Genomic DNA, 69,945 nt, shown 5'->3' on the forward strand with positions numbered 1-69,945 from the left:
GGCCAGAGATGATCCTCTTGGGACCCAGGGCCCGCCCACTGCTAAAGGATCCCCCTCCCAGCCTAAGGGGGGGGATCCACAGGACCTGGAAGCCAAGTGATTTCGGGGGACAACTAATCATATAACAGGAAGAGGAGTGTGGTCAGAGGGTCAGTCTTATTGGGCTCCGGGAAGTGGGCGGGCGTCAAAGGGTCAGTAACCTGCCTTGTCGGGTCAGAGGCAAGGAGCTCGGTCTGGTTAACTCCCCCAGGGGCCGGGCCGAGCCGAGCCGAGGGAGCCCAGCCTGTCCGCGCCGACTGGGGAACAAATCGTGGGCGAGGGGCAGCGAAGGGGTACCCGGGCCTGGCGGCGGATGCTAGAGGCCCCCGGCAGGATGCGAGGGCTACGCTGTGGCCGGGGAGGGGGAGTAGCGGGGGGCCGTGGCGGGGGGCTCGCCGGGCCGGGGCTGGCTGATGCTCCCCGCCCTGCTCTAGGGCTGCGGGGCGGGGCGGGGCGGGGCGGGGCGCGGCGCTCGCTGGGCCCGGCTGGGGATGCCGATACTCGCCGAGCCGTGCCAGTCTCAGCGCTACTATGTGACGGCGATGGCAGCCGCCCTGACCCCAGGCCCGGCGCGGTAACGGTGAACCGGGAGCGGGGGAGCGAGCGGGGCTCGGGGACGGGCCGGGCCCGGAGCGCCGCGGCGGGTCACCGCGGGGCCGGGCTGCTCCGGAGCGGGACTCACGGGGCGAGCCCCGGACAGCGCCGGGAGCTGAGCTCGCAGCCGGGCTCCGGGAGGACGCTGGGGGGCTTTAACCCGCCGCCCCCCGCGAGCCTGGCGGGCCCGGCTCGCCCCCTGCCCGGCGCGCTGTGCAAACGCGGGCCGCTCGGCGGAGCGGCTCCCGGGCCCCGCTTAAGGTGGGCTGGGCTGGGCTGGGCTGGGCTGGGTGGGGGGCGGCCTGACCCCCGGGCGGGGCCCGGGCCCGCCGCCAGCGCTGGCAGCCGCAGGCGGGTTTGGGCCCCGGGCGCTGGAGGGGGGCAGCTGCCGGGGGGGGCTGCGGTAGCGGCCCCCGCGAGCCCCACGGGCCACCTTAAGGGGCTGTGTTGGTGCTGCCGCGTGGGAGGCTTCGGCGAGCACATGGGGCTGTTCAAGTAGCCGGCCCGGCCCTGGGGAGGGGAGCCCGGCTCCAGGCTCGGCCCTTCCAAGGATCCCTGCCCCGGGTAACGGGGGTGGGGCGAGGGGCTGCAGGGAGCAGCCTGGGCCGCTGCTGGGGTGGGGGGACTCCCCTCTGGCGGCCTCCAGCAGCGCCGGCCCGAGCAGGATGGGCCTTAACAAGCAGCTCATCTCCTGCGGGGGCGGGTGTGGCCTGCCCAAGCCCCTGCCCGGCCCGGCCCTCACCCCTGGGGTCGCCCCCGCCGGCAGCCACAGCCAGCACCCGTGCGTGGGCCGGGGTCCGGCTCCTGGCAGGCTGGGCCCACAGCAGAGAGGGAGCAACCGCCTCCTTTCCCGAGCCCGGGAGAGATCCCTGGGGGAAGGAGCAGAGGGAAGAGGCCTGCCAGCCGCTGCTCTGGAGAAGTAGGATGGATGGCCCGGTGGTCCGGGCACTCGGCTGGGATTGACCTTTCAGTTCAATTCCCTGCTCTACCCAAGGCCTTACATGGCTGGGAAAGTGGCCTAGGCCCAGACCCTTGAGGCAGGGAGATATTTTTTGAAACCAATGGAAGGCTCTGGGCCTCAGTTCCTATCTGTCAGTGTGGGGATGATGCCTAGCCTGACCTCACACGGGGGCGTGAGGATCAGTGCGTTGGAGTTGGGAGGTGCCCAGGTGTCACAGCGATGAGGGCCATGGATGGACCTTCAGTAGCATCTGTACAGGTCCAGGGTGGGACAAGCTCCAAGGCTGCTGTGAGCACCTCACGGCCACGACATAGCGAACATCTTCCTGACCCCGGGCGAATGCACCTGGCGGAACCTGCAGGTGACTCCATGGGCTCTCACTACCCAGAACTATCTCTGGGGCCCAGCTGCTAACAATTAGCCCTCAGGGCTCCCCCCTCGGTCTGTGTGGGAGTGAAAGTGAGCCCACGGGGGTGGGGAGGGGAGGCTCAGCTCAGCTCAGCTCATTCTCCTCTGGTAGCCTGAGGGTCCTGGGAACTTTCACAAGTTCTGTACTTAGTAACTGACTGCTTGAAGATCCTCGCATGTAGACAGGGTAGATGCCATAGGCAGGGCCTGCTGTTCCATTTCCTTTGGCCAGCTACAAATCTGTCTCCGACTCTCAGCTAAACTGTGGCAATTACCTGTGTGGGGGGAGAGGTATAAGTTCTGTGCTCTGCCTTAGCAGGGGGACCGGTTGTACAGCCAAAACTAAGGCTGCTGTGTGTGCGCGCGCGCAACTCCCAGGCTGACAATGGGGCCAAAATGGCTCTGCTGGCCTCCAGCTCTTCTATAAGGAGATTTAATGGCTGTGGGCTGCCTCTGAGACTCCCTTAGGGTGTCTGCTCCTTGATAAGGAGATTCTGGATTTGCACAGTGCCCTGTACAACTCAGTTCTCCAACCCAAGGCAGAAGTACCCACAGCCAAATTCACTTTTCCTGGCCTGCTTTAGGCTACAATAGCTGTGGTAAGGTGTTAGCAGGTCAGCACCAATGGAAACTGCTGAACAGATGCTAAACAGTGGGCCAGTGTAATCCCTGGTGTAACTCCATTAAGTTAAAGGAGTTACTCAAGGGCTGAATTAGCCCTGTGTTTTTCTTAATCTCTGGGTTACCTAGTCTCACTTGTGAATTTAAAGACTAGCTTCTGTGTGGGATGTTGCCAGGTGTTTTAATGAAGCAATTAACCATTTGCTTTCCAACTCACCCAGCCTGGCTGCCTTGTAGCAGGGAGGGGAGTTAAGATATTTGGACCAATCAAATCCCTCTTTGTGATTGTCCTTCCACATTCTGTCCACACACACCCTATCTAACTAATTGCAGTGTGAATGGTAAGGCATTGTGGAGGGACCGTGCTGCCTTGCAGAGCCTAGGATACTGCTCCTAAAGCCAGGAAGCAAAGGGAGAGCATGCTAGCTGCAGGGCTGCAACAGGTGATGCATGAGAGGCGAGGGACAGTTTTCAGACAGCTGCATGTCATCTTCACAACTCTGGGCCCAGTAAAGATGATACCTGCTACGTGGAGCACCTCCTGGCTTAGCTTCTGTAGGGACAAGCCCTTCCCAAGCCCACTGCAGTGATTGGGGGGTGTGCTGGAAGTTGCTCCCTTTCTATAACACTAGAGTTTGCCCTGAGGGGGGAGAGCTCAGCTGTGAGAGGAGAGGGCAAGACAAAGTTGCTTCCCAACCACACAACGCTCTCCTCCAAAGCAGCATTCCAAAATGCTGTGAAGCAATGTTTGCTTTTGGGAAGGCCTGCAAGCTTCTCTGATGCATTCTCCTGCCCCAGGCTATTTGATTTGACCTGTCAGTGTTTTGTTTCTGTTATTGACAGTGATTGTGAAATCCATGTATCCTTCCACTGCTCAGCTGTGAATATTCTAGACAAAGCAGGTGTGGATGTTATCTCTAAGCCTTGCTAATATCATGGCTGCTTCAACTGGAAATAGTACTGTGGCTTCCAAAACACCCATTCCTCTTGTATATCTACAGCTCCTGATCTTATTCCCTTTGCCTGAGTGCAGCCAGAACTGCTCTTTCTCTCCTACCAATAGGACCCAGTATCTCCTGCCTCTGTTCTCTTCCATGGAGTTGTTTAGCCAGCTCCATACATAGTGGTCAGCACTCTTCCTTCTTCCTCTCTGAATTCCAGTCACAGTTACTCTCCTAATTGTCAAAACTCTCACTGGGCATTTTCTTTTATGGAAGTAAAAAGCTGCTGCCAGAGGATCTCTGTATTGCCCTTACTTGAGAGCTCATTCCTGGACTGGTTTCAGAGTAGCAGCCGTGTTAGTCTGTATTCGCAAAAAGAAAAGGAGTACTTGTGGCACCTTAGAGACGAACAAATTTATTAGAGCATAAGCTTTCGTGAGCTACGGCTCACTTCATCGGATGCATTCCTGGACTGCATCACATCGGGACCTGCTCCTGTTGCACAGTGACTGCCCCTTCCTTATTCTCTACCTTCTTTCCTGTTTGTAAAGATAGCAGGGAACATAAGAATGGCTATACTGGGTCAGACCAAAGGTCCATCTAGCCCAGTGTCCTGTCTTCTAACAGTGGTCAATGCCAGATACTCCAGAGGGAATGAACAGAACAGGTAATCATCAAGTGATCCATCCCGTCGCCCATTGCCAGACTCTCTCTCTCTCCTGGTTATAGAAATGTCTATCCTATCAACTAGCAGGAAATTCTCCACCCCTAGTGCTGACAACTGTATATTTTAATTGTTTTATATGAAATCAGTGTTGGTGATATATGTAGGATGAAATAGCCCTTTAGCTAGGTTTTCTACCTCCCCAACCAACTCTTTCTTCCCTGGATACATAAAGTTTCTGTCTTTTGCTGAAATTCTGTAACAAGAAATAGATACTGTTGTCAGATCAGTGAGGGCACAGGGGTTGGAGGCCTATTATTTGTTTTGAATTCTTCTTTCATCCTCCTACGGGCTTGACTTAGTCTTAAAAGGACAGGATGTCGCTTGACTTTATGGGGAAAAAAAGTCAACTTTCAGCCTGCATTTCTCACATATCTGTCTTGTCTACCATGAAGGGTGTGGGGAGAAGGTGTTAAATCAGACATGTAGGGCTGGAAGGGGCCTCAGAAGGTCATCTACGCCATTCTGCTGCCCCCAGGGCTGGCATGCAGAACTAAACATTTAGTTACTACTGAGCATCCCATGGACATTGGGACCAACGTGTAAAGTAGAGGCTAGTCTCAAAGGTACCTAGGCAGTGATATCAATAGCAAGAAAGGTTTCAGAGTAGCAGCCGTGTTAGTCTGTATTCGCAAAAAGAAAAGGAGGACTTGTGGTACCTTAGAGACTAACAAACAAATTTATTAGAGCATAAGCTTTCGTGAGCTACAGCTCACTTCATTGGATGCATTTCAATAGCAAGAAACTAAACCACAGGCCGGCTCTCTTTTGTGTAAGGAATGACATTCTCTTCTGCACCTGGCTTTCAGCGGCCCAGCCGGACGTTTGGGTTCTCCCATTGCAAAGCACTACGTGAACGTTGGGTTAAAAGCGTTCCCGGGAAGCGGAGCCTGGGGCTGGTGTGGGACGGGCTGAGGCTGTTGGCCTTGGCTCGGGGCCCAGCCTTCCCCCTGACAGGGGCCGGCGCTTTCTCCAGAGCAGGGTGGTTGATGACCTGGCTGTGAGGGGGAGGGGCTGGGGCAGGGCGCTGTGCAGCGCCGTGCACCTGGCCGGGCCTGGCCCAAGGCTTGCAAGGGGCCCCCAGCCCCAGTGCGGTGAGTGGGGCGGGGCTCTGGAATCTGCCCCACGCTGGGCCGGGCTAAGGTGCCCCCGGGCGCGAGCAGCGGGCAGGGCGGAGCCTAGCGCTCCCAGCCCCGGCTGCCAAGAGCCCAGCCCGGGCGCACGGCCCCTTTAAGGCGCAGGGCGGCTCCGGGCGCGGAGCTCTCGCGGGGCTTGGGGGCCGCGCTCTCGCGAGGCCGGTGCTGAGCGCTGATTGGCTGCGGGGGGTTGAATGTAAGATGGCGCCCAGGGAGCTGTGAGGGGAAAAGAGTCGGGCCGAGGCGGTGGCGGAGCGAGGCGGCGGCGGCGGGGCCAGGGTGAGGCGGGGCCGGGCTGGGCCGAGCTGCGGCGGAGGGGGGGTTTGCCGGGCCGGGGGACGCGGGCTGTGGCGGCTGGGCCGGGCGCGGCCTCCCCTCACGCGGGGGGAGGCGGCTGCGGCGGCGGTTCCGGGGGCGGCGCGGCCCCGACGCGGAGGCGCGAGCCCGTTTGTTGTGTGGCGCTGCCGGGAGCGCGCAGCGACCCGAGACAGCCTGTGTCCGCGCGAGGCCCGTGGGCCTCCCGTGAGAGGAGGAGCGCGTCCCCGCGCGCGTCCCCGCCCCACCCCTCCCCCAGCCGCGGGGCGGCCCCTTCCCGCGCCGCTGTTGCTCCCGGCCACGCGCACGGGGCCGCTCGCTCCCGGCGGCGGGGGCGCGCTCGTCTCCCTGGGGCCTGGCTCCCCCCGGCCCGGGCATGCGGGGGGGCGGGCCCGTCCCGTCCCGTCCCGGGGGGGCGGGGTGTTGCTGCGCCGAGCACGGCGCCGGCGGGGCTGGGGGCGAGAGCGGCTGGGGCCTGCTGCCGCCGCGGCTTGTGGGGCCCCGCTGCGCCGGAACCCACCCGCCAGGCGCCCGCCCCGGGCCGCTCCGAGCGCAGTCCTGGAAAGAAGCCTGGCGAGCTGCAGCCGGGCCCGCCCTCGGGGTCTGGTGCCGGGGGTCAGCAGTGGGTCAGAGTGCCTGTCATTTCTCACAACGCATCCCCGTTGTCAGTCGGTCTCTGGCTGACATGGAGACTACTTTGGCCTGCAAGCTGTGTATCGACACCATGACCTGCTACAGTGCAACTGGGCCAACTCCTGCTTTTAAGAAACTTCAAGAGGAGATGTACAGTAGATCTTCAGACCAGGCCTGGTATATTCAGAGCCTTGTAAAGATCCAAGTGCTAAGGCTCCTGAGTGCAGAAATCTCTATTTTAGAGACAAAGCAAGGGTCACAGTTGCTTAAAAGTTGCTTATATGCAGTGAAAACTGTTCATGAGATCAACCTTACTAAGCAATCTTCTCTCCTAGGGGACCCCTGCAAATTAATTGAGTACAATCTTGCTCCTTATTTATTGGAAAACATCTCCAGTAAGCATCTGATGAGGCAGTCTCTTGAGTGGTCTCTTAAAAAAGTTTTGCTGTTTTGCACAGAACCTTAATATATTTTGTAAAGTGGATGAGTGGTTCAGTAAAGTACTAATTAAGTCTGTTTACAGTTGTGTTAGCTGCAGCAAGAGAAGTAGATATTTCATATAACTAAATTAAGAAGGTTTAAAAAAATCTTGAGGTGTAACCCACCATTTAACAGATGCGTATGGAGTTTAGCCTTCTCTTCATTTAACAAAGTGACTTCTTTTTTTTAAAAGTTTTTATCTTCTCAGAGAGCCTTTATTGGACTACTAGTCCCTAGCTCTGCCTAGTTACTCTGTTCTACCTTGAACGCTTGTGAGGAGAAAGGAGCAAGAAAAGGCCTCTGGACCTTATGGCAGTATTTTTTTCCCCACTGCCTTGTTCTAAGTTTCAGTAACTCCAGTGTCCATTAAAAGTTATGTAAGTTCCAGCACAGTTCTCTATCTTAGAGAAGAACATTCTGCACTATGCAAAAGATGTACATGGAGAGCTGTTTGTCTTAATACATGTTCTTAAGATCTGGAAGTAAAACAAACTGGTTAGGAATTGGGCATGTCTTGTAATAATTAGTTAGGAATTATCTATTAAGGGTGTAGCATTATTATGATATTCATTTTGTGTTTATTTCATTGTCTTTTTAAAATACAATTTAACTAAAAAAAAACAAAAACAAACAACTGGGGATAGAAAGGGCTTCTTTGTTCTGTCTTCTCCAGAATGTTACAAGTCTAAGAGCTCAGGACAAGTGCAGCAGAAATACCTGCAACATGGTGACTGGTGAGTCCAGATAGTCCACCTGCTGCAAATCTGTGTGTACATTTTCAGTATCTTTAGTCTCTAAGTTTTATGAACTAACCACTTATGCTCACGAACTTGGACTATTTTCCGAATCCTATTTAGTGGAAAATGCAATTAAGCTGAAAAGGGAGGAATTGTATCCATTATCCAAGCAGTAACCTTTGCTGAACAGTTTAAAAATGCATTCTGCCAAGTTTTAGTAGTGATGAGTATTCACTTCATTTTTAAATGGACTGTACATAATGGATAAACTGAGTGCATAAACTTATCCATCCTGATATTTTAATAGCTAATGGTAAAGATGTTGCCTTCCTGCCAGTATAAATTTGCGTACATTCTAGTATAAAACGTTTTTTGCTGTTGAATGCAATACTAACTTTCCATAAAGAGAATTATAATAAATGTGTGCTTGGAAACCTGTAGAAGTTTTTATTTTAAAAAATAAAAATCTATTTGTTAATGCTGAGTAGTAAACATGCCTGAGGGGAGGTGGTATGTTAGGTGGTCAAAGGGAGAGGCTTAGTTTTTTGTGATTTATTTTTTAAACTTCTGCTCATTACAATGGAAAAAGAAGGCTTCAAAACATGTTATCTTCCTGAATCTACAGCCAGCACTAATAACTCTGCTGTTGCTCATACTTTTGCCAAGGGGCAGAAGAGTGAAACTAACAAGATCCTGATCAGTTTTGCTGCAGTTCCATATTCCTGTAGGTAGCCTTCAAATTGACAAGAATTTGGTTAGGGCAGTTTAGCTCAGCTGCTGCTTAGAAAAACTGAGACTTGTTTTTAAATTCTCAATATAAATAAAAAGGGAGACTATAGGAATGGAGCACTAGAGATTCCAGTCTGTCTCTTTCCCAATCTCTCAGAATGTTGGGAGAGGTAGAATAGCAGAGACTCCCCAGCGCTTTGGTGCAAGGACCATCTTTGTTCTGTTTGTACATAAGGGGGTCCTGGTCCATGACTAATGCTCCTATGCACTCTGGATAATGTGTATATTAGATAATACTCTGAAGGTGCTTAGATACCACAGTGATAAATGCAATGTAAGAACTTGGTAGAACAGCTGTCAGGCTCTGGGATTGGGAGGGAGAGAAAAAGGAAAGCTTCCTTCCAGCAGACTGTAGGGGAAGTAAGAGTGGGCTTCTGATTTTAGGTGACTGCTAGTCTGAATCTAATTGAGAGATTGAACACCTGAATGAGGTCAAGAGACAGTAAGAAACCCAGCACTTGTTCTACTTCCCAGCTATTGGAAGTAGTGGATGGAACCTTGGTTCTCAAGCCCCTAGACCTCAGTGGTGGTGGGTGTCTCCTACTAGACACAGGCAGATAAAAACTGAGATCTAGATTTCTAGGTTGTGCATTATTTTTTTTTTAAGCTCTGCCACAGAGCAGTCAGCTGTATATGTGAAAACAGCTTCCAGCACAAGGATCAAGATTTTCACAAGTAATTAGAGATTTTTTTGTGAGGGTCAGTTTTTGGGTGCCAACATTGAGGCATTTTAGAGGAGTTTTTCTCAAAAATGCTGAGCACCTGCCTTCTGAAAGTCAGTCCCATTGAATGCATCTCAAATTGGGCACCCAAAGTCACTATTTATATCTGAAAGTCTTAGTCAAGGTACTCAGGCCAAATCTCTGCAAACTTCAGTAGGCTTAAATTCCAGCCAAACACACACACACACACACATGGAAAACTTAACAGTTCTCTACTTCAAAGTATCATACTGGGTTTCTGTTTTCTTTCAGTGAAGTTTAATGCTAATTTCAGAATTTGTTGATGAAGGCTTGGTGGTCTACTGCAGCACTGAAAACATTAGCAAGGCCAGGGTTTCTGTTGGTTTCAGCATAGGTATAGATAGTGTCAAACTTTTTCTTCCTGAGAGAAGGTAAACCGTTGATGTTTGGACTGTGTTCTTGGTGGCTTCTGGGGAAACTTGTCACTAAGTCAGCAGTGACATGAATAGCTTCATTAGTTGTGTGTCCCGTGAAGAGCTGCTTAGAAAGCTTGTCAAAGTGTAACTTCAGTGAAAGACTATTTTTTTCTGACTATCAGATAGTTGTATGGAAGCTTCTGCATGCTGTGTTATAAAATATTGTGGCTAAGGTATGGTGGCAAATGCAGCTATTTTGTATTAACACCCTTATCTTAAATAAGTGAACAATGTAAGTTTGTACTTTTTTTTTTTTTTTTTGTGTAAGCATAAGTATAGTTCACTATAAATGCTTAGATTTTTCCACAGGAACCCATTGCAGAAACTTGTCACTTATTTTTAAGGTCCCATAAGTTCTGTTCTGCAAGAATTGCCTCACACATTCTCTGCCTTTGGGATCCATACCTCTTTGATCCATGTGCTAGTAGTGACTTGTGTCCATGACCCTTCCTGCATGAAGTGTCATGGGTGTGGTGCTGCCTGACCAGGTCGGAGTGGGATTCAGACCAACAATGAAGTGATTTAGGGTCTGATTCAGCTCCCATTGCTAGATCTCTGTTGCACTTAATGTTGACAGCCTATTACTAAACCTCCTTTTGTTTGCACACTGCTTTAGAAATAACACTTTGGGCCACCTTGTTGAACGAATATAGTCAGTCTCTTGTGACCAAATCAGTGCTGAAATGTTGTACAGCTTTTTTTCTTATCTATTTTTTCTGTAGTCCCAATCACCATAGTGTGTGTGTGTGTGTGTATGTGTATGTATGTATATATAGTGTTATCTGTATGTGTCCCTTTCTCTTCTGTATACGTAATTAGGCCCAGTCACCCAAAGTTCCCTATCCTGGTAATTGTGGCTGCAACCCCAAATCTCCACACAGCATTTCATGACCACATCAGTAGCAGTAAGGTTACCATCTAAATGTGTTTACCCTTCACCACGAGTTATTACTGCTATAGAAACAAGAATACACTCACAGAAAAGGTGATAGTGAAATAGAAATAGATAGATCAGCAATTCAAACAGTACCTGTGAGATAATACCCCAGATGTTAATTTTGTTCTTGGGTGATTCCTCATTTGTTTTTTTTTTCTCTTTGCTCTTACTTTCTCCCTGGTCTTGTTGGTTTCTTTTGCTCTGTTTCCCTTTCTTCACCTTGCATGTATGTCCTTCCTACTATACCGTGCTTCATGTTGATTTTTTCCTCCTCATATTTGGTAATAGGAGTGTGAGGCCTGCTGTTGCCCACTTTTTCAAGATCTCGCTGCTTCTTTCCAGGTGCAGCAGTCCCATTTAATGGAATCTTTGGATTCCAGCGTTCGGTCCCCTGTCCTTTTAAAGAAGTCTGAAAATTCTGCTCAGCAAAGTGAGAGAGAATAATCCCAGTGTAAATGTAGAGATACTATCACTTCCTACTTCCTTATCTCCTCCTTCCCATTAGTTACCACAGAGTCTTGTTTTGTTGCCTAATGGGTTATGATACTTGGTTCTGTCACCTCTGTAGCTATAAACCAGTCCCATAGGCAATGGTGTCTCAAATGTTCTTGATACTATATATAGTATTCCATGTTGTAAATGAACACACAGAATTCAATAAGGGTTAATTTAACCTATTCAGGACTGCTCTGGCCTGAGACTGAGTGCATTACTATAAGTCATCAGCAGGAGACAACGCTCTGGAGAGAGCTCTTTATACAGGGCAAGTAAGCCTGAAGGGTAGCAGTGTGCAGTTGTGACTCTTAACAAGGGATTAATTAAAGAAATGCTTGCTGCATAAAATGGCATGTAAAACTACAGCATTTGTCTTAAGGCTTCCGGGTGTCTGTGTTTGTCATGCAGAAATCCAGTGTGTGTGAGATATTAGCCACTGGCTTCATGTGTACCCTTGTACAATATGACTATGAAAGTTGTGAAACAAGAGTCTTAACTTTCTCCTTTAAGGAATCCTAAGGACCTTGCAATATGAATAATTCTCTGGAGAACACCATTTCCTTTGAAGAATACATCCGTGTGAAAGCACGAACAATCCCTCAGCACAGGATGAAGGAGTTTCTTGACTCTCTTGCTTCCAAGGGGCCTGAAGCTCTCCAGGAGTTCCAGCAGACAGCCACCACCACCATGGTATATCAACAAGGTGGAAACTGCATTTACACGGACAGCACAGAGGTGGCCGGATCTTTGCTTGAGCTTGCGTGTCCCGTTACAACCAGTGTCCAGCAACAAACGCAGCAAGAGCAACAGATACAGGTTCAGCAGCCACAGCAGGTCCAGGTAAACATCTGAATTATCATTTTGAATTTATGCATTAACTTGTAAGTCAGAGGTATAGGTGTCTATATTTGGGATGTGCAACATGCAGGTCAGAATGTAAAAAGTAGGAAAACTTTATAAACACTAGTCTGTGGAAAACTTTATAAACACTAGTCTGTGGACGCCTAGCTCTCCATGTATCAGAATTATTTATTTTTCATATGAGAAATTTGGTAGATAATGTCTCATGGCATTACTTCTGCAGAGTCCCACTATTGGAGGAGTTCCATTCCTAGCAATGAGGTGATGTAAACTTTCTGAGAAATAGTTAAAAGAAAAGGAGTACCCATGGCACCTTAGAGACTCATAAATATTTCTAATAAATTTGTTAGAAATAGTTGGCAGTTTTGGTGTGTGCGCATCTCCCTCAAACCCTAATTTCATAGGAAGTGGCTGTAAATACCCCATCCCCTCTAGTGGCCTATTAATTCCTCTTTGCTTGCTGGAATAGTTATGGAAACAACCTCTCATTTTTCTGTTCTTTTCATAGAATATTTCAGATAGGCGTAGGATAGACCTGATAATTTTGGCTTAATTGTTGTAGTTCTTGGGCTGTTTTGAAGTTTTGCTGGTTTTAGGTTACTTTGTGCTTTGCCCAAGCTGCTAAGATCCATCTAAGAAAAGTGAGAGGCATTCTCCTTGCCCTGCTATTTTCTTTGTTTCTTATGGACCTGAAAAGTGCTTTTTGTGCCTTGGGTATGGCCACTCAAACCCAGGTTGAGATGTCTGCAAGGACTTCTGAAAGCCTGAGGAGAACTCTGACACTTTCCTGGGGTATCCAGGATTGTGAGGCACCTCGCTAGCCCCTGCCCTTAGCATGAGGAAGCCTTGTCTGTGCCTGCTAAGGGTCAGTTCCCCAACAAGCACTCCCCTCCAGACCTACTTAGCCTCTATTCCCTCTGCTAGGTTAGCAACAGGCACACTCCAACCTTTGAGCCTTCCAAGCCTCCCTCTGGGGTGACAAACCCCTGATGCATCAGTCACTCAGTGAATTCACAGACCCACTGCTCTCAAAGAAACAGTAGACACCAGCTTACCAGTTTCATTGTTCTGTTCAACACACAGCACTCAGATCTCTTTATAGTGAAAAGAAGTGAAAATTTTGTTTAATGAAGTATAGAGATTAAGAAGTAGTAAGTCCGAGTATTGTAAACAAATGGTTATATGTACAATAAAATCATGATGCCATCTCAAGCCTAGATTTAGTTAACAAGATATACAAAAAGAAAAGGAGTACTGGTGGCACCTTAGAGACATAACAAATTTATTAGAGCATAAGCTTTCGTGAGCTACAGCTCACTTCATCGGATGCAACACGGCTGCTACTCTGAAACCAGTTAACAAGATATACTGTCTTGTCTAATGAATTGGCGTACCTAGTCTTTGCAGAGTTTTCTAGCCAGGTTGATTTTGACCCTCCTTTCATAGAATAGAACATGCTGACAGTTCATCTCTCCTCAGTGAAGGATGAAGGGTGCCTTTTTGTATCCAAAGGTATACCCCCAACAATCTATTGTCTTTACTTGTGAACAGGATTCTTCCCCCCCCCCCCCCCCCCCTCCCCCCCCCCCCCCCCCCCCCCCCCCCCCCCCCCCCCCCCCCCCCCCCCCCCCCCCCCCCCCCCCCCCCCCCCCCCCCCCCCCCCCCCCCATGCTAGTATTTTTTCCTGCGTGCTGCTTTCTAGTTGATTTTACAATATCTGTTAATATTCAGCTCAGACTATAGATTGGCTGGTCATATGCATATTGTCTGGTAGTCTGAGAGATGCGCATCTCCTCTTCCCTCCTGCCTGACAGGAGAAAATTTATCATCATTTGGTGACTTGCCTTAACTTGCATATCTTAAGAACATAATTTTCAGCACAGAAACAACTTTTTGAATATTACCTGTATATACATTTCACAATGACTATTGATTCTCGGTAGAGACTTTACATTCCACCCTCTGGTGAATTATTATGCCTATAAGTGACCCAGAGGATCCCTGTAAAACCCAATGCCTCCCCTGGGTACCCTCTGTCAGTTGGCATCAAGAGGTCCCTGGGTCACAAGGACTATGCTGTGGACTCCGTCCCTGCAAACAGTTGATAGCCTGTGAGTTTAGGAGACTTTCCTAAAATGGACCCCCTGGACACAAGTGGCATGGCCCCTGTGCCTCCCTTAGTGCAAAAACTCAACGCAAATCCCAGGCTAAAAGGGGCCATTCTCTTGTAAAGATATCCTGTAGGGAACCTTTGAACTGTTTACAGGATGTTTCCAGGGCCTGAAGTTGGGGTCAAGGAAAACCCCTCTTGTGTCTTTTGGAAACCACTGATTCAGTGTGGAAGGAAGGAGGCGCTCTAGCAAGGATCCTGTTGTTGACTCTAACCAGACACCATGGAAATGGCTTTCCAAGATCTTGATGGTCACAAGAAGGGTAGGATTGTCTTATGAATGGTCCAACTGACCCAGATACATACGGAAGGGCGACCACTGGTTCACTGTGGCCAAAGCACCAGTAGTCAACACTCTATGAAGGCTCTGGTGGAGGGAATGTCAACATTTGAAACCATCAGTGCTAAGCCTACTAATTCTATGTGGAGTCATTCTTGGCTCCTTTGTACCTCCTCCTCAGATGTTGTCTTAACCACTTTCTTCTGTGCTCTGAGTGACACCAGGGCCTTTCAGAACACAGTGGGCCAAACAGCATAGCTCTGGGGATTCCTTTGGCAGCTTTACCCAGAAAGTCCGATGCTGACATCTTGGAACTCCAGGAGAAAGTAGCCCTCCTATCAACAAAGATCTTCTGGAACCATAACCTTTCTACTTCCTTGATTTCTAGGGAGCTGCATTCTTTTTATTGGATCCTAACGGAAGGATTTGAATTATCCTTCCAGCATCCTCCCTCAGGATCACTTCTGGTTTTGGCTACAAGCTGAGTAGTGGTATTTACTTCTGGGGAAAGGAGCCACCCAAAAGGACTATGTCAGAACAGCTTATTCCTCTACAACAGTGACATTTGAGTCTCCAACTGCTATCTTAACTGTTATGGCCCAGTATAGCTTTTTATAGTCTAGGATAACTATATATGGGCCCAGCTCATACCAAGGGCGAAAATCAGGAGGGCACTGAAATTCTTAAGACAATTCTGAGACATTTAAGCATTTTCTAAGGTGATCTTACACATCCCAAGACAGCTGCCAGGTCACCTACCGTGGCTGTGATTCTCATCCTCTTGGCAGAAAAGTTCAGCTCTTTCCATAGTTTGAACCTAAAATAATGGATTTTTCCCTCTTAAACTGACTTCAAAATCTAAGACAGATGAGGTTTTTGAGAAATAACGGCCACAAGATTCATGGCCAGTTTGCTTGGATTGGGTCAAGTATCTCCACAGTCATCTTTAAACTGCTTTGGTTCGCTTACCAGAGCGTTTTGTCCCCATCAGAGCAGACAAAGGTCTTCATCCTATGCTGTCTCAGCAGCAGGTGGGCTGTGTCGAAGCAGCAGGTGTGTGTGTGGGGAGGGAACCAGAATCCATGGTAAGATTCAGTTTCTTATCGTTTACTCTTCTATCCCTCCCTTTTAAGAACCATTAGAGCCAGACTCTTCATGGATGATGAGCTACTGCTCTTCATCCTGCTGGGACCTGGGGATCCTGGAATGCTCTTTGGTTACAAGTTTCTTCAAAGCTCAAATCCCCTTCCCTTTCAGAAGAAACTGCTCCTGACTCTGTTGAAAATGAGTCATAGAAACTGACAGTCTCCCCAGAGGAAAGGCTTTGTTCCTCATGTTTCCTGATCCCCAAAATAAAGGGTGGCTGGTGCCCTGTACAAGACCTCAGCAAGTTGATCAAGTATCTAATGAAGATCAAATTCTGCATGATTTCTTTAAGGAACATAGTTCCTGCACACATCCGTTGGTCTGGGGCCCTTTTACTTTGAAATATCTGCCTCCACTTCTTGAAAAGGCACAGGCAGTATCTCTGGTTCATGGTGGACAGTACAAGGTGCTTCCCTTTGGACTGCTAGCATCCCCCAGTATGTTCATCTAGTGCTTGATGGTGGCTGCAGCTTATGTGCAGCATCAGGGTCTGCAGGCTTACTCATACTTGGACAACAGGCTCATAAGAGCACACTCTTGTAGCGGGGTAGTTCAGGCCCTGGGAGACTTGCACCCTTTTTTGTCTCTTGGGGTGAGAATAAACAGAGGAAGTCTACATTGGTCCCATTTCAGCAGCTAACCTTCATAGAGGCCATCCTAGTATCTATAAGGGCTTTAGCGTTCCTGCCTCAGGGCAGGTTCCAAGTTCTCCTCCTGGCAGTGGAACTATTCCGGTTCAGAAAAGAAGGCCTAGTGAGATTGTCTGTTGGTGTTAGAACTGATGGCACTTGCACCTTTGTTCCATCCTTTTCAAGGCTATGGAGGTGACGCTTGCAAGGGTAGCTGAATTAGTTGTACAAACCAAGTTTTCACATCTTAGGCACAATAGTAGTTCTCGAGGAAGGAGCTGATTTGTCAGCCTGCTGCTCAGAAAATGATAGTTCCAGTCCTTGGTCTGGGTCCAGGAGTATATCTAGGATCTGACTGATGGTCTCTGAAGACCTAGAGAGTTGAGGCTCTACATAAATAGAGCTCTACGCAGATATAATTTTGTTTCCATGCAAGGCTCTACACACAAATTTGATAGAGCCAAGAATTTTGTGGCTAGTTCTCTGACTTTCTCCTATGCTTCTGCAGGCAACCAGTGCATAATGTTGGACAACATGGTCACAGTGCACTATAAACTGATACCAGGGAGCTCAGTTGCCTTTGTGTCAAGAGGTGATCCATCTGTGGAAAATGTGCACTAGGACCAAAGGGACACCCCCCCTCTCCATTCATATGTTCCAGGTGCAGTCAGTCAAAACTTTAGCCAATAACCTGAGTTGTCTGGCTGTCACTCACCACATGTAAACTTGTTTGAGATTGTTTGATAGCAGGTAGGGATCCATAATGTTTGTTAGTGTCTTCCATTGATGCTTAGGGAAAAAGGGTCCTTTATGCTTTCCTCAGTTTCCTTTCTTACCCAGATAGTGAGGAGGATCTGACGGAACAGAACCAAGGTGATTTTCATGGCAGTGGCTTGGGCATCAGCAGGCCTGGGTCTGACAGTCCGGGCCAGAGATCATCCATTTTTCATGTCCTCTCCTGTCCCAGTAGAACAGAAGGTGGTAGTTCATCCAGACCTTGCATCAGACCTGCTGAATTTCTAGGTCAGGCTATCTTGTGCTTGCCTGTGGGGCATTCAAGGCAGTTCTGTTAAAGTGCAGAAAGTATTAGGCTCCCAAATGAAACTGTTAACATTTGCTTAAGGCAGATGTCTTGATCCTGTTTCTTGTGGTGGTCTGGTTATTTTGCACTGTCTTTGTTGGTCATCAGGGCTCTCTGGGTACACTTAAGTCTACCAAGCTGCTAGTTCTGCTCTAATGTGCCTATGAAAGAGGTCAAAGTTATTGCTCCACCCCTGATTTAACTTTTTTTTTTAAGGGTCTTATCAGACTTCTACTCTCCCACCTGGAAGCCTACTAGTTCCCAGCACTTGAATTTGTAACCAGCTTCATGGAAGGCCCCTACAAATAATTGTTTTCTTGTGCCTCTCATTGTGTGGTCACCCTTTGCTTAAGGGAATTTTAATGGCCAATAGCATCAGTCAGGAGGGTCTTGTGCATCAAGAGCTGGCTTTGGGAGGGCAGTGCTTCTGTCCTGCTCGACTAGAAGGATTCCTCAGCCCATTTTGCCCTGGAAGTCACTGGTAGCTGGTTTCTCATAGTAGGAGTCTGTAGAGGTGATCTCATGCAGGAGAAAGGGACTAATTAACAGTGACTTGTTTACAAATCTTGGCCACAGAGCTCTGCTCTAGAGACTAGTTCCAAATAGAGCTTCTGGAGGTAGAACAACTGAAAACATTAAAACAGTGAGCTTGAGGGAAAATCCCCATCCTCTAACTGGAAACTACAGCTCAAAAACCTTCTAGGTCTGCATCGCCTTCCTTTGCAATGTGTGGGCGAGAGTGTGGGTCATTTGCGAGGATTATCTGGGTATATCACACTTAATCATTTCCCTGACGTTTCCCAGGCCTTGTGCACTGGTGCGTCTCAGTCCCTCCTACTCTCTGCTTGTGGCACGTTGGAGTAGGCTCCTATGGGGTGTAATACTTTTTGTTGGATTTAGTGTGCAGGTGCTGGGTGATGGTTGGGGCTTGTGCTATATAGGAGGTGAGACTAGATGATCTGATGGTTCCTTCTGGCCATAAACTCTTATGACTTTGGCTAGGCATTCCACATCTCATACACTGGGGTCTGGAGGCTTCATGTTTTGGAGATAAAGTTACTATGGATAAGTAACTGTTTTTCCCCCCCTGCAGTGTAATTCCTTTTTCTCCTTTCCCCACATCATCCCTCCTGAACACGCAATAATAGTGGGAGAGATTTTAATTGTTGCTCTTGTTTACAGCCCATGTTGGTGTCAGAATGTCATTGTGAAATTGAGATCTTCCAGGTTTGTAAGATTCTTGGTGCTCCTATGGCTTCAAGAACCGAGTTATTCAGTTACTGACCTCTAAAGTTCTGGAGTCTGAGGGTCATTTGCTCATGTTACTGCTGCAAAGGGACTGCTTTGATACAGTTGTATAGTAAAGGGTGAGGTAACTGAATCAACTGAGAAGCAATGTGTGCTGCTTTGATGGCACATCTCCTTGTGGTTTTACTTTTGTCTACTCTCCTTCAGTCTTTTTCTCCTTTAGCTGCAGACACGTCTTGTTCTACAATTTCAGACCCATTATAGAGACACAGTAAGTATACATGGGATGGGAGGTGGAGAAAGAAGCAATTGAGAAGAAGCTGGAAAGACCTTAATCTTGTTGCTACAGAAGTGCATGATTCTAGAAAAGAATCTGCAAGGAATGCATTCCTCTTTTCACTACTTAGGTTCTGTGACTTGCTTTTTCCTACCTGAATATCTGCAGAGTAGTTCAGTCTGCTTTTTGAGATGTTTCGTAATTTAAACCCCTATGGCTTTGAATCATTCCCAAACCTTAAAAACCATGATTTTGGTTAAAGAGTACTGTAAAAATGGCTCCTTCTTACTCAGCAGATCTGTTTCCTGCATATATTTGGAATCAGATCTATTGACTTCAGTGGCAAAAATAACCAAAGCAGCTCTGGGAGAGGGATCTGGGTTTTTATCTCGTTTACGCATCAACAGAATGATTACATTCTAAATACAGGACCAAATTCTATCATTAAGCTCACCTGTGGAACTTGAAGGCAGTGGTTTGGGACAGTCAAAATGGAAGACAGTCTTTTTGTGGTGGGTTTTTACTTGCTCACCAGCTTGACTTTCAGAACTCGGTATGAGATTTCAGGGCTGTCAGTTAAACTTTGAGAGGCTAACTTATAGACTCCCCATAGGACTTGTTCACCCAGAGCTTGCTTTATTTTGTGATAGGTAATAAAATATTTCCTTTAAAGCAGTTGTATATCATCTTGTATATTTCCTGCTGTTTAAGCGCTGTTTAGAATAGAGCTTTAGTCTAACTCTCTGTGCTTCCAAGATCTTTTTACACTCACTCACTCTAAAAAAGAGCATCTTTCCTTATGTCCTAGGTGCCCCTGCCGCAATATAAAAATACTAATTATAGTATTTGACTCGGTGACTTAGGACTGTTTATGAAGAACCATGTCTTATGTTGTTTTTATGTCCTGTTGTCTGAATGCTACTTTTACCCCCACACAGTGTGATAGGGAGCTTAGTTTGAAGGGAACTTGACAGTGGTGAAGATTCTCTGGAAGCCTGCAGAAACCACCATTTCTACTTACTAGAACACTAGTCTTGCTATGTTGCTCTTGTCCTGGTGAAAGCCTGACTTGGCTTGTGGAGTCATCGACCAGCTATTACGTGCTAGAACTTATCTGTAGATAATTTTGGTCAATAAACTTACTTCAGTTGGTCTCTTGATGCCAGTGGGCTTGGGATGCCCTGGCCTATAATGGCTCTATGCTGGGAACTCCTATCATGCAAACTGCTGTTCCTATGCTACCTCCTGAGTACTAAAACAGATAGTATTTCTCTACTGGGCTTAGCCTGCAGGCTGACAGAGGCTTGAATGTATCTTTTTCTAAAGTCAGCCACAGAATTTGTTGGTTCTGTACAAAAAATACCACTTCATCCTTTTTTCTCCTAATATGTTGGCTTTTTCACAGCTCGTAGCTGTTTCAAAGGTAAAGGCAGTGAGAGGCCAGCCTAGCAAGTTTGGATCGTGGGCAGGGAGGGGTACTCCTGGGGGAATTTGTCACTGTACATGTGCAGAAATTGCCCCCCACAGATTTCTTTGCTTCCCTGCAGAAAAATTACTTTCTGATGGGGAAGCCACAAGAGCGGTCTTGCGACCCTCCCCAGCAGTATGTTTCATGTGCCCATGACAGCTGTCAGAGAGGTAAATCGCTGTGGGGCAGGACTGGGGAAGACCCGGCTGGTGGCTCCTACCCTGCATTGGGGTCAGCTGCTAGTCCCGGCTGGGCTGTGGAGGACAGGACTTCCTCTTCTGCACAGCATCCAGGGGCATGTCAGACCCACCCCCAAATTTCTTCCCTCGGCTGTAGTAAGCTCTGCAAACTCTCTTCTCCCTCCCGCCCCCAACGCTTTCTGCACCTATCGTGCCTCAGCTGCAGGGGGATCACTGTATAGGGAGTTGCTCCCCATCTGCCCAGACCCTCCTACCAAGCCTCACCGTCCCCCCACACCCAGACCCCTGATGAGCCCCATTCGCGCTGCACCTGGACCACCCCAGCGAGCTACCCAGATCCCCACCCTACCAAGGCCCAACCAGCTGCACTTGGATCCCCATCCCACTGAACCCCACTCCTCCATGCAGCCCTCCATACCCAGTCCCCCCTTCCCAGATCTCTCTGTGGTCTCCCACCTCTGTGCAGCCAGTGGCCTGTGCTCCCAATGCCATGCTAGAGCCTCCACATTTATTTGACCAATAAAAAATTCTGCGCACAATAATTTAAAATTCTGAAAATTTTAATTTTTTTTTTGGCACAGAATTCCCTCAGGAGTAGAGAAGTTTGGGAATGCTTTGAAGTATGAGCCCTGCATTGTTCTCTAGCAACCCCTTCTAGATGACTTAAGGAATGGTATTGGTTACACTAGCAGGGAGTGGGTTGCTACAATGCAGGGCTGTTGGAAGGAGAAAATATTGAAGATTTATTATTGGAGGGAGTGGGGGGGGGTAATGGTGATGGAAAAGCAAAGTAGGAATAGCTTCAGTATCCCATTACTTAGTTCCTCACTCAGTATCTCAGTTCAGGCTTTGTCACCAAAATGACAGATGTTGTTTTTCCTTTGACTCTGGAGAAGTTGTAAAGAATTAGCAGCTCACTAAGTGTGATTTTTTTACCTGTGTCATCCTACCTTCTTCCTGGGTCTGCCTCTTACCTAGGTTCTACATCTCTGGATATCTGGAATAATGGCTACACAAACATAGGAACAGTTTTACAAGACGTGCTAGTATATTAGTAGTTAGGATTTAGCTCTTGGAGTAGCAGATTATCTCGGGCCTTGATCCTGCACTCACTAAAGCTAATGAAATGCTCTCCCCCCCTCCCCCCCGGTGTCCCTCCCTCAATTTCAGTAGATGTATAATCAGGCTCTAAAACAAGCGTTAAAATAGGAAAATGCAGATGGCACTGCCCTGGCTGTTTCTAGGAATGGAGATGGCTTTTGCTTTGAAATAAACCAATCTTGCCACCTTTCTAGCTGCACTTTCCTACGGTTGGAGACTGCCTCTTAGTATGTAATAGGAAGCCTACTCCCCTCCAATGAAATAAGAAACAAAAGTAGTGCCTTCTCTTGGACTAGTAAGAGGTGCAGAGCATTGTGTACATTAAGGTAATGGAACAGACTTTATGATCTGAAAAAGAGAATATAAGGAAAGCAGTGGAAACCCTGAGAACATGAAGCACAGAGCAAAGTATCTTTTTAAATGCAAGGGAACTGTCAACCTGATCAGGCCCCACTATGTGCATTGATATCTATCCAGCATTCTGGGAGTGGTTTCTAGTGTCATGCTTCCCTCTCTGTACACCACTTCATTGTGTGGCAATCTCTGAGAAATTGGAAGATTCTTATCCTATCCAGTTTTCATTCCCATTCTTTTGTGTGAAGCTGTGAAAATAACATTGCTTTTTTGTTTGTTTCTTATTCTATCTCTGCAGCATGGATATCTGGACTGCTCTAAAATGAGGGCTTGCTTACAGTTAGTGTATTTTAAGTAGCTGTGCAAAAATTAGTGCTGGATGGTGGTGGGGTTTTTGTCTAAGTGTATCTCACTTTTTTGTGTTTTGAAAATCCCAGGCTAAAAAGCACCTGAATGACTTAGGAGCATAAGTCCCATTCTCAGTGCTTCTAAGACACTTAGATGCTTCTGAAAATCCCACCCAAATTTTGATCTCTGCCTCCTTTAAATATGGGACAATAAAGAGTGATTTTTTGCACATGAGATGAATATTGGTGAGTAAAGGAAAAGAAATGACAAGCTGTGAAACATTAGCTCATGTAAGACTTAATCTATTTTAGTTAACTGCCTGGTCAGATCGATCATTGATGTAGCTTTAAGTTGTGGTGTTGGCAAGAAGCCAAATGATTCTTGTTACCTTGTAGGAAATTTATATCAAATCCACATCTGCATTAGTGTGTTACACACTGCAGTAGGAACACTTAAAGTTCGTTGTACTTCCTATGAGTAGAATCGGCTCTTCTCAACAGGGGGTGACTTGAAAAAATGGTTCTGTGAATGATGCCTCCTTGTCTACCTCAGTTTTCCATGGCAACTCTTAAGTTATTGCAAATGAATCCTTGAAACATTTTAAAAAGACCTTCTGGAACTCAGAGCTTTTGGGGGAATGGGCTTTTTGGGTGAGGATCACTGTTTGGGTGCTACTGCAACACACACAACACAAAAGTGAGAAACAAAATCTCCAGTCACTGCTAGATCCCCATTTTGCAAATGACAGTCCATGCCCCAAAGAGCTTACAGCTTTTGAATCCGTTAGATGAGGCAAATAAGAGGGAAGGGTAAGGAAAATAAGAGCATGCAGTTACATAGCTTAGTTCTCAGTTCCAGATGGCTCCAGATTATTAAAGTTTTAAAATAAATTTGCTACCCCTGACCCAATGTGTTCGATGGCCATCGTTGGTTCCCTGATTTCTTTTAAACATCATAGAAGTGGGATTTGGGGGAGGAGAGAGTGGTGGCCTTGTAGATTAACTCGCATGAGGAGTTCCATGCAGCCCCTTATGCTGGAAAAGAATCATGTGGAAGTTTGTGGAACAAGCAGAAAAATGGCCATTCAAGGCTAGTATAATTGGTAGAGCAATGGGGCGGGTGCAGCATGGTAACAGAAGCAGATGCGTATGGAGGGGCGAAGTTGTAAAGGGCCTTCAAGATGAGGACAAGTTTTAATTTGGTGCAGTGCGGAGCCAGTTGAGGATTGGAAGTCGGGGGTAACATAGCTTCATAAAAGTGTAGGGTTGGAAGGGACCTTGAAGTCATTTAGTCCATCTACCTCAGCAAGATGGGGACCAAGTAAACCTAGACCATCCTGGACACACATTTGTCTAACCTTTTGTTAAAAATCTCCAAGGGAGATTCCACAACCTCCCTTGGTAACCTGTTCCTGTACTTAACTGTCCTTATAGTTAGAAAGTTTTTCCTACTATCTAATGAGTATCCAACATGGCCAACAACAGGCCTGGAAGAGTATTTACAGCTGTTAAAATCAGAATAATTGAATCTTACATTCCTGTCAGTTGTGATACTGGCAAAAGAGGAGTTGGCATGTACTCTTTTGGGCTTCTTCCAGATCCTATGGTGAAATGTAATGTCATCAGTGTGTCTGTGTGAAGTTGCTTCTCCTCAACAAGGGATAGGTGTCTTAGTGCATAGGTGAACCTTACAGTGATACCTTGGGGTAGTTTTGGTTCCATAACTTTAGGAGAAAGAGGAAGGTAGGATTCTTTTTTCCTAAACTAAAAATCAAGATTGTTTTTCGGGTCTAAATCTTCCTTTGCGTTATTTCAGGGCTCGGCAAGCTTTCAGAAGTGGTGTGCTGAGTCTTCATTTATTCACTCTAATTTAAGGTTTTGCGTGCCAGTAATACATTTTTTAACGTTTTTAGAAGGTCTCTTTAAGTCTATAACATATAACTAAACTATTGTTGTATGTAAAGTAAATAAGGTTTTAAAAATGTTTAAGAAGCTTCATTTAAAATTTAAATTAAAATGCAGTGTCATCCGGACTGGTGGCCAGGACCCGGGCAGTGTGAGTGCCACTGAAAATCCGCTCGCGTGCCACCTTTGGCACGCATGCCATAGGTTGCCTACCCCTACATTATTTCAAACCAAGACTATGCAATGTGTTGTGTAAATGCCTGAGAACCTGAAAGTGAAATTGAGCATGTTCTTATTGTCTAAGCAGAGTTAAATGGAAATGACAAAAAGGTAACTAGACTCCCAAAATTCCTCCAGTTCTGAAAATCTGTGGTAAAGATACATAGTTAAGAGAACATCAAAAAGCCATTTTTACCCTATTAGTATCCCTTTCATTTAAACTGCAATGTGTCCGAAGTCTGCAGTTCCTTCCAATGAGAGACCCATTCATTATTGCTACTCTTAGTCCCAAGGTTAGGTAAGTAGACCTCAGTTTCTATGTATAAACACTATACCCCTCCTTTAAGAGAGTTATCCTAATTTACTTTAGTTAGTGCCCATTGTGTGTGAAGTGACAGGATGATTTTGGGGTACTGAGCGGGGAACAAAACCTATTGCCTCATTCTTGAAGCATCCTACAGATGGAGAGATTTGTTAGTCAAATGTTTGTATTTTGTAGCAAGGTGAATATTAAAGAATGTTAACACAAGCATTATGATTAAGGCTACATTTTAGTCATGGACATTTTTAGTAAAAATCACTGACATTAAAAATTCAAGGCCTGTGATTAAAACTTGGAGACCTGGGATTCCTGCTGGGGCAGCACGTGGCCCAGGACCTCTGCTGGCTATCTACCTGGCTCTGTACCTCCCTTCTCTTCTCCTCCTCTCCCCCCACCCCGCGTGCACACAGTGGGTGGGGTGGGGAGCCACAGCCAGTGGGAGCTGCAAAGCCAGCGCTCTGGGTGGAGGTATCGCACAGAGCTGCCTGGCCATGCCTCTGCCTAGCAGCTGATCAAGGGGGATGTCGCTGCTTCCAGGGAGCCCCCCAGGTAAGCACCACCTAGCACCCCCTCACCTATCCTGCACCCCTTTCCCCCTCACACCCAAATTCTGCTGCGGGGGCACGGTGGCCCAAGACTGCCCCAGCAATGGCCAGTGCCCCGGTGCAGGGGCTCCCTGCCACTGTAGTGGTCACAGAAAGTCACGGAATCTGTGACCTCTCTGATGTGTTTGCATCAGGTGTGACCTTACATTGATTTGCTATGAGGTAGGCTGGATTTCTGATAGTGCACATTCTATCAATTCTGGTGGTTCTGAAGGGTATTCTTCAGCTTCCTGGGATGCCTGTCTGTCTTTATAGACTGGAGTTGTTTGGGAAGTGGTGTGCGATACAGTTTGTGAACTTCTTCCGTTGAAAAGTGCAATGAATTGTGCTGAGGAAATCCAGCATTCACTCTGCCTTCCCTTTGCGAGATAGCTTTGAGATCTCCTTAGGCAAGATGCCTAATTCTCTATCTTTTCCTATGCTTCCTCTAGGATCTTGCTGATCCGGATTATATAATAAATTAATACAAAACTGAGCACATCAGAGAGCTCTAGACTATAGACCGTATTGTCTGTTCATGGTGTCACCATTGAACTAAAGCTCTTGTGCATGAGCACTAATTATTGAACGTTTGCTGTTACAGGTACAAGTCCAGGTCCAGCAGTCCCCGCAACAGGTCTCTGCCCAGCAGCTCTCTCCCCAGCTCACTGTCCACCAAGCCTCAGAGCAGCCAATACAGGTCCAAGTTCAGATCCAAGGCCAGGCACAGCAGCAGGCATCCCAGACAATACAGGGTCAGTCTCTTCAGAGCCCGAGCCCATCTCAGCTGCAAGCAGCTCAAATCCAGGTGCAGCATGTACAGACTGCCCAGCAGATCCAGGCCACTGAGATCCAGGAGGAACACATACAGCACCAGCAGATCCAGGCCCAGCTTGTGTCTGGACAGGCCATTGCTGGTAGCCAACAGATCCAGATCCAGACAGTTGGGGCACTGTCCCCTCCACCTTCTCAGCAGGGCTCACCACGGGAAGGTGAACGGCGGATCAGCACCGCTAGTGTCCTTCAGCCAGTGAAGAAGCGTAAAGTAGATATGCCTATTACTGTGTCATATGCTATTTCAGGGCAGCCAGTTGCCACAGTGTTGGCCATTCCTCAAGGCCAGCAGCAGAGTTATGTATCTTTAAGGCCGGACTTATTAACAGTGGACAGTGCTCACCTATACAGTGCCACTGGGACCATTACTAGCCCCACTGGAGAGACTTGGACCATCCCTGTTTACTCAGCTCAGCCACGTGGTGACCTTCAGCAGCAAAATATAACCCACATCGCCATCCCCCAGGAGGCCTACAATGCTGTCCACGTCAGTGGCTCGCCAACAACACTGGCTGCTGTGAAGCTGGAGGATGACAAGGATAAGATGGTGGGAGGTGCATCTGTAGTGAAAAACTCACAGGAGGAAGTGGTGCAAACTATCGCTAACTCGCTCTTTCCAGCACAGTTCATGAATGGCAACATCCACATTCCAGTGGCAGTGCAGGCTGTGGCAGGGACATACCAGAATACAGCTCAGACGGTGCACATATGGGACCCGCAGCAGCAACAGCAGCCCACAGCCCAAGAGCAGGGGCAGCAGCAGCAGCTCCAAGTGGCTTGTTCTGTGAGTAAAACTGCTTCTGTTATGCCTGCCCTTGATTTTAATGACATGTTGATGGTGTGGGGAGAGAGATGTTGTCTGTCAGGTATCCTGTGCTTCATAGGATCCTTCTAAATATTGCATGTCTACATTCCAATCTATGCATGACACTGAACATTTGACCAGTCCCCAGCTTGCATTTGTGTCACGTCAGTCACTTTCGTCAGGGGCATGATTATGGGGGGCAAGAATCAGAAGGTGAAACTGCTGTTCTGGCCTCTAGTGTAAATGAGGCAGTATACTTGTAGCAGGTATTCTTATACTTCAGTACTCTCCTGTGCTGAGTTAATGTTCTGAGCTGTTCTAGTTACTCTATTGGAATAGTTAGAGCCCCACCCCAGTGAAACTAATGTGATGCACCCGATGCTAGCCACTTCATCAGTCACTTTGAATCACTCCGCTCAGAGTAGCGTGAAACACTTGACAGAGAGCTGAGGGTTTGACGGCTGGTCAGCTGATGAAACGCATCTCATTGATGATCAGATGTACCAGTCTGTCTCTACGCCATGTCCTGTTTTAGTAAATGCCTGTAGTGCAGGAATACAGACGCAATATGAAATCCAGGCTCTATTGAAGTAAATAAGAGTTTTTCCACTTACTGCAGTGAAGCTAGGATTTCACCCATAGGTTTTAAGGTCAGAAGGGATCATTTTAATTAATCCTTATCTGACATCCTGCATAACACAGGCCATAGAATTCACCAAGTGATTCCTACATCAGTCCTATAACTTCTGGTTGAGGTAGAGTATCTTTTTAAAGGATATCCAGTCTTGATTTAAAAGAACCCACCACATCTCTCAGTAAGTTCTAGAGGTTAATTACCCTATTTAAAACCTGCCTTATTTCTGGTCTAAATTTGTTTAGCTTCAGCTTCTAGCCATTGGATGTTTTTCCTTCATCTGCTAGATTACAGAGCCCTCTGATACCAAATCTTCCCCAGCCTCCCATGTAGTTACTTTAGACCATGATCAAGTCACCTCTTAATCTTCTCTTGGAGAAACTAAATAGGTTGAGCTGCTTTAGCCTCTCCCTGCAAGGTAGATTTTTCCAGACCTCTAGTCACTCTTGTAGCGCTCTTCTGAAGTCTGTCCTATTTGTTCACATCTTTTGGAGTGTGAACCCAAGAACTAGAAGCAGTATTTCAGTAATGGTCTGACTAACACCTCCCTACTTCTGCTTCACATTCCCCTGCACAGCGGTACAGCACACCTATAGCAATGTGGCTGCTTACTACTAATTGCACCTTCTTGGTCTGCTGGGGAGTAGTGTGTCCCCTCTAGTGCCAGGAATATCTAGGCAAGTTGGAATTCAGTCTTCCATTTTAGAGGAAGGAGGATAAAGCCGCCAGGTTGTCCTTTTGGACCTGTCCTGAGGCCCACCTGTAGTTATCCTATTGGATTATTACTGGGAAGGAAAGGGTGGGTCCTTCTGACCCCCCTCCCCTTTGCTGCTGTAGGAGTATCGTGAGGAGTTTGACCTGCCACTGCTGTGGATTGAGCTCCTCGGAACCCAGAGCTTTTCCCAGTACTTTGTACTCCCCGTTCACCTGCTTCTGCAGCATTGATATGCCCCCTGCCCCCCAGGATCCATCTAGCTGCTGGCTGGCTGTCTGGGCTGGTATGTTGTTCATGAGTAAGGAAAAGTAGAAGCATGTCACGTCTACGAGGGACGTGATGGTTCCCCTCTATTCGACACTGGTGAGGCCTCATCTGGAGTACTGTGTCCAGTTTTGGGCCCCACACTACAAGAAGGATGTGGATAAATTGGAAAGAGTACAGCGAAGGGCAACAAAAATGATTAGGGGTCTAGAGCACATGACTTATGAGGAGAGGCTGAGGGAGCTGGGATTGTTTAGTCTGCAGAAGAGAAGAATGAGGGGGGATTTGATAGCTGCTTTCAACTACCTGAAAGGGGGTTTCAAAGAGGATGGCTCTAGACTGTTCTCAATGGTAGCAGATGACAGAACGAGGAGTAATGGTCTCAAGTTGCAATGGGGGAGGTTTAGATTGGATATTAAGAAAAACTTTTTCACTAAGAGGGTGGTGAAACACTGGAATGCGTTACCTAGGGAGGTGGTAGAATCTCCTTCCTTAGAGGTTTTTAAGGTCAGGCTTGACAAAGCCCTGGCTAGGATGATTTAACTGGGACTTGGTCCTGCTTTGAGCAGGGGGTTGGACTAGATGACCTTCTGGGGTCCCTTCCAACCCTGATATTCTATGATTCTATGATTCTATGTCAATCAGTTCACTGCACTGGAAATTGCTTTTTACCCCAGCCTGATTGCCAGCCCTCAGACTGAGAGTGATTGTGAGGTACTCGCAGGAAGATAGCCAGTGCTGCTCTTCTGCTAGACTGTGGCAGTAAAAACTTTATCGTTTCATGGGGAGCAAGGAGACAGCATTCAAGAAGTTGGTCTGCAAATGTGGGGCCATGCCTCACCCCGAGCTCTCTTTCCCCAAGACTGTTGTTTGTTTCTCAAGTTAAGCTTCATCCCTGTCTGCCCTGATGGTAAAAGAAGAGCCCCTTCAATTAAAGGACTTGGTCTCAGATTCTGCCCTAGCTCCACTTTCTGTAATATAGGTGCTGTTGTGTAAACAGCAGCTGTCAGGTGATGCAGGAGAGCTTGACACTGGGATGCACTCGGTCTGTCTAAAAACTCATGTCTGAGGCTATTACAGGGTTTGTGCCTTTAGCAGACTTGCTTTTCATTTGTTGGTAATGCTGTGGATTTCTCCCTTGTAAACCTTGCATTGTCTTCACCATAGTTCTGTGGAGCTTCAGAAGAACGAGACTTCCAAAGGAAAGCATGTCCACAAACATACTTTGAGTGACTTTTATTTTATTTTATTTTTTTTTGGTGATACCAAATCAAGCAATTTATTATCTTAATTGTAGCAACTCTTCCATTTTTTGGGTGTGCATGTGGCTCCCCTTTTAATTTGCCTTTTCCCTTCTCTAATGGGAGTGGATGTAAAAAGGGGGCCCTGTGTTGGCTACGAATCCCTCACTTGTAAATTTTCAAGGTAAATGAGATGAATCATAGAATCATAGAATATCAGGGTTGGAAGGGACCCCAGAAGGTCATCTAGTCCAACCCCCTGCTCAAAGCAGGACCAAGTCCCAGTTAAATCATCCCAGCCAGGGCTTTGTCAAGCCTGACCTTAAAAACCTCTAAGGAAGGAGATTCTACCACCTCCCTAGGTAACGCATTCCAGTGTTCCACTGAATACAGCCCTTAATCAAATGAACAATTAAAGCTTTGTCTGAATCCCATTAGCTTTCAGTTCAAGTAAATACAAAAGCTCTGTATGAGGAGGAGGAAGTTAGGAAGGGATACGCTTAATTCCCTTCCAGTTCTGCTTGTAAACAACGGTCAGCTTGCATAGGTGGTGCTGGATGAACAGGTTGGAGTGACTGACTGCACATAAGGCACCATGTTGTGAAATAATGTCTGCCACTTGAGGTGACAAAGCTTTGACTCTGGGGCCCTATTGTCAAGGGAAGACTCCTCTTGCAGTGTGTGTGTTAAACTTCCCAATAGATGCTGTGACGTTTTCCAGAATACATGCATAGATTAGCAACTAGTTTTTCAGTAGGTTGGGAGCAGTATACTGATTTGTTAGTGAAATTGACTGGCATTTTAGTATCGGTGATTTGAGTGTCACTAAATATGAAAAAAAACTATTCATAAGGTAACAATATGCAATTCTGAGACACTTGGCAATTGACAGATCAAATGGAGATTTTCACATTATCTGCCTTTTTAAAGAGGGACCATATTAAAGGTGGTAGATATCACTATGTAGATTGCATGGTATCTCTGTTCTCTAGCTGCTCCTTCATGTAAATAGGTGAAACTGACACTTACAAGCATCCTATTCTTGCAGGATAAGGATGGAGTAGGCTGTCAACAGGACACCACAATGTGCCTGTATGTTGTAACATACCTAGAGCCTGGCTTATCTAGTGGTATGTTGCTCACCTGGGATTATAACAGTGTTGCAACTGTTATTGTGTGTTAATTGCTTCAGAATAAAGACAGGTTAGCAGCCATGTTAGTCTGTATCCGCAAAAAGAAAAGGAGGACTTTTGGCACCTTAGAGACTAACAAATTTATTTGAGCATAAGCTTTTGTGAGCTACAGCTCACTTCATCAGATGTAGCTCACAAAAGCTTACGCTCAGATAAATTTGTTAGGTCTCTAAGGTGCCACAAGTCCTCCTTTTCTTTTTTCAGAATAAAGAGTCCATTGTGAGTGGGCCCTCCTTAGAGTAGGGTGGTCCTTCGTGTCTTTAAACTGCAGTGTTGGTACAAGTGCCATTTTATGAAAGTTCATTTATTAGCATAATTGCCATTGACTCTACTGGCAACTGAAGAACATAGCTGGTAAAGTGGAGAGAAGATGCCCTTCTGATAGAACAGAACTTCAGTTTCCTTTTTTAAAAAAGTGTTGCCACCTTGCTACTGTCTCCCACTAGAGGGCAGCCTTTCTCTCTAAAAGACCAATCCTCAGCATGCACTGTTCTGCTGTTAACTCTACATCTAATACAATGGTTTTTGAAACACTGTTTAAGCTAATTTTCCCCTGTCAACCAGGGAAAAAGTGATGAAGCTAAAAGGACCTGATAAATCAATAGATTAACCTATTCTATTCATGAATAGAGGAAAAAATTACTCTGAGAGGATCTGTGTCCTGTAAAGTTGTTTACCTTTGGTGAAAATTATTTGCCTCTGTGTGCATACGTGAATAAAATATAAATGATCTTTATGATCTGGATGAATGGCTGGGAACACTTCTGGAAAATTTTGCAATACTGGTTTAAACTACCCACATGGAATGGACTGGAGGCTTTTCAAAATACCTGCCTGAAGTGAAAATGTAGCTGGTCTTAGGGATCAGAGAATATTTTGGATTGTTCATGCATGATCACTGATATGACACTAAAGTCCTCCTTTTTAGGTTTATATACCATGCCTGTCAGTGAGATATGAGTGAGTTGCTATTCATCATGGCAGCATTCACTACTGGGAGTGAGGAGATGGTGCTACAAGACAAGAAAAATGAGGCAAAAAAGAAATGTCCTATTTTGGCTTTCTTGTTGCATCTCGAAGGAAACGTGACTAGAAGTGGTTTTCTTTCACAGGCTCAAACTGTTCAGGTAGCTGAAGTGGAGCCACAGCCACAGCCTCAGCCTTCTCCTGAACTCTTGCTTCCGAACTCTCTGAAGCCAGAAGAAGGGCTCGAAGTGTGGAAAAGCTGGGCACAGACCAAGAATGCAGAGCTGGAAAAGGAGTCTCAGAACAGGCTAGCCCCTATTGGCAGTAAGTGTCATGGGAGGGGGTTATCTGGCATGGTATGTTTTACTCCATGTTTTCACCACTAGAAATTGCTTTCAAGTAGGGATCAGGTAGCAAATGAAACAAGACTACACTTGGTTCAGACTAGAGCTACCTATCTAGTTTTCCTAAGCTCCAAATCTCTCTCAACCCTTCCTTCTACCCTGATTTCAAGGATCATTTTCCTGTTCAGCAGAACCACTGCCATGTTCCATCTCTTTTGTTAGGGAAAACTCTCTCCTGGTTTGAGTGGTGATTGTAGTTTGGGATCTCAAGTTCAATTTGTCACAGTGTAATGGTTAGGCTTGGCAGAATTGAACTTTTATAGAACTGTATCTATAAAACTTTAAAGGATAATATTGATTATTGTAAAGTATTTTTCCCTAATTTTTATATGTATATTTTCAACCTTTCACAGTTGTAAGAAATCCTGGGGGACACATTGTGTAATTATGTAATGACAGTAGTCATTGAGATTCAAAAAAATAACTTTTCAACCATTAAACACAAATTGTCAACATCATGTTAAAGCATACACAAATAAATATCCTTAAATCAAACTCAAAGTATGAAATTCTGCTTACCTGTGAATTTCAGTGATTATCAATGGAAATATTTTTTCATTAGTTTGTATACAGTGAAATCGACATTTACCAAATAAAAGTCTAATCCTTCCAAGCTTAAGAATGTTTTCTTTGCCAACTGCATCATGAAATGCTCCAAGAAGTATTTGTGTTCCATATTGAGCTACTAGCTCAGGAACGTAGTTTGGTGGCCGCAGAAAAGGCCATGTAGGACTGTGATGGATGAGTGCCAGTTACAGCAACAAAATAGCCCCATACACGAGCTACTTAATGAATCAGCAAATGCTATTATTTTTTGTTTTGTTTTCTGGCTTTCCCATTGCTGTAGGAAAAATGTTTCATTGCAGATAATGGAGGAGATGGTCTCCATATAGAATGAGTGGTGCTGGTGTCAGTTTTCTCTAAATGTCTTTCCCTGCTTCTCTGAGTTGATTTATGAATGCTTAAGGTCTCCATTGCTCCCACTGTTGATCTTATGGTGAGGCTTATGATGTGCTAAGGGAGCTGTTCGGAAGTGGAGAGAGCATATTGGGAGGGAGGGGTGGACAGTGGTGAAATGGAAGATTATGCTTGAAAATCGGAGTCTGCTTTTTTTTTTTTTTTAAAGCAAATTCATCATGACATTTTTGCTTTGCAGGACGCCAGCTGCTGAGATTCCAGGAAGATCTCATCTCCTCTGCTGTGGCTGAGTTGAATTATGGGCTATGCTTGATGACACGAGAAGCTCGCAATGGTGAAGGCGAACCATACGATCCAGATGTACTCTACTATATCTTCCTGTGTATTCAGAAGGTAGGATCTCTTATTTTATGTAGTGTGAACGCAACAAAACTGCATATGCTGTGATCAGACAGTGTTTGTTTGTAGATAGCTTTCTCTTTGTAAGACCTAGAATGATGGTGGCAGTTGCTATTAATATCAAGCTCTCCAGCTTTGTTTTATATATAGAATAGTGAATGAATTTGGGAAACCTCTTCTGTGTTTGATGGAACATGCAACTTTGAGTGAACAGTTTGAGAGGATTTTTTTAAAGGGATACTAGCATGCAATTAAACAAAATAGTTGCTATTAATTGAATGAAATAATGTGATGAGAATTTAATGGGAAAGTTTTTTCAAGCAAAGTGTAATGCTTTAGATCTAGTCTGTCCTGCTTTAAAATCAGTGTTTCAGCTTTGACTTGCCTGAAATGTGAATGGAGGCCTATTACTTGGTATAGAGAAGAAAAATACTGTTGCAAACCCAGATTCTTTCTTTTATTCAATAAAGTGAGAGGATATTTGTATCCTAAAGAAACAATCCCAGTGCACGCAGGGCAATAACTTAAATGTAAATTTCAAATAAACTCATCCTTTGTAAATAGCTGAGAGCCAGCCACCTTTGCTTTTAAGACTCTTCCTCCTCTGTTATCCACTCGTGCAGCAGTTATTGATTTGTTTCTGGTGCACTGTCATCAGTACAGGGGTATTTGTACTTTCCAAGGTGTATTTTGTGGAACCTCCCCAGCAAACGATGACAACAATAACACAGGAAATACATAAACCTGACTAGTGCCTGGACCTTGAGCCTGGGAGGGGGCTCATTCCATCCCAAAGAGAGAGGTCCTCTGACAGGAGTTTGCTTGATGCCATTATATCGGACTATGTTGTGAATGTCTTTTGCAGTATCTCTTTGAAAACGGACGAGTAGATGACATTTTCTCAGATCTCTATTATATACGGTTTACTGAGTGGTTACATGAAGTTCTCAAGGATGTACAGCCCCGGGTCACCCCTCTTGGTAAGCGCCTTTTCTCTGCTTTAGGAAGAGACCTCTCAGACATGCTGGGGTAGGGGTGGGATGTGAGAAAGCTTTAAGCTTGCTGGTGTCATCTTTCTGAAAGCTGTGATTAGAACAGAGGTGGGCAAACTACAGCTCGGGGGCCACATCCGGCCCTCCAGATGTTTTAATCTGGCCCTTGATCTCCCACTGGGAAGTGGAGTCTGGGGCTTGCCCCACTCCAGGGTTGGGGTATTGCCCCACTCCACATGGCTCCCGGAAGCAGAAGCACGTCTCCACTCCGGCTCCTACACGTAGGGGCAGCCAAGGGGCTCCGCATGCTGCCACCCCCGGAGTTCCCATTCCCCAGGAACCACAGCCAATGGGAGCTGCAGGGGCGGAACCTGCGCGCAGGGCAGTGTGCAGAGCCACCTGGCTGTGTCTCCGCATAGGAGCTGGCGTGGGGACATGCTGCTTTTTCTGGGAGCTGCTTGAGGTAAGTGCTGCCCAGAGTCTACTCCCGACCCCGTCCCATGCCCCGACCCCCTCCAAACCCCTCGGTCCCAGCCCGGAGCGCCCTCCCCCCCCCACCCCCGAACCCTAATCCCAATTTTGGGAGTATTCATGGCCCACCATATAATTTCTATACCCAGATGTGGCCCTCGGTCCAAAAAGTTTGCCCACCCTTGGACTAGAAACTGATCTGAAGAAACGCTTGGCAGAGGAACATTACTTAACTTTCACTGATTTGGGGAGGGAAGTTCTCCAGAGCCTGCAATAAGTACAAATATTTCAGAGGGTTTTGTGCACCAGACTCCCGTCCTGACTTCTATTTTAAGGGTTTAGTTAGGCTTGACTCTGTGCACCATTTAACTTACTCTTTTTAAGGGGTTCTGAGAACTGCTTAATCTTTTTGATGTTGGGAGTGTGGGGTTGATGCCCCTTCTAAGGAATGCATGAGTTGAGCAGAGATGGATTCATAAATGGCAGATGAAATTAAATGTTGATAAATGTGAAGTAATGCACATTGGAAAACAGAATCCCAATTATACATATAAAATGATGGGGTCTAAATTAGCTGTTACCACTCGAGAGAGAGATCTTGGAGTCATTGTGGATAGTTCTCTGAAAACATCCACTTGATGTGCAGTGGCAGTCAAAAGCGAACAGAATGTTAGGAATCATTAGGAAAGGGATAGATAAGACAGAAAATATCATATTGCTGCTATATAAATCCTTGATACGCCCATGTCTTGAATACTGCGTGCAGATGTTGTTGCCCCATCTCAAAAAATATACTGGAATTGGAACATGTTCAGAAAAGGGTGACAGTTGTTAGAGGTATGGAACAGCTTCCATATGAGGAGAGATTAATAAGATTGGGACTTTTCATGTTGGAAAAGGAACAAGTAAGGGGGGATATGGTAGAGGTCTTTAAAATCATGACTGATATGGAGAAAGTAAATAAGTGTTATTTACTCCTTCTCATAACACAAGAACAAGGGGTCACCAAAGGAAATTAATAGGCAGGTTTAAAACAAACACAAGAAAGTATTTCTTCACACAACGCACAGTTAACCTGTGCAACTCCTTGTCAGAGGATGTTGTGAAGGCCAAGACCATAACAGGGTTCAAAAAAGAACTAGGTAAGTTCATGGAGGATAGGTCCATCAATGGCTATTAGCCAGGATGAGCAGGGATGGTGTCCCTAGCCTCTGTCTGCCAGATGCTGGGAATGGGTGACAAGGGATGGATCACTGGATGATTCCCTGTTCTGTTCATTCCCTCTGGGGCACATAGCATTGGCCATTGTCAGAAGACAGGATACTATACTAGATGGACCTTTGGTCTGACCCAGTCTGGCCATTATGATGTTCTTGTACTACCTCCTAGTGACTTACCCTTGGTGTCCGAGGCAAGCGATCTGATCTAAATTGGCAATGCATTTTGCTTTTAGTATTCTGTGCCGCTGATGAGACTAGAGCAGCTTCAAGTGATAAAACCAGAGATTTGCCCTAAGGCTTAGCTTGTTCTGAAGCTTAGTGGATTTTGGAATCTATTTGTGGGTGCTTTTAGGCAGAGCCTTGGAAATGTTGCAGCCAAAAACTTCTGAACATTATACCCTTCATTCAGAATAGGATCGGGGGGGTGGGTGTGTGTGTGTGGGCTTCACTATGTACATGTGAGTGTCAACTTGTTCATGCAAGGTCTGTTCCTTTATGCTATTGCTGCAGTAGGGAAGATTATACCTACTCACATGAGAACTAAAGGATCACATTTTCAGGGAACAAATCTGTCTTCAGATTTTTATTCCCTTTTCTCTTAGTTTGGTCTGATCATCTATCAGTCCTTTTTATATTTGTGTACAGATACTTCTGCTTAAGTAGTGTGGTGGGTTTTGGATCCTCTTTTTCCCTCTGCCTGTTTGATTTATGCTTTGTTCTCTGTGCCTTTGCACGAGATCTGGGGTTCATACTGTTTGTGATGTTGCTGTGTATCTAGGTGTTTGGAGTGAACAATTACTCTTCTGCATAAGGGAAAATCAAGAGTGCACACATCCAAATAGTGTGTTTGACCCTGTACATTGACTGAGGATGCACATAAAGCCAACAGCTCATTTTGTTCCATTCCATCAGCTTGCTCACTCTTGCTTATTAAAGGTTGATATAAAAATGAGCAACTCTGAAATGGGAGAATTAATCTGTTTTCCCTTCCCCAAGGAATCTTTTTATAGTATGTATCCCTGAAAGTGCCTCTTGTGTTCATATTGTAACTACCTCAGTCGGTGATGCTGATTTCCGATTGTTGCAGGTTATGTCCTCCCCAGCCATGTAACAGAAGAGATGTTGTGGGAGTGCAAGCAACTGGGAGCTCACTCCCCTTCCACCTTACTCACTACGCTGATGTTTTTTAACACAAAGTAAGTATTTGGGGCAGTTGATTTAAAAGCCAAGGAACTTCCAGCATCCTTGAGGACTGACAGGAAACTGTATTGGACTAAAATGTGGTCATTGCTTTCTAATGGTTAGGGGCATGGGAACAAATCCCAGAGTAGTCCCTTTATACAGGAAATTACATGCAGTAAAACAAGGAAGTGAATTAACAAAGAGAAATCTGGACTTGCATCTGCCTTTTCTTGTGTTCTGCTGCTCAGAATACCACCTGACTTTCAGATTCTGGTTTGAACCCTGGCTCGCTCATAGATAGTAAAGTTCCACACTTCACTGACAGATGAAAGGCTAAGTAAGGCTTTGTTTGCTCCATAAATGTCCTGTGTCCTCTTCTTGCTGCTCAGGTACTTCCTGTTGAAAACAGTAGACCAGCACATGAAGTTGGCCTTCTCCAAGGTCTTGAGGCAGACCAAGAAGAACCCTTCCAATCCCAAGGATAAGAGCACGAGTATCCGGTATCTGAAGGCACTTGGTATACACCAGACAGGCCAGAAAGGTAGAGTGTACATGAGAGGAGAAGCAAGCCTTCTTGAGAATGTCTGGGATTGACAGACCTGGTCTGTTTGTACTAGTTTTATAGAGACTTGCAGGTGCCTTCAGGTGGGGTGCCAAGAAATCAATGTCTTGGACAATAAGATCCTCCTCCAGTAGCTCAGTGATCAGAGATAAAGCACATCTGTGTGTTCTGTGAGCACATGTCTTCTGACCTAGGGTTGAGTGGCTGTGAGGCACACAGGCCTCCCAGCGGACGGGTTGGGGATTGGTTTCCAGTCCAATTCTCCCAGGCAGAGGCACTGTTGTGATGCAAGGATCTCTGAGCAAAGAGAGGACAAGAGTGGAGCCTTGTTCCCTTCTCTCCATGAAAGCCCTTGACTCTTGGGAACATTCATGGAGTTTAGAGGTAGAATATGGCCTGTTGACCCAGGCTTCCACTGGCCCAGGTACTGGCGTTTCATTTAACCAGACTTCCTGCCTTTTAGAGGTTATAGCTAGATGGTGGGTTAATGAGTGGGTCTTGGTGATAAAGCAGATAGCCAAAAGCAATACCTGGAGGTTTCTGGCTGCTAATAAGTGAGCTGTGCTTTGGGGCAGCGATCTGACTCCTTTTACCTTTCCTGCAGCCGGTAACTCATGAGATGTTGTAGGATGATGTAGGATTTGAAAACATTGAGGCTGCTTGACATTGCTTATTTTATTATCTACTATTGTTCTACAAACAGTTTCCTGTACTCAGTTTGACACACTGTGGTTTTCGGGGGGGGGGTTGGTTTGCAGTTACAGATGACATGTATGCAGAGCAGACTGAGAATCCAGAGAACCCCCTGCGGTGCCCCATAAAGCTCTATGACTTCTACCTCTTCAAATGGTGAGTGCTTCTGTCACATGGGGTTGCTTATCTTCCATATATGTGGACCTAGACTGCATTTTATAGCTGCAGAAAGATAGCTAACTTTGTCTTTGGGACAGTATTTCTCTCTCCTTAATATTGGTACAATTTGTGTGTGTTAAATACATTAACTATATAAGGGACTTCAATAGGAGATGCGTGCCCCTAATAGAGGGCAAACTTTGGTCCAAAGTCGCATTTAAAAAAAAATGACTAAAATCTTGTTTTGTTCAATATTTGAAGGGGCTAAATCATGAAGTGTGAATTGTCATAAGTGTTAATCCCAGGGTTTACTTATGACATTAGACATCAGAGCAGTTGAGCTTGTGCAGTAGCCCCCGGGTGCACTGACAGCACATGATGGAAGTTCCCTCTGCTTTGGATGAGATATTGGAGAGACCCAGGTGGCGGCAGCCACAAAAATGGAAGCTTGTTCTGAATATTAGAGATGAGAGAGTGGTCTCTTAGTAGCTGCATTTGTGTATGCTTCCCTCCTTCATGGATGGCACCATAACTAGCTTTACTGGGGTGAAAATGGAGTTTGAGAAGAAAACTGACTCTTAAAAGGCTAAATGGTAACCTTTGGTACCCAAGTGAAAGGAGTTTAATCTTTCCTAGTGAATATAGGTCCACGTGATAGTTGGGGGACCCCTTTATTGTTAACCTTGGCTTAGTCCAGTGGCTGAATGAGTCATTGAGACAGAGCTCCCCTCTTTCCCCAAGAGGAGGACTGTCTAGGGCTGGGTGGGACCCAATGGTAGGAGAAGCTTATCCTACCATTGCCCATAATTGTATTTGTCCTGCAAGTAAACTTCCATAGCTCTCCTAGTCTTGCACCATTCATCAGCCCAGCATTCACTGTAAGGATTCTTAAAGCCCCAGAATGAATAGGGTGATGTTACTTGTTCCAGGACATGTTACTAACCTGCCTGTTTCTGATTTTGTTCCCCCCACCCTTTCAGCCCCCAGAGTGTGAAAGGCCGGAATGATACATTTTACTTAACTCCGGAGCCGGTGGTAGCCCCTAACAGCCCGATCTGGTATTCCATCCAGCCAATCAGCAGAGAGCAGATGGAGCAGATGCTCGCTCGGATCCTGGTGATACGAGAGATTCAGGAAGCTATTGCTGTAGCTAATGCCAGCACCATGCACTAAGGCATCCTTCCCAGCTCAGAAGGGGGTGGGGTGGGGCAGTGCGGTGGGGGGGATGATGAGCAACGATAAATTGTACAGACTTTTACACTAAAGGAGATGCCTACGTTTTGTTTTTTATTGGTGTAGTTATGAAGCCCTTTTAGGCTTCTTCTGTTTAAAAGGAAAACCTACCAATGTGTATCCTACCAAACACACTGAGCTGTTAGAACCATTGGAGGCTGCATTTCTCTGCCAGCTCAGAGCTGTTGAAACTGCTGGTTGACTTTGGTTTTTTATGATGTAGAAAACAGAACATGAGCTATGGGATTGGCCTGGATGGCTGGGGCCTCTGACGCCTCCTCAGAGTATGTGCAGCCTGGAGAGTGCAGAATGATGGATGGACCTGCTCAGCCAGCCAAGGAGAGGCAGGTGTCTCTCCTTTGTGCTCAGACATTAATTTGCTGTTGTCCTGGAAGGAGGAGGAGAGAGTGAACTGCAATTATGATTTCTAAAAAACAATTTCTATTCAGACCTTTAAGTGACATTTTTAGATGTTAAAAGTAAAAAAAAAACAAAACAAAAAAAACAAAACAAAAAAAAAACTTTACCACACTTCTTTTTTTGGCCTGACATTGAGGCCTTAAACTTGAGGCTCCTGTGCCTGATGGAGTTCTTGTACCATACACTTGTGTATCATATAAAGATACCACCCTGTTTCTCTTATGTATTCTTACTCTAGTTGTTTATTAAGAATGACGAGCACGTCTTTTCAACATGCCATTGAACAGTGTGTCTTTATTTGGGGAAGAGCGCAAGAGCTGCAAGAGGGAGCATTTTAAAAAGATCAGTGTAATTGGATTGTTCTCATCTCCCCCACATATGCTTTTCAGTGTGATTTCCCCTGGACCCTTTTTCTCTTTCCCACAACTCCAAACTTTGAAGGTCTGAAGGAATTCACTCCTGTTAGGGTGTCCACGTCCTCCTTTAGTGTTGCACATTGTGTCAGCCTTTTTCTTCAGTGTAATAACTCACTGTTGAGAGAAACCAGTTTGCTGATAGAACTTCAAGTGTCCAGCTAGGAATGTGGGATTTGCTATTGCACCAAATCAGCTTATTGGTCCATCCAGACCAGTGTCCTGTCTGCAGCAGAGGCCAGTATGTGGGGCTTCAGGCACAGGCAACACCTCCCCCAGCCCCAAAACACCTGACCGGTGGCTAGAGGTTGGGGGCAAAAATGCTTTTCAGGCTGTACGGATGGCTGGCTCGCATATCTGTATCGTAGTTGTATAGTTTCAAGAGTTGTCAGGGGTCATAATTCTTTTTTAAATCAGACCCATGGTGCCTGCCTCACTGCATCTTCAATGGCTGCTGTATTTTGACATCACGTTTCTGGTGGCTTCCAAAGAGAATAGATTGTCCGCTGTGCTTGAAATCAGAGCTCACTCTAGTGAGGCTTGAGGTTATTGAGCTACCAGCTTCTTGGACATGAAGAGGTGATGCTGCTTGAATCTGCCTTCCCCTCTTCTTCCTCTGTTGCAGTCCTGTAAATGGAAGCTCCTCCATTACTGTACAAGAGAGTCTTAAGGCTTCCATTTGTCGCCTCCCTGTTTACATTTGCAAGTAAGGTGTGTCATCCCTCTGATCTGTACTTGTGCACCAAGGATAGAATATACCCCTAAATCAGGACTGTCCATAATGTTACCGGCCCGTGTGCCCTCCTGTTTGATGTGGAGGTATGCCTGGTGATGACTTCCGGTCCTAGCTTGTGATACTTGAGCTTGATGGAAGGCTCCTTGCATCAAACGGTCAGAATGCAGATATGCCTGAGAATATGAAAATGAGGAGGGATTTGCTCCTGAAGAGAACTTTTTAAAAGCATAATTTGGTAAGAAATGTTTGGGTAACTGCTGCAGGAAGTCGTGCATCCCCTGTGCAGTGGGTTTGATGCTCCCTCTGTTCCTTACTGACATCAACACCCAGAGAGGTGATCTAAGGAAAGTCCACTGAGTTAGCTCAATGACTGCCTAGTTGGTGGTGGTATCTGGCTGAAACTCTAGTCCCTCTAGAGCAGGAAAAGAGAATGGGGATAGGTGGAGTGTAAAGCTGCCATCATACCCTCAGCTAAGTGCAGCAATTGGGAGTATCAGCAGCACTTTCCCTCTGGCAGGGAGGTGTCAGTGTTGGTGACACTTCTTGGTTTGGCTACTATCAGATGCTATAACCCTGTCACTGTGTTCCAATGACTGCAGTATTCTCCAGGCTCCAGTTTGATTATTCAAGGACATAGTTATGGGCTAGGTAGCCATTGCTCTGTTCAAGGGAGTAGCGATGTGCACGTTGTGCTAAGGGTGTCTGGGCCTGCATGGAGCTGATCACTTGGGTAAACAGCTGTCCTGAATGTTGGATTTGAGAGGGGAGCATCCTGCCTTCCGCACAGAAAGCAAGTGACCCTGAGGAATAAGTATGTGTAGGCTAAACAGCCATACTCAAGTCACTGTGCCCTGGAATGCTGCATAGGAAACTAAATCCAGCCTTCCCAGAGGTCGGAGTGTGCCCATCTGCTGTTAGTTAAATCTGAGAGCAATATGAAAATGGAAGCTGACTGGCTATTCTTTCCTCCGCCAAGTACTAAGTTGATGAAGTTTGATATATGGCTTCACATAACATTTTTGTGTAAGTATAAACTTGTCAGAGCTTGAAACAATTTGGCAGACAGATGAGACCCAGCAATGGAGTAACAAGGGATGTTGCAGGTTAGGACTGAGTTGAGGTACACTGGCAGAACTATGTGGTCAAGCTGTATGCCATGTTGCTTAAAATTATACTTGATTCTAATGTATTTATTACTGTTCACTTGCTACTGTAAAGAGCAAATGAATCAAAAAATGTACCTGATGAAGAGTCAAGTAATTCTTTAGGATCTCCACTCAGCCTGGAGAAGCACAACTCACTGTAATGGTATCGGGAGTTTAGTAGGAACAGATGGCCACATAAACCCCTAAATCTTTATTGGGTTTGCCTGAGCAAACGGTCTGAGGATTTTCCATCCCTGTCCTCTCTTTTTGATTTTCTCCTGTGTATGGAAGATGAAGGTATTGACTTGAAGATGTATAGTGTTCTCTACTGTCTGGTATCAAAATGTCTTATACCAGTTTCATTTCTTAGGAGACTGTCCAATATACTGTGCTTTCAGATGACTCCACAGAACTTGTTTCTAGTCTGCACAGAACTTGTTTCTAGTCTGCATAGCTCTATGAAACCAGCTTAACATGTCTACAGTATTTCTGGAGTTTAAACTCTGTACCCTCTGATAGTGAAGAGTGATCCAAACTTTCCTTTCTAGAAAGGTCACCCTAAAGCCTTATTTTTAAGGACTCCTGGAAGGAACTCCACTCAGATTAGGCAACAGTGCTCTATTGGCCTAGGATCTTACCGAAATCATTGGCAAATCTGCTCCTAGTTAAATGATGTAAAATAGCTCTTTTTAGCATGGTTTTCTGTATCCAGTTTGTTTCCACTCTCTCTGTTTGAGTTTCAGTGATGGACATTCCACCTAACACCTCTTGAGTACCAAACATCTTGCTGTTGTACATATTTAACCCAGAATTCACTCCCTTCCTTTGCCTTGTATGTGCAACTGATACAGGGTTAGCCTTGTCTGTTGTATCTCAGCTTGGTTAGTTATTTAGTCTGAGGCCCCCCCTACATTTTTTTTAATTGTTCTGTGCCCATCTTGTCTCCACAGAAAGTGTAGCAAGATTCAACGTGGCTGCTTTGTGAAGCTTCTTGTGTTCTGACCTCCATGTATTGTCCTATCTCTCATGAAATTGCAATATAACTGCTCTCCTACAGGAAACTTAGTCTGTTACACAGACTAGGTGTCCACTGTGCCATCATATCCTTATTTCCTTTTTTTGGAGGTGATGGTCACTACTGTAAAATTGGAATGACCAAAGTGGTGGAGACAGCCTGTGGCAAACAATCATCCCCTGGCCCCTTGCTGCAGGGGGAGGGAAGAAGAGGACAATCTAAGTGTAACTTAATATAGTTCTTTTTTTTTTTTTTAATTTCTTGATTCCTAGACTCTTGTGTTTCTCGGAGGAGGTAGTCTCCTGTATATCTGAAGCTGTTTCCCAAGCATGCTGCTTTTGACCTGATTAGTTGTGTGAGCTAAAACATCCATTTTAGGATCCAGAACCTGAAAGTGACCCTAAACAGGAGTCCTCCTTTGCACCAATCCTCACAGGGTGGAAATGAGAGGGATTGCTCTGACCTAGGAGAGAACAAGTCCATTTGCCTTGGTCAATGTGGAATTGAGCAAAAGCTGTGTCCACCATCCCAAGTTCTCTGTCGCTAAATAAAAGAAAGGTGACAGTGCCTGAGAAGAGCCCTTTCCTGTCTGTGTGGGTTTTCCTGTGAACGTTCTCACTACCCTTCTGTTTGCTGGACTGTCTTAGGGGTTGCATGATGGCTGCATACTAGGTGTAACCTGTTGAATAATGAAATGGTTAATCTTAATGTTCTGACTCTTACATCACTGTTAAAATGGGATAGAAACTGCTACAGCCTCTAATGTGGGGCCCTTCTCCCAGCCACACATCCTGAGCTGCTAGATTCCAACAGCAGCTTATAGAGATTTTTCCTTCCCCAGATATTTTAAGGAATGCTCCTTGCCCTGTCATTTCAGCCTGCTTTGTTTCATTGGAGCCAATGCACAGAAAACATCCAAGCTACTGCTGGCCACACTAACAAGCACCTTCCTACTGTAAGGAGCATCTCAAACCCTGTTCCAGGAAGGGATGATTAATGTACTGGGAGTGGGGGATATTAAGCTGCTAAAAGACATGTGATGCAATGGGTGTGGCACTCTGCCCACCACTCCCTTCCTCCAGTGTGGCTCTGGCACAGCTTGGCACTGCAGTAGACGTTTTTCCCCGGGTGGCTCTGTGCACAGCAGCCACGTTTCCAGTTGCCTGCTTCCATCTGTTCTTGCTACTGAGTTAGTCAGGAGGGGTAGGGCAGGGCAGGACTGAATAAAGCATAAAGTAGAAATAAATTGGATCTTGGCCTCTGAGGGAATGTAAGAAAATAACACATCCCCTACCCACCCTGTATCTCAGTAAGGCTGGTACTAGTTGCAGCCCAGATCCTCCCTTGGTAATGGTGCAGCCTGCATGCCAGAAATGTCTCGTCCATCCTCCCCTGTCAAATCCTAGTCTGAACAGCATATGTCATTGCCATCCCGCAAAGTGACCTTCCAGCTCGCCAGTAGCTTTTGCCCCGTGAGTTACTCACACTGCAAATCATTTTAAAGAGATGAACTCAAATATTTTTTTAATTTAACTTTACTCTTATACCCTCTGATCTTTGTAATCCCCTTGGAAATGAAATGTCTTTCCCTGCAGCCTTTGTAGTCTGTTTGACAACCATTAAACCTTGCCTTGTGTTTCTAATGGAAGAGAAGCTAACTTGCCTGTTTGTTTACTACTTTGTACTCTAGTATCACTGCTGAGGTTAATGTAAATGTGCCTTGCATTGGAATAGGGCAGCTGTACCACCATCGTCCTTTCCTTTAAAACAAAAAAAGACCTCCTCGCTTCTGCCACTCTTACAGTAGGCAACATATACTGTTGGTGGAATGTGTCATGCTTTAAAAACAAACAAAACAACAAAAAAGTCTAAATGCTCTTCTACCTGAGTGCTCAGTAAGACCAGCTGGAACAACTGCCTTGATGTCACTACTCTAAGCCACTTTTGGTTTGTCAGTCAGGACATCAATGAATTCTGTAAGTCTACATATAACAGCTTTAGCTGAGAAATGACCAAGAAACTATGCACAGATGTGTAAAATCACAGCCAGGGATGTTATGAAACCCAAGGGCCATATTTCTCTAACAGTTGCCACCCTACAACAAAAACTGAAAACTTAACATTGCACAACCAGAAACAATATTGACTCCATGGCTGAAGAAAAGGAGTTTAATTTTCCTTCTCTATCTTGAATGAAATAATACCGTTCTTAGTACTACGTACAGCTAGCACAGACTGTGCTGCACCTGTTAAAGAAAATTGGGAATCGCTGAAAGAAAACTGCAGTGATCAATTTCTGTAGTGACTACAGCCTTAAGTTATAAGAGCAGCTTAACAAACCAGTCACTGAGACACTGTGCAATATGTAGTATAAAAGATGTGCTGCTGCCCTTAAGTATCAGGTTATTGGAGTAAAGTAAACTCAATCAACCAAAAACTAAATTAAACTGTCACCCCAATGACAGGCTATTGGCTGGGAGAGCCCTGCTCCCAGAACTGCAGAGTCCCACCCTGCTGTGCTGTCATCAGAAGAATCCCATCTAGTCCTAACTAATTTGATGTGGTAGCAGAAGGAGTGGGACTTTTAAAACACCCAATGTCTTGAGCTTTCTTGAAAATCTGGCCCCAAGAGTGGCATCCCCTGTTGATTTAAACTGAATAATAGGAAACTTTTTTGGGGACTTTGCATTACTTTTCCATAAAGAAACACTGTCCAAAAAGGTGCATGACTTGGTTGTATATGTTTTCAAATACCCCATCCTTCACACAATCTCCAACAGAATTATGCAACTATACAGTTTTACAAATCCGCACTGCAACACCAGACAATACTACATAGCCATGTTTGGGCGAGGGGTAACAGTAACGAAATAGATAACTGACATGAATGGGAGGCGAAGCGGTTAGGTGGAATAGAAGTCTGGTGGTGATTGAGCCATCTCAATGGATTTTTTTTTTTAAATCCAAATGTATCTAGAAATGGGGTCAATTTCTTCAGATTCATATAATTGCTATGTCAATAAGCTATTCTTTCTTCAACTGCTAACTCATGCAGGTCTGAATACCACTTCAGAGGAGGGTGTAAAATGGGATAATCTGCCCCCTACTTTAGCTGTCATTCTTTTAAATCCTAAAGTATGAAGTTTAATAATCCTTCCAAAACATATCCTAAATAATGTCTACTTATGTGTCTTTTGGCATCTTCAGCTCTTGACCTCAACAGCTGCCTGTGGCAATAAGTTCCACAGCTTTTCAAACATTGTGTAACTGACACTATTCCTTTTACCCAGTTTTTCCACCTTTTTAATTGCATGTGCCCTTTTAAGGAAGGGCACATGCAAGAACAGAAGTTCCTTATTTTAGAGACTTTTATTGTGTCCCATCTTATTGCTCTGGTTTCTAAGGTAACAATCCCAAACTCCATTCATCTCTCCATGAGAGAATTTTCCTAGGCCCTTGATCATCCTCAATTCTTCTCCGAACACCTGTAATATCCTGTCTGAGATGGTGACCAATCCTGCACACACAATCCAGCTGAGGCTGTGCTATTGATTATATAATGGTGTATTCTCCACCTCATGCCTTAGGCATCCTAAAATCTTTGGGGGTTTTTAGCACAGGTGCACAATGAGCTGTGTACTATGATGTCCAGGTTCTTTTACTGAATTGATAGTTTACAGCGGTCTAAATTAACTGTATGAGTAGTTCATTTCCCACCTCCACTGTGCATTGCTTTGTAGTTGTCTGCATTGACTTTCATTTGCCATCATGTTGCCCATTCACCAAGCTTGTTTAGGAGACTCTGTAGTTTCTCACTCTTCTCTATCCTAACCTAAATTACTTTGTCATCTGTAAATATTGCTACTTCATTAACCACCAGCTTTCCAGATCATTAAGAACAAATATTGAACAACATGGAACCTATCATGGAACCTTGAGGCCCTGTGCTGTTAACCTTTTGCATGAATGCAAAATACTCAGGATGAATATTGACCATTTAAACTGTTTTCTGTTTCCTAACCAGTTTTTGATCCATGACAATAGTTTGCCTCTCACTCCATGACTACTTCATAGTCTCTTGGGTGCAACTTCAGCAAAGGCATTTTGGAAATCCAAATAAATTATGTAAACTGGTTCTCCCTTAGCCACTACAACATTGCATTCAGAGAGATAACTGAAGCATCATTTTCCTTTTGCAGAAATGTTGGTTAAATGCTTTCATGATGTTTTGTTCTGCTTTTAATTACATTTCAATGGGTTTTTCCAGGCAAACATGTAACGTTCACTAGTCTCTTTTGCAGGATCACTGCTTAAGACTTTTAAAAAAAAATATATTGGTACATTTCCTACTCTAAGCTTCTGGAATAGTTGCTGGTTTTAATGAGACACTGCATATATTTTGTTAGCAGTTCAGCTATTTCATACCTAAGTTCCTTCCTAATTCTTGGATATACTGTCTGGGCCTGGTTAACTACTGCATTATCAATTTGTTTTAGTACCTCACCTGAGTCTCTGAGAGCTCCTCTTCTCTATTGCCAGAGAAGAGCTGGGCCCAGGCAGGGATTTCCCCAACATTTTCTGGCAGTGAAGAGGAAGGTAAGATAATTAAATTCTCAGTGGTTTCCTACTGTCCTTCTCTGTCTACTTGCTCCCTTTTTATCTCTAGTGCTTCAATGGACTTATCTATTCTTGGGCACTCTTCGTGTTCTGTTATAGTTACAAAAACAATGAGGAGTCCGGTGGCACCTTAAAGACTAACAGATTTATTTGGGCATAAGCTTTTGTGTGGGCACAAAAGCTTATGCCCAAATAAATCTGTTAAAGTGCCCCTGGATGACAACTAGCTCCTCTTCTGCTACTCTTTCTAATTAAAGAATCTCTCAGGGGTGGTTGGGTTTTAAACCCTTAGCTGTTTTGAGCTTTAAAATCCATTTTGGCCCTTGTACTTCCCCCTTGATTGCCCACTGTATTTTAAACCAGCGTTTCTCAAAGGTGGCCACCAGGGGCTTTCCTTGGGCTGTGAGGGCAGGGCTCCCTGTTGCTCCTGGATGCCTCACCCGGCTGTTGGGTTCAGCCCCTGCTCGCAGGCCCAGCAATCTTCTCCCCCCTAGAGGAGCAGCCAGCCAGTGCATTCCCCACTTCCCATGGGGCTCGGGGCGGGGGGTGGCAGGCTCTGGCTGTGGGACTTCAGGCTCGGGCCTCCAGCTGCCTCCCCCCAACCCCCATTGCCTTGGGCCAGGGTCAGCTCTACAGTTTTTGCCACCCCAAGCAGTTTTTAAAAAAAAAAAAAAAAAAAAAAAAAAAAACCTGCCCCCCGCGGACAGCAAAAGGGAGGAGCTGCCGCCGATTTGTCACCACGGCTGGCGGAACAGAGAAACTGTCCCCCAATTGCTGCCGTGGAAACACTGCCACCCCTTTCTGACTGTTGCCCCTCGCCCCTGCATCCAGGGCTTTGTGTGTCCCCAGGCGCCATGGGTCCGTGACTCTCCCTGTTCCCAGCAGCCCGATGAGCAGGAGACATGGGGAGTGACTGGGTTGGTGACTGGGGCTGGGCTTGGGGAGTGTCTGGGGCAGTGAGTGGGGGAGGGACTAGGGCTGGGTTTGGGCAGTGAGTTGGGGAGGGACAGGGCCCCTGTCTGGGGTGGTGATTAGGGGAGTGTCTGGGGCTGGACTGGGGGCGTGTCTGGGGCTAGGTTTGGGAGTGACTGGGTCTGGGGCGGTGATTAGGGGAGTGTTTGGGGCCGGGCTTGGGGAGTGACTGGGGCCGTGTCTGGGGCTGGGCATGGGGAGTGATTGGGGCTGGATTTGGGGAGTGACTAGGGCTGTGATTGGGCTGGTGCCTGGGAGAGTGTCTGGGGCCGGATTTGGGGTCTGGGCTGGGGCGGTGACTAGGGGAGTGTCTGGGGCTGGGTTTGGGGTCTGGGCTGGGGCTGGGTTTGGGCAGTGACTGGGGCGGTGACTAGGGGAGTGTCTGGGGCTGGGGCTGGGTTTGGGCAGTGACTGGGGCGGTGACTAGGGGAGTGTCGGGGGCCGGATTTGGGGTCGGGGCTGGGGCTGGGTTTGGGGAGTGACTGGGGCGGTGACTAGGGGAGTATCTGGGGCTGGGGCTGGGTTTGGGCAGTGACTGGGGCGGTGACTAGGGGAGTGTCTGGGGCCGGGTTTGGGGTCGGGGCTGGGGCTGGGTTTGGGCAGTGACTGGGGCGGTGACTAGGGGAGTGTCGGGGGCTGGATTTGGGATCTGGGCTGGGGCTGGGTTTGGGGCTGGGGCTGGGTTTGGGCAGTGACTGGGGCGGTGACTAGGGGAGTGTCGGGGGCCGGATTTGGGATCTGGGCTGGGGCTGGGTTTGGGGAGTGACTGGGGCGGTGACTAGGGGAGTGTCTGGGGCTGGGGCTGGGTTTGGGGAGTGACTGGGGCGGTGACTAGGGGAGTGTCTGGGGCCGGATTTGGGATCTGGGCTGGGGCTGGGTTTGGGGTCGGGGCTGGGGCGGTGACTAGGGGAGTGTCGGGGGCCGGATTTGGGGTCTGGGCTGGGGCCGGATTTGGGGTCTGGGCTGGGGCTGGGTTTGGGGTCGGGGCTGGGGCTGGGTTTGGGCAGTGACTGGGGCGGTGACTAGGGGAGTGTCTGGGGCCGGATTTGGGGTCGGGGCTGGGGCTGGGTTTGGGGAGTGACTGGGGCGGTGACTAGGGGAGTGTCTGGGGCCGGATTTGGGATCTGGGCTGGGGCTGGGTTTGGGGTCGGGGCTGGGGCGGTGACTAGGGGAGTGTCGGGGGCCGGATTTGGGGTCGGGGCTGGGGCTGGGTTTGGGGAGTGACTGGGGCGGTGACTAGGGGAGTGTCTGGGGCGGGGGCTGGGTTTGGGCAGTGACTGGGGCGGTGACTAGGGGAGTGTCGGGGGCCGGATTTGGGATCTGGGCTGGGGCTGGGTTTGGGGTCGGCGCTGGGGCTGGGTTTGGGCAGTGACTGGGGCGGTGACTAGGGGAGTGTCGGGGGCCGGATTTGGGGTCTGGGCTGGGGCTGGGTTTGGGGTCGGGGCTGGGGCTGGGTTTGGGCAGTGACTGGGGCGGTGACTAGGGGAGTGTCGGGGGCCGGATTTGGGGTCGGGGCTGGGGCTGGGTTTGGGGAGTGACTGGGGCGGTGACTAGGGGAGTGTCTGGGGCCGGATTTGGGGTCGGGGCTGGGGCGGTGACTAGGGGAGTGTCGGGGGCCGGATTTGGGATCTGGGCTGGGGCTGGGTTTGGGGAGTGACTGGGGCGGTGACTAGGGGAGTGTCGGGGGCCGGATTTGGGATCTGGGCTGGGGCTGGGTTTGGGGAGTGACTGGGGCGGTGACTAGGGGAGTGTCTGGGGCCGGATTTGGGATCTGGGCTGGGGCTGGGTTTGGGGAGTGACTGGGGCGGTGACTAGGGGAGTGTCGGGGGCCGGATTTGGGGTCTGGGTCGGGGCTGGGGCTGGGTTTGGGCAGTGACTGGGGCGGTGACTAGGGGAGTGTCTGGGGCCGGATTTGGGGTCGGGGCTGGGGCTGGGTTTGGGGAGTGACTGGGGCGGTGACTAGGGGAGTGTCTGGGGCCGGATTTGGGATCTGGGCTGGGGCTGGGTTTGGGGTCGGGGCTGGGGCGGTGACTAGGGGAGTGTCGGGGGGCCGGATTTGGGGTCGGGGCTGGGGCTGGGTTTGGGGAGTGACTGGGGCGGTGACTAGGGGAGTGTCGGGGGCCGGATTTGGGATCTGGGCTGGGGCTGGGTTTGGGGTCGGGGCTGGGGCTGGGTTTGGGCAGTGACTGGGGCGGTGACTAGGGGAGTGTCGGGGGCCGGATTTGGGATCTGGGCTGGGGCTGGGTTTGGGGTCGGCGCTGGGGCTGGGTTGGGCAGTGACTGGGGCGGTGACTAGGGGAGTGTCTGGGGCCGGATTTGGGGTCTGGGCTGGGGCTGGGTTTGGGGAGTGACTGGGGCGGTGACTAGGGGAGTGTCGGGGGCCGGATTTGGGGTCTGGGTCGGGGCTGGGGCTGGGTTTGGGCAGTGACTGGGGCGGTGACTAGGGGAGTGTCTGGGGCCGGATTTGGGGTCGGGGCTGGGGCTGGGTTTGGGGAGTGACTGGGGCGGTGACTAGGGGAGTGTCTGGGGCCGGATTTGGGATCTGGGCTGGGGCTGGGTTTGGGGTCGGGGCTGGGGCGGTGACTAGGGGAGTGTCGGGGGCCGGATTTGGGGTCGGGGCTGGGGCTGGGTTTGGGGTCGGGGCTGGGGCTGGGTTTGGGCAGTGACTGGGGCGGTGACTAGGGGAGTGTCTGGGGCCGGATTTGGGGTCGGGGCTGGGGCTGGGTTTGGGCAGTGACTGGGGCGGTGACTAGGGGAGTGTCTGGGGCCGGATTTGGGATCTGGGCTGGGGCTGGGTTTGGGGTCGGGGCTGGGGCGGTGACTAGGGGAGTGTCGGGGGCCGGATTTGGGGTCGGGGCGGGGCTGGGTTTGGGGAGTGACTGGGGCGGTGACTAGGGGAGTGTCGGGGGCCGGATTTGGGATCTGGGCTGGGGCTGGGTTTGGGGTCGGGGCTGGGGCTGGGTTTGGGCAGTGACTGGGGCGGTGACTAGGGGAGTGTCGGGGGCCGGGTTTGGGGTCTGGGCTGGGGCCGGGTTTGGGGTCGGGGCTGGGGCTGCGGGAGTGTCTGGGGCCCGGTGTGGGGCGGGGGCGATGACGGGGGCGGGGTTTCCTGACGCGGATTCAGGGTTTGGGGAAGGGGAGCGCGAGCCGGGCCCGTCCCCCGCTCCGGTGTCCCGGGTCCCCCGCTCCCTGCGCGGCTGGGGGGCGGGGCGGTGCCGCCCTTCGCGCCGGGGCGGGGGCGAGGGCTGATGTCCGCGCTCGGCTCCCGTAGGGGGCGTCGCTGGGGGCGGGGGCGGGGCCCGGGCCCGCGCGCGGGTTTATCTCCGGGGCGCGTGGGGGGGCGGCTCTTTCTGGGCCACGCGGCGCAGCCGTTAGCGGAGCCGCCAGCGGAACCGCCATGGCCGATTACCTCATCAGCGGCGGCACCGGCTACGTGCCCGACGACGGGCTGACGGCGCAGCAGCTCCTCAACTGCGGGGACGGGCTGACCTACAAGTGAGCCGGGGGGGCTGGGGTGCGCCCGGCGGGGGGGTGGCTGTGGCGGGGGGGTGGCTGGGGTGCGCCCGGCGGGGAGGCTATGGCTGTGGCTGGGGTGCGCCCGGCGGGGGGTGGCTGTGGCGGGGGGTGGCTGGGTGCGCCCGGCGGGGGGGGTGGCTGGGGCGCGCCCGCGGGGGGTGCTGTGGCGGGGGGGTGGGCTGGGCCCCGGCGGGGGTGGCTGTGGCGGGGGGGGGCTGGGTGCGCCCGGCGGGGGGTGGCTGTGCGGGGGGTGGCGGGGTGCGCCCGGCGGGGGGGTGGCTGTGGCGCGCCCGGAGGGGGGGGGGGGGTGGCTGTGGCGGGGGGGGGGGTGGGCGGGGGGGTGGCTGGGGCGCGGGGGGGGGCGCGCCCGGCGGGGGGGCTGGGGCGGGGGGTGGCTGGGGTGCGCCCGGCGGGGGGGCTATGGCTGTGGCTGGGGTGCGCCCGGCGGGGGGGGTGGCTGTGGCGGGGGGGGTGGCTGGGGTGCGCCCGGGGGGTGGCTGTGGCGGGGGTGGCTGGGGGCGCCCGGCGGGGGGGTGCTGTGGCGGGGGGTGGCTGGGGTGCGCCCGGCGGGGGGGTGCGCCCGGCGGGGGGGCTATGGCTGTGGCTGGGGTGCGCCCGGCGGGGGGGGTGGCTGGGGTGCGCCCGGCGGGGAGGCTATGGCTGTGGCTGGGGTGCCCCGGGGTGCGGCGTGGGCTCTGGCGGGTTTGTCCCGTACGGGGTGTTCCCAGCCGGGTGGCTCGGGCTCGCCACGGAGCCTGCGCGGGGCCCGGGTTTGCGCGGGAGGGGCTGGGGTTACTGGGGGGGGCGGCCCGGGCGTGCCCCACCTGTCGGGTGGTGGCTGCTGCAGCGCCCCCCGGCGGACGCGGGCTGCGCTTTACCGCTCACATGGTGCCAGTGACTCCCTGGCGTGGGGGCCCCGGGTGCGAGGTCCGGCTGGGGGCCTAGGCTGTCACTGTGCCGGGCCTGTGACCGGTGCGACCTACGTGAGACTAGCCCTGGTCAGTGACCCTGCCCCAGTGTCACACCCTCTTTACACCACGGGCACCGCACCCAGAGCTTCTGTGGGCTCGTCGCCTGCGCCCAAGGACTTCGGCTTTTGTCTGGCTCTCGAGAAGCCCATCGGTGAGGGGAGCTGCCTAGTGTCTGAGCATTTCTGAGCCTCCATCCCCAGACACCAAGACAGGAACCTCTGATTGCAGGGGATGGTTTGTGTGACTTGGGGCTTGTTACACTGGCACTTCACAGCGCTGCAACTTTCTCGCTCAGGGTGTGAAAAAACACCTCCCTGAGCGCAGCAATTTCAGTGCTGTAAAGCTCCTCTGTAGACAGTGCCCCAGCGCTAGGAGCTGCACTCCTCCTGGAGGTGGGTTTTTAGAGCGCTGGGGGAGCTCTCTCCCAGCGCTGCGCTGTGACAACACAAGCCATGTTAAAGCGCTGCCAGTGTAGACTAGGCCTGGATGTCTGGGGGCAGTTTCATTGAAATGCAGTTGATTTCAGTTTTTCTCTTTCCATTCCCTCTTCTAGTGACTTCCTTATTCTTCCTGGCTATATTGACTTCACTGCAGACCAAGTGGTGAGTATAAAGGTGAAGTTTGCGTTATCTGGAATTAATGATTACAGGCTGGCGCTCCCTGACCCCAATTCTTTGCTAACAGGCTCTTGTGTCTGCTTAAGGGGCCATGGTAGAAGGAGAGAACTATTTTTATTTTTATTATCTTGGCTGCCCTTGGAGCTAAACTCTTGGAGACATTGGTGCCCCTTTGAAGATCATGGAAACTAAGAAAAGCAATTTGTTGTAAAGCAGTGGTGTGTGGCATATGAAACAAAAATCCATGTTGGTTTCCCTGGTTTACAGGCCCAGGTAGAGTTGCTTTGGGATGAACTTGCATATCACCACAACAAATCTTTTCTTCTTTTAGGACCTGACTTCAGCTTTGACCAAAAAGATAACCTTAAAGACTCCCTTGGTTTCCTCTCCTATGGACACTGTGACAGAGGCCAGCATGGCCATTGCAATGGCGGTGAGTGCCCATGGACAAGAGCATTAGAAGGTGGGAGAAGTGAATCTTGTAAACTGAAGAATAACTTTTTAATACAGATTCCCAAGAGTGATGACATCATCAGTGTTAAACTTTGTTTAAAATGGACAGTTTAAAATAATGTGCTTCAGTGTTAGCCAGCAGTCACGAACTAGACTCACTATTGCCAGCTGCTGTTTTTTCAGATCTCCTTAAGCTGGTCTTGCTGTTAGTGGGTTGGAGCTTATTTCTCTGTATCATATTGGAGCTTTAGCACTGTGTTCCCTTAACAGTCGAGCCTCTCAGCTGCTGTATTCCTATTCTGAACTCTGTAAGGAAAAACAAACAGTTTGATGTTAAATCATCTTAAAAGGAAATTGGAGCATGTTTCGGGCCTGAATATACTCCTTACATTGGTATCCCATAAGTAGCCAGGGGGGTGGCAGGCAAGTCATGTCTTTGGATAAGGAAATCCTGGCATTTATACTATTCAGATTCTGCCCTCAGTGTCTCTGAGCTCCCCATTAGCAGTGCAGTTTGCTCTGCTACAGTAGTAGTCTGCCGTCTGTACCTGGTTGTTGAATTCACCAAATAAAGCTGAGGGTCCTATCGTTGCAGTGACTTACTGCTGCCTCTGTGTTCTCAGCTCACAGGTGGGATTGGCTTCATCCATCATAACTGCACACCGGAATTCCAGGCCAATGAAGTACGGAAAGTTAAGGTAAAGAACAGCTGAAGCAGGAAACCGGGAGCTGCAGCAACTGGGCAAGTCACTAAATGTCCAAAGGGGTCTGGCTCCAGTTTGAGAACCATGAAATAGGCTTCAGCAAAGGAGAACTGGCAGGCAATAGTTCCCCTTGTATTCTAGTCTCTTAGAGCAGTGGCACTGGGCAGTGCAGGTGGACACATCAGCTCTTCTGTCTTGCCATATCCCACAACAGCTAGGGACACGAGAACCTGCTTACTGAGTGTGTGTGGGGGGGTGTTGGCCAGGATTCTGGGGTTAAACTCCACCTGCCTGTTTTGAAAAGTGTCAATGAATTTATCACCATAGATGGGCAGAAAGGAGCTTGACTTGTTTGATGCAGCATCCTTGCTTTTGCAGTCACTGACTCCAAATGCCTGTGTACAACAGACTCCAGTGATGTGCCCTGCCAGCTTGGGGAGAGTGACAGACCTTCGCAGCTCTCTTACCATGAGGAATGCTAAATGCCCGTCACATTACAGCTCAGTCTATCCTTGTTGTTTACTTTGCTCTCTGAATGTGCTTGTTTCAGAAATATGAACAGGGATTTATCACTGATCCAGTGGTATTGAGCCCCAAGGACAAAGTGAGAGATGTGTTTGAAGCAAAAGCCCGTCATGGATTCTGTGGCATTCCTATCACAGACAATGGAAAGATGGGGACTAAGCTGGTGGGGATCATCTCATCCCGAGACATTGACTTCCTGAAAGAGGAGGAGCATGACTTGCCCCTCAGTGAGGTTTGTTTGTTGAGGTCTGCACTCCTGGTGGGAGAGGGAGGGTTATGTTAGGAAATGCTACTGCATGTGGTGATGACAAAGACTCAGTGCTTGAATGAGGTTTGTCAGGGACAGGGGCCTGGCTCTTTGTTTTATTCCAGGTTTAAATTAGTCTTTCTGTTGCTTACTTGAACTGCTCACCTCTGGGTTCTGTGCCTGCTGCCTCATTCTGTAGCTGCCTATTCTGTGCCTATAACTAGCATGTTGCAATGATTGCTGGCTCGGGTTTACCATTGGCACAATCTGGCCATGATCCTTTTTGCTTCCTACAGCAGACATTAGAGGTGCAGGAATGTGGGGGGCCATGGGGCCATGCATGGCCTTTTCACCATTTGCCATGGGCCCTGCCCTTTCTATTCCCCCATGAGACCCCATCGCCGGGCCAGAAGCTGGAGCCAGGACCAGGTGAGAGTGGCCCAGACGGCTGTGGGGAGCTGCAGACCCTCCATCTGCCTGGGATGGGGGGGCCTGAGAGCCTCTGGGGAAGGAGCGGGGCCTCATCCATCTGTCCCCCACACTTCTAGGAAGAATCCGTCACCTCGGCAGGCGTTCACTATTGGCTGTAGCCATCATGTCTCTTCTGGTTCTGTATTGGCTACTGCTGCTCTCCTGTAGTGACCTGGCCGTTGGAAAGGTGACATCATTGTTTGACTGCACAGGCCAGAGCCTCCAAGCTCCCATTCACTGAATAGTGCTTTCAGGCTCCTGGTATAATCCCTTTGGCTGGGACTTGCATTGTGCAGAGTAACTCCTGGGCTCAGTAAAGTCATACTTAGCATTTACACAGTGCTTCATTAACAAACTTTCCTTTTCACGGTAACTTTTTCTCTCTGTTGCTCCCTCACATCAGCCTGCAGTGTGCACTCTGCCGTGTAAGCCTTCTGGTGCTAATTCTTTTGTTACTGGTACTGCAGTAGCTCTGTAATTGTAGCTCTTTGGTGTCATCAGATATCAGCATAGTTTTTAGTGCTTCTCGGCCAGTGCTTCCCTCCTGACTTAGGTCAGCATGAGCTAAAGATAGACCCAGCTTGACATTACACTCCTGTCCCAACTCCATTTTCAATCTCCTGTTACTAGCCAAAGAGAGACTGACAGTGTCACTTTAGGAATGGTACCAAAGAGGCTTGTGTTTCTTCAGAGATGCTGAACTATTCAGAATATTGAATGGTCATAATGGGTCAGACCAATGGTCCCTCTAGAACAGCACTCTGTCTCTGACATTGGCCAGTCGAGATTGTCGCCATATCTCCTGCTTAGGTCTTTTAGGCCTGGGCTACGCTAGGTGGGGGGATTCAAACTAAGATACGCAACTTCTGCTACGCTATTCGTGTAGCTGAAGTCGAAGTATTTTAGTTTGAGTTACCTGGCCGTCCTCACAGTGGTGAGTTGACCGCGGCGGCTCCCCTGTTGACTCCGCTTACTCCTCCTGCCAAGGTGGAGTACTGGCGTCGATTCAGGGATCGATCAATCGATCACTACCCGCCGAGCCGCGGGTAGTGAAGACATACCCTTAGCATCTACACTGCAGAACTGAAAGCCCCTTTCCTATTCTTGTTTGAAACATTGAATCCTATGTATGCAAAAGAGTTTATTTCCTTAGTGTTTTGGCCTCTCTGTATCAGCCCTGGTTCTCATCCCACTTATGATTCAGCTCTAACGTCCTGCTCATTGCTCTCATAGGCTCTCTTCAAGTAATTAGTGCTGGGTGCTATTCCCCCTTCTCCTCCCCTTTCTGGAATTCCTTTCTGTGCAATCTGAGACCAAACAAACCAGCCCCCTGTACCCCAGTTTTGGGTAAGATGTTACTCCCCTGAACTCGGTGAGAATAGAGAGCTGTCTGTCTGTCTATCTTCAGTATGTACCTTATGAGCCCTGTACAGATGCATACTGGTGCTGGTTTGTCAGAGTGGACATAGGCAGGCATGTTTCAGAGTAGCAGCCGTGTTAGTCTGTATTCGCAAAAAGAACAGGAGGACTTGTGGCACCTTAGAGACTAACAAATTTATTTGAGCATAAGCTTTCGTGAGCTGTAGCTTATGCTCAAATAAATTTGTTACTTTCTAAGGTGCCACAAGTACTCCTTTTCTTTATAGGCAGACATGTTCATTTAGATTATGGCTGTCAAGCGATTAAAAAAATTAAGTGCGATTAATCATGCTGTTAAATGATATTCTGTTTTAAATATTTTTGGATGTTTACTACATTTTCAGATATATTGATTTCAATTACAACACAGAATACAAAGTGTACAGTGCTCACTTTATATTTTTGATTACAAATATTTGCGCTGTAAAAAACAAAATAAATAGTATTTTTCAATTCGCCTAATACAAGTACTGTAGTGCAATCTCTTATACGTGAAAGTTGAACTTACAAATGTAGAATTATGACAAAAAACCTGCCTTCAAAAATAAAACAATGTAAAACTTTAGCGCCTACAAGTCCATTCTGTCCTACTTTTTAGTCAGGCCAATCACGCAGACAAACAAGGTTGGTAACAATTTGCAGGAGATAATGCTGCCTTCTTTTTGTTTCCAATGTCACCTAAAAGTGAGAACAGGCATTCGCATGGCACTTTTGTAGCCGGCATTGCAAGGTATTTACGTGCCAGATATGCTAAACATTCGTATGTCCCTTCATGCTTTGGCCACCATTCCAGAGGACATGTGTCCATGCTGATGATGGGTTCTACTTGATAACGATCCAAAGCAGTGTGGACCAACACGTGTTCATTTTCATCATCTGAGTCAGATGCCAGCAGCGGAAGGTTGTCTTTTCTGGTGGTTTGAGTTCTGTAGTTTCCGCATCAGAGTGTTACTCTTTTAAGACTTCTAAAAGCATGCTGTACACTTCATCCCTCTTAGATTTGGATGGCACTTCAGTTTCTTAAACCTTGGGGTTGAGTGCTGTACCGATGTGAGATTTCTAAAAATAGCTACCACCTTTGTGTTTTGTCAAATCTGTTGTGAAAGTGTTCTAAAAACGAACAAGTGCTGGGTCATCATCCAAGACTGCTATAACATGAAATATATGCAGAATGCGGGTAAAACAGAACAGGAGACATACAGTTCCCCCCTCCTCCCCCCCGAGGAGTACAGTCACAAATTTAATTGACGCATTATTTTTTAACGAGCATGGAAGCATGAGGGGGCATACGAATATTTAGCATATCTGGCATGTAAATCCTTGCAATGCTGCTACAAAAAGTGCCATGCGAACACCTATTCTCACTTTCAGGTGATACTGTAAATAAGAAGCGGGGCAGAATTCTCTTCCATCAATGTAAACAAACTTGTTTGTCTTAGCATTGGCAGAATAAGACGTGGGACTGAGTGGACTTGTAGGCTCTAAAGTTTTACACTGTTTTGTTTTTGAGTGCAGTTAGGTAACGCAAAAAAAATCTGCATTTGTAAATTACACTTTCACGATAAAGGTTTCAGAGTAGCAGCCGTGTTAGTCTGTATTCGCAAAAAAGAAAAGGAGGACTTGTGGCACCTTAGAGACTAACAAATTTATTTGAGCATAAGCTTTCGTGAGCTACAGCTCACTTCATTGGATGCATTCGGACATGCATTTTCTTTTTTCACGATAAAGAGGTTGCACTACAGTACTTGTATGAGGTGAACTGAAAAAATACTATTTCTTTCGTTTATCATTTTTATGGTGCATGTATTTGTAATCAAAAATAATATAATGTGAGCACTGTACACTTTGTATTGTATGTTATAATTGAAATCAATATTGAAAATATAGGAAAACATCCAAAAATTTGCGATTAATCGCAATTCATTTTTTGGAGTTAATTGTGTGAGTTAACTGTGATTAATTGATGGCCCTAATTTAGATGTGAACTCTTCCTCCCATCCCCTGCTCTTATTCTGCAGCATCAGGCACTCCCAAGCAGAGTCCTCCTAAAGCCAATGTGCTAGGGAGTGCTGTCTGAAAACAAGCCCAGTGACTGGTGGAGTTCCAGCCAGGAACAGTAAGAGGCTGTGATTATATCAGGCAAATGAGTGTTGGAGTTAGGTTCCCTAACCTGTTAAAAGTACTTTGGTCTGGATTGTGTAGCTGTTGATGTGAGGGGAGTCTGTGCTGGTGAAATCCCAAGTAGAGGGTGTCAGGTTCTTCCTTCTCTCAGGGTGATCTCACTGGGTCGCCCGGCAGTATGGATATACAGCCTGTGGAGACAGCTCTGTGCTGCGCTCCATGTGGATTTGAGTGGACTGTTTGAACGGGTATAAAGCGCTGCAGGCTGAGGATTTATTTCCATGGGCTGCTCCATGCTATTGTGTGCTCCCTCGTCCATACCCATATGTCCCGCATTTACTTGGGACCTTCTGGCTCCTAGCAAGTGGCTACTGAAGCATTTTTGCTTGGCAGCTTGTGTTTCCTGTCCTGGATCAGGTGGGAAGGAGCTCTCACTTGTGTGTAACTTTAAATTCTTTGCCCCCTTTTCTATCAGATTATGACAAAGCGGGATGATCTCGTTGTCGCCCCTGCAGGGGTAACATTAAAGGAAGCAAATGAAATTCTGCAGAGAAGCAAAAAAGGTACCGTGACTAGCTGTGTGTTGTGTGGGAGAGCTGTGTATGGCGCAGAGCAGGGGTAGGATGGGAGCACACACTCGTACGTGTATGTGGAAATGCTCTCATGCTCATCTCTCCACACATTCCGTTAGTTTCTCGACGCAAATGTTTTTCCCTACAATAAAAGATTATGATGCCAGGTGTCCCCATGGGGTGTTCCTTCCAAATCTCCTTAGGGAGAAGGGGATGGTAAGGACAGGCACGTCCTGGAGCCCCAAATGGGCGTGATGACCTGACAAAAGATTAAAACCTTCACCTGAGTCTGTTTAGAAATTCAGGGATTCCTGTCAGTCAAAGTGCTGAAAAGTTGTAAATGCCAAGAGCACACTTGTCTGCAGGCTTTTAATTTTGTATCCAGTTTCTATAGTCTGGTTTCAGAGGCTTATGACCAGCTCAGTTCCTTGGGGGGATCTGGAGTGACTTGAGTACAAGAGCCCTTTTGGAATTAAAGGCTATGTAGCACGATTGGGATCATAATACTGAACCCTTTCCCAGTCCTACTGACTTCTCATTCTGCCACGTGGGATGAGAACCAGAATCTGCTGGGTTTCAAAAGCAAATCCTGTTCTGGCTGCCGGTCATTCTTTGCATCTCTGGCATACAGTGTGAGCTGGGTTCCTTTAATTGGGAACTCCTGCCCTGAGGGCAAGTCTGGTGTGACACCTATCTTGTGGGAGGCTCTGCAATGACGGTGTATTTATATTTATTTCAAGGCAAGCTGCCAATTGTTAATGAGGAGGATGAGTTGGTGGCTATAATCGCCCGCACAGATCTGAAGAAGAACCGTGATTACCCGCTGGCATCCAAAGATGCTAAGAAGCAACTGCTCTGTGGCGCTGCCATTGGGACCCACGAAGATGACAAGTACCGTCTGGATCTCCTAGTGCAGTCTGGGGTGGATGTCGTTGTGTTGGTGAGCTCTGGGGCTTGGCTTCTGTTTTAGTTGAGTGAATTCAACACACCCTGAAAAGTTTTTGACTAGCATCCCTCTTCATAGCATAGCTTCATCATGGACTTTGTGATAGGCACATTGGCACAAAGTGGCCAAGCTTGGACCTGCAGGGCAGGGGCAGGAGGTAGACTCAAGTCTAAATGGCTGGTCTGTTCACGGTGTGGCATTATGATGGCGTGTGTGTTGATCTAGATACTGGTCTGCTAGCATGTGGTGATTTGTGCGGCTCGCTATATTGAGTTCAGGCTAGATGGCTGTAATTACAAAGGTGCTCTGTTCGCTTGATGTCTGTCACTGACCATTGGACTAATGTACAGGCATGTGTTGGACTCCTGGTGTGAAATTACAGTGTTGTGTCCTTTAATTACCTGATAATTAAAACAAATACAGGGACCAACGTGGAACTCCTCAGCAGTCTGTTCTGTCAGCCCCATGTGTCTGATTATTTGGGCACAGGAGTTTGCACGTGCCCTTGCTGTCGATAGGTTAGTCTGAGAGCCCATCTAGAAAGGAAATGGGAGATATTCACAGAGCATGGTTATACAGTGTTCTACCAGAGAACACTTGTTTAGCAGGCCGTGTTAGTTAGCTGGATTAGTCAGAATCACCTTCCCCCTCCCATTCTAATGAGGGGGGCCAGTGCACTTAATGTGGAGCCTCCATAAGCAGGGACTGCTCCTGCTGCTGCCCTGAGAAAAAGGTGACTAACTTTCCCTGTCCTCTTAAGGTGTGTCTTCATGACACAGGTAACTTGAGTTATTATCCATTTTACCCCTAACTTGACTCCTGTCCACATGCAAAAATCTCTAGCTGGAATTAAACAGTGCTTTAAACTCAAGCTTGCTAGCTCATGAGGTGGATGGGGAGGTGGTGCTCCAGTGATGCTGACTCTGGAGCTAGTAATGCAGTGGGGATGTAACAGCTCAATTTGTCTCCTCAATACCTAATCCAATCACTCTGTGCTACTAATGAGCTCTCTGTGTAACACCAGTGTTGTTTTGAAGTGTGGCTGCTGTCAGGCCTGGCCTTAAAACCTAGCTTATCATAGCTATGGTGTTCAGAGGTGTGAAAAATCCCACGTCTGAGTGCCGTAGCTATGCCAACTTCAGTTAGTTCAAGGGAAGAATGTTGCCATTGCACAGGGAGGTGGAGTTCCTGTGGTGACAGAAAAACCCCTTCCATGGCTGTGATCTGGTCTACACTAGACATGTAGGTTGGTTTAACTACATGGCTCAAGGGTGTGAAAACATCTACACCTCTGAGTGGTGGTGGTGACTTGAGTTCCAACATAGACAGTGCTAGGTTGATGAAAAAATTCTTCTGTTGACCTAACTACTAGCATGGATTACCCCATGCCGAGGAGAGAAGCCCACCTGTCAGCATTGGTTGTGTCTACACTGAAGTGCTGCAGTGGCGCAGCTGCAGCATTTCAAGTGTCGCCGAGCTCTGTGTCTGCACTAATGGAGTTGCAGCAGTGTAGCTACAGTGCTGCAGCTGTATGCCGCTATAGCGCGTGTAGGGTAGACGTGGCCTCACCCAAGGCAGGCTAGTTCCAGTACAGTAACCAGAGTGCTAACTTGTCATAACTGGAGTGGACTGTGCTTTGAAGACACACCCAGAGTAAAATGAATGACAAAAACCAAACTGCATGCATGGGAGTTGGGAATAGTCTTCCTTGAGCATCTCAAGAGTCTCTCTGAATTCAGCGTTCGATACTTCGGGGGGCCTATCACCTGTCAGTCGTCATCAAGTCTTTATCTTCATGACCCCTCTGAGGCCAGGCAGTGCTACGATTCCAGTTCTGGGGGTGGGAGACAGGTATAGTGATAAGTGACAATTTGTGGCAGAGGAGGAATTGAACCCTAGTCTCCTAGCCCAGGCCAGTGCTCTAACCACGGGACCATTCTTCCTCACTCATGTAGACTGTAACGTGGATGTGTGTGGTTTTTTTGGGGGGGGTGGGACAGGACCATTTGGAAGATGAGGAATAGACGGGTGGCTAGCTGCCATTCCAGTGCTAAGGGCTTGGACTGACCTCACCACACCCTTTCTTTCAGGGCAATATTAGTGACCTCACTCAGGATGAGATTGGCAGCCCTCCTCTTGTCATGGGGTTCGCAAATTGAGGCCTCAAAACACAAATAATTCTCTAAAGAATGCAGCTCTTAGATTTGAGAGGACTGGAATCTAGCCCTCAGTGTGAGCTCTTCTAGTCCCTGTCTGCCTGTCTTGTGAGACCTGCATTCATTAGACTGAAATGTCCTGTAAGATGGAAGTTTGTGGTGGTTTTCTCTTGTGGCTCATGTCTTCTGAGCCTGGGCAGTGGGGTCTTTCCGTACTGAAGTGAATTAATCACCTGTTTGCAATGTGCTGAAGTCTCTGTGACTCTCCTAGGACTGGATTTAAAATCCTTTATAGCTATTTTGGTTGATTTTTGTTTTTCTTTCTCTTCTAGGATTCCTCTCAGGGCAATTCCATTTTCCAGATCAACATGATCAAGTATATAAAGGAGAAATACCATAACCTACAGGTCATTGGAGGCAATGGTAATCTGCTAAATGCGATTTTAGCTTCTAGACTATGACTGTTTTCAGTTGCAGTGAAAGATGTATTGACCTGCTTTAAATGAGCATCCCTGTCAGTTGTCCAGTGGAACTTTTGACCTATGTGTCAGATGTATAGAATATGCTACAGCCCCATAGCACCTGAAGGACACTTCCATTCTGTGTAAAAACTTCTCACTCACGGTTAATGCCGTGTGTGCAATCCCCTGCAGTTAGTTCTTTTGTTTCCAGCCTTGATCCTTTTCTCTCTGGGCTCTGTAATATTGGTTAGAAATCCTTCTAGAATTTCAAGTGTCTGGTTCTTGGAGGACTCCTACCTTTGTGTGGAAAATGAATGGAAACATCCATGTGAATCTGGCCGAGCAGAGTTTAACTCTTTTCCTCGTCTTTATCTGCGTTACCAAATGTGTTGCTACCACACCATAGTGTCTCCTCCAGCCTTTTGTCCCCTGCGTAGCCCTAAGCATGTCTCATGCTTCCTCTGCCATTGTACAATGCATTATAATGGCCTTACTAGTCTAGCTGCAACACTGAGTCCCATGCAACATTGGGTTAGGTGGGAAGCGCTTTAACATCCAGAACTTTGTGGATTCAGCAGCCAGTACAATGCCAGTGAAAAGGGTAGTAGAGAGCATGGCCCTCGAAATCGGCCAGACACAAACCATGTTGGGAGGGACCGTGTTAGGCTAACCCCACCCCTACCCAGGCTCTGGCATCAGGCTGATCCTCCCATTCCCCTTGAGGGGGCGGCTATGTAAGTGTAAAGCTAACCCCTGGGTCCCTGCACACCAAGATGGTAGGGTTTGTTCCTAGAGCAGTTGGACATCAAGGCCTGATTGTCACCCAGGTGCGCACATGCCATGGCTGTGGTGACTGGTGCATGCACACACTTGTCGGTTGGTTGAGAACCAGCTCTTTGGTGCCGAATTGCTGTTGAGATTTTAAACTGACTTTGTGCATGACCTATTGTGTTACCATGCACACCAACACCATGGGCCTGCCTCCAAAGGGAGCACTCTCCATCCCTAGATCACTGCAGGGCTGCGAAGCTGACTCGGGTGGTTGTGGAACCCATTTTGAGATGCCCGAGTGGAAGGTGCTGTGCAAGTGCAGAGTCCCTTTTCCTGCCAATCCAACCCAGCTCAGGGAGGAAGCACCTTTGCAGGAAGCTAGGGCAACTGGTCAGCTACTAGTGATAAAAGGAGACATGTTCTCATTTTAAAACCTTCATCTGTTTGCTTCAGTGGTGACGGCTGCTCAGGGCGAAGAATCTGATCGATGCAGGGGTCGATGCTCTAAGGGGTCGGGATGGGCAGTGGCTCCATCTGCATCACGCAAGAAGGTAAAGAAAATGTTTAATATCTTCTCAATAGCTAGAAGATACTAAACATATCTGCTAAACATTCACTTTATATTCAGAACCCACAATAAGTCCGTGGAGCCAGAGTCCTTGAGTTCTAGGGCGCTGTTGTAGTGGTGGTGACTGTCTGCCGCAGTGCCTGTGTAACTGGGATAGGATTTTATAGCTGTGTAGTGCCAAGACTGTCCATGGCTGGATGTGGGGTGTAAAAGTGCCACTCATCTGATCTCCACCTAAAGTGAGCAGGGCAAAGTAAGGGCATAGGGTACAGACATCGGGTGGCGTGGGTAGGGTTTCCATTTGCCCAGCATAGCTAGGAAGGCAGCAGAGGAGGATGTGGTAAAAACTCCCAGGGTTGTTTGTGTTGCCCTGCCCTGTGGCAGCTGCAGCTGACAGTGAGATCCTTGTGTGTTTAATGGAAGTTGGTCTGCTGGATTGGTGCCAGTTTGCAATTGCCCGCTGAAGCTGAGGGTTTTGAACGCAGCTACTGCAGTTAGCAGGATCCCAGGGGAGCCGTGCCAGGCAGCCGTGTTTCCTAGGGCATAGTTCTCTGGCTAGCTACTAGACTGAGTGGCTGGCTGTCCTGGCATGAAGACTAGTTTTAAAGCTGCAACTGGACACCACAGTTCCAGTGCTTCAAGTGAAACAAACGGAAGCAGGGGTGTGAAGGGCCGCGCTGCTGCGGTCTGGCTGCAGAGCCCCTCTTGCTTCGTCAGTTGCCTTTGCTGTAATGGACCTGAAAGAAGCTGCTGACTAGTAAAAGCAGCCCTTTGCTACACGCATGCAAGGTCTTCCGGCTGATTCCAGCAGCAGTGCTTGGGGCCCCATGAGGACCCTGGGGAGGGGTGACATCCCCTGGGGACAGTCCCCTGTACCGAGGATCTGTGTGTTTGCTCTGCCTGCTAAGGGCGCACCTGCATGCTTGGAGACTGTCCCAGGTGTTGCACTTGAGAAACTGTCGTGTCTCTCTGTGTAAGAATGTTTTATTCGAGAGCCGCCCTTACCCTACCCAATCCCCGGCTGCACCAGCAATTCCTGGTCTGGGCCAGGCCATTCAGGCTCTGCTGGGAGCACGAACAGCACTTTCCTGCTTCTTTTCATTCTTCCTTTGGTGCTCTCACCCATGGAGAACTGGAGAAAATGATGGCATATTCCAATGCTACAACATGTTAATGCAGCCCGACTCTGGGAGCTCTGTCCCTATCTTGGCAGCAGTGGGATAGAGAGGGGGCAGCAGAGACAGAACATCTGTTCTTCACAGTGGATGTTGTGTGGCTGGTGTTTCAGGACCAGAGGTCTATCCAGCCTTAGCTTCCCAAACCTGTTAACCCTCTCAGTGCCAGGAAGGCCAGGAGGCAGTTGAGGTTCCAGTGTTTCAGCATCAGATGGATTACTCCCTGAAATGTCCTTGGAGTAGGGAGAGCACATTGCTGAGTGCCATGATGTGCTCCCTGGACATGCCTTCAGCTTGGCATCCTTCTCCGTGGATTGGATTAAGAGGGACCCTCCGTGTCCAAGCTGTGGCTCAGTTATCCCAGGCTCGGCCTGGTAAAGTCACTGCTGGGGCCTTTATTATTCTGCTGCTGCTATTCGTTTCTAATTGTATTTGTTTGTTTTGTTTAGCTGCTCCACAGATCCCTCCAGAACTAAAGTCCCACAGCCCCAAGTGCCCGTCTTCTGTCATGGGCACCTATAGTAAGTCACTTGCCCTGTTCTCAACCTTAATTCTGTCTTGAAGCAGGACTCTGGCTGCACATGGCCCCTCTGCTTGTTTGAGAATAAGTGGGTTGTAGATGCACTTGGGGTTTTGTGGCTTTGGATACTGGTGGTTGACCCAAAAACTGATGCTGAGAAGTCTTTCGGATTTCTAAAGCAGGGTTCTGAATTGTCCTAATCAAGGCCACCTGGGATCATCAGTGTCTTTAATCCAAACCCAGTTTAAAAACCTGATTGAGCTTCCTAGGTGGTACTGCTGAGCCTCTAACTGGAAGGTGCAGCAGATGTTTGCATGTGGGAGGATGGTGCCTAGGCAGAGCCTGCAATTCTGCTCTGGTCTCCTAGTGATGGGAGAGGTTACCCCTTAGCTCAATTTTTGCCTTGTGTGAACTAGCCATGCGGTGTGAGTGTGACTTTCACCCTGTGGCAAACCTGGAAGGCACATCCCAGAACTATGCCCTTTGCCAATGATTCTGATCTGCGTGTGTGAGGAAGGGCTCACCTCGCGAGCGCTACTTTTTGATGTTGTTAAAAGATCAAGTAGGTGACCAAGATTAATCTTGGCTTTGCCCTGTTGCTATTTGTGAAGCACTTCAAAGGGAAAGAAGTTTCTGTTTTGGATCCTGGGTTGTACCCACTAGCATGACAGTCCTCTCTTAGCCCCACCCCTTACAAGCCTTTGCTCTGAGTACAGGTGAAGTGTGCATACATTTTGAACCCTGCTTTGGAAGCCTGCACCTCCTGTTTAAGTCTTGGCACTGGGAGCTGGGACAGCCAAATACAGTCATGTGATGGTCCCATGTGCCCTGCGCCAAGAGATGAATTATAAAGGGCTGGTCTCAGTGATTACTTCTATAATATAGCTACGGATTTCTGTTCTTGGGTAGAGAATAATGGGATCCAGAGGCTTGGGGCCCTGGGTTTCTTTGAAATCAGAGGCTGTTGCACAGAAGAGATGTGCTGGTCGCAGGCTGCTGTAAGGGCACCTTCAGTCTCTTCTTGGCAATGCAGTACCAGTGAGACCATCTCTTTAACACTAACAGCATTCACATTATTGCTAGCAGACGCTTCTTCTTGGCTGGCTGGGTCCAATTAATATTGACTCTTTCACGATCACTACCTGAAATTCTCCTCCCAACCTGAGCTGCTGGTGCTGAGCACAGGGAGAAATATGTGAAAGCCAGTGCAAAAATTAGTTTGACTCCCTCTTCTGGCAAAGCACCAATCTACTAGGAGTTGTCACGCTTGATGCTGCTCCCAGGTGGCAGCCTGAACCCTGCATCAAACATGATAGATTGCACCCTGAGTTACTAATCTTGCATGTTCATAATCCCATCTGGGCCATTGTGCTAATTGTGATTGGAGGAAAGGCCTCCTGGTGATTGTGTTGCTGGGAGAATCTGAGGGATGGGAAGGTTATTGTGGAATATTTGCATGCACTTGGCTGTTAAATGTACCCAAATACATGTCATTCAGTGGTTTCCCTTCAGGTGTTTCTTTGTACAGTCAAAAGCCTAAAATTGCTAAAGTGCTGGTAAATCTGAGACCAATTTGCCCCCACTGATGGCTAAACATTAAAGAGGCCCTGCTATGCTGTGGAAACTTAAATTTCCAGCACCACATCAATCCGCCCTGTGTCTTTCCTTTTCTGTTGTTGCATATAAACAAACTCTTTCCTTTGGTAGATGCCTCTTCCTGCCAGAGTCAGTCTGTCAGGAGGCTGACATCCCATCATTGTGGTGATCAGCAGTGCTGGGAACACAGCAATCATTGGGGACTCACTGGGCTTGGGTTTCTTGGGTCTGGCCCTGCTTCCTTCCGTGTCTTACTAGAAATCTGGCTGAACACTAGGTGGTGAGTGAATCAGTGCCCTTAAGGACTGACCAGCTGGCGTCCATGATTTCACCAGGTCTCTTGGCTCATTCTGTAACCGCTGCAAAAGCTTCTCTATGGCATTGGGGCAGCAGTTACTTCATAGCCCCCGTTCACCTGCCTTCTGGGACTTGGGGCCAGGACTGCTTGATTTCGTGTGGCTTATTCCACAGGGAGAAGCAGACTGGGAGGTCTGTGTGTGACTGAAAACTGAAGGGCCTTTAACCAAGGGGGACTGCTGCAGCACCTGGTACTTGACCGTTCACCCTTTCTCTTCCTCGATCTAGTCTTGGCCTGTGGCAGGCCTCAGGCCACAGCGGTGTACAAGGTGTCTGAATATGCCAGAAGATTTGGGGTCCCAGTGATTGCAGATGGAGGGATCCAAACCATGGGACACATTGCCAAGGCCCTGGCACTAGGTGCTTCCACAGGTGAGGGGGAATGAGGGTTGGGTGGAGGCCGGGGGGAGCTTAA

At 47.9% G+C, this 69,945-nt stretch overlaps 2 protein-coding genes and 1 long non-coding RNA gene across 14 annotated transcripts in view; 2 read left to right on the forward strand and 1 right to left on the reverse strand.

Moving 5' to 3' along the window:
• Positions 1-484: 484 nt before the first annotated feature.
• Positions 485-45,423, forward strand: QRICH1 (glutamine rich 1). Of its 12 annotated transcripts, XM_043519892.1 has the most exons (12): positions 5,654-5,703; positions 7,061-7,229; positions 7,526-7,586; positions 11,480-11,809; positions 25,766-26,779; positions 31,960-32,137; positions 33,374-33,528; positions 34,400-34,514; positions 37,305-37,413; positions 37,789-37,940; positions 38,720-38,810; positions 39,794-45,423. In XM_043519892.1, the coding sequence occupies exons 4-12, from the start codon at positions 11,501-11,503 to the stop codon at positions 39,984-39,986; spliced, it is 2,316 nt and encodes a 771-aa protein (XP_043375827.1). In that variant the 5' UTR covers positions 5,654-5,703; positions 7,061-7,229; positions 7,526-7,586; positions 11,480-11,500; the 3' UTR covers positions 39,987-45,423. The 12 variants fall into 12 exon arrangements, with proteins under 12 accessions (XP_038264885.1, XP_043375832.1, XP_038264887.1 ...); XM_043519897.1 differs by lacking the exons at positions 5,654-5,703; positions 7,061-7,229 and adding an exon at positions 486-613; XM_038408951.2 differs by lacking the exon at positions 7,061-7,229 and having other exon boundaries at positions 5,548-5,703.
• Positions 45,424-52,692: 7,269 nt separating this feature from the next.
• Positions 52,693-69,945, forward strand: part of IMPDH2 (inosine monophosphate dehydrogenase 2) — a 21,901-nt gene continuing 4,648 nt past the window's right edge. Inside the window, 12 exon segments of the mRNA XM_038411743.2 lie at positions 52,693-52,859; positions 54,405-54,453; positions 54,800-54,901; positions 55,545-55,619; positions 56,176-56,382; positions 60,884-60,971; positions 61,721-61,920; positions 64,415-64,505; positions 65,768-65,784; positions 65,786-65,824; positions 65,826-65,865; positions 69,759-69,902. Of these exon segments, the coding sequence (XP_038267671.1) occupies positions 52,762-52,859; positions 54,405-54,453; positions 54,800-54,901; positions 55,545-55,619; positions 56,176-56,382; positions 60,884-60,971; positions 61,721-61,920; positions 64,415-64,505; positions 65,768-65,784; positions 65,786-65,824; positions 65,826-65,865; positions 69,759-69,902 (1,150 nt within the window). The 5' untranslated portion in view covers positions 52,693-52,761.
• Positions 54,956-69,762, reverse strand: LOC122461213. The gene is made up of 2 exons (XR_006283036.1): positions 62,328-69,762; positions 54,956-55,227 (listed from the first exon to the last, which is right to left on the reverse strand). It is a non-coding gene; the product is annotated as an uncharacterized LOC122461213 (long non-coding RNA).

This window comes from Dermochelys coriacea, chromosome 7 (genome assembly GCF_009764565.3).
Source record: "Dermochelys coriacea isolate rDerCor1 chromosome 7, rDerCor1.pri.v4, whole genome shotgun sequence".
Lineage (NCBI taxonomy): Eukaryota > Metazoa > Chordata > Testudines > Dermochelyidae > Dermochelys > Dermochelys coriacea.

Bases quoted from the DNA above. Each gene is read 5' to 3' on its own strand.
- QRICH1 (XM_038408957.2), top strand. From the start codon at position 11,501: ATGAATAATTCTCTGGAGAACACCATTTCCTTTGAAGAATACATCCGT. The intron at 37,414-37,788 runs GTAAGTATTTGG...CTTGCTGCTCAG, and splicing joins CTGATGTTTTTTAACACAAA to GTACTTCCTGTTGAAAACAG. The intron at 38,811-39,793 runs GTGAGTGCTTCT...CCACCCTTTCAG, and splicing joins GACTTCTACCTCTTCAAATG to CCCCCAGAGTGTGAAAGGCC.